General features: G+C 44.6%; 2 protein-coding genes across 2 annotated transcripts; both read left to right on the top strand.

Annotated features, from left to right (window-relative positions):
* Window positions 1–52,901: 52,901 nt before the first annotated feature.
* LOC136638937 (platelet glycoprotein IX-like) lies at window positions 52,902–53,537 on the top strand. Its single transcript, XM_066612965.1, has one exon. The coding sequence runs from the start codon at window positions 52,902–52,904 to the stop codon at window positions 53,535–53,537; it is 636 nt and encodes a 211-aa protein (XP_066469062.1).
* A 3,787-nt stretch (window positions 53,538–57,324) lies between these two features.
* On the top strand, window positions 57,325–60,052 carry LOC136641729 (platelet glycoprotein IX-like). Its single transcript, XM_066617732.1, has 2 exons — window positions 57,325–57,571; window positions 58,854–60,052. Exon 2 carries the CDS (start codon window positions 58,855–58,857, stop codon window positions 59,467–59,469), a length of 615 nt encoding a protein of 204 aa, XP_066473829.1. The 5' UTR covers window positions 57,325–57,571; window position 58,854; the 3' UTR covers window positions 59,470–60,052.
* Window positions 60,053–72,089: the final 12,037 nt, after the last annotated feature.

The following is a 72,089-nucleotide window of genomic DNA, read 5'->3' as shown; positions in this document are numbered from 1 at the left end:
GTGTGCTGCCTCTCCAACTCCACCACTCTATATCATGTCACTTCATGGGAAGGCTGGCCTGGGAGTCAGGTATCTGCCATACCAATGTTTATTAACTGTGGAGGAGCAGCATGTCTGTTATCGCTTCCTGGAGGAGAAAAGCAGGTTAGTTCGATCCTACCTGGGAACTGAGGAAAGAAGTCTCCAAATATATGGCTGACAAGGGACTTTGGAAGGAGAGGGGAGGGAAGACAGTGGGGAGTAAAACATGTCTCACGCTCACAGGAAGCTTATAATATCATTGGCCTCACAGATGCAAATCCCTGCCCAACCTAACCCCAGACTCCATGGTATTACAAATATTGCCACAGCCTTGTTTTTTGAGTAAAGAAGCCATGAAAATCCTTGTTTAAGATCATTTATTAAAAATATGTAATTTAAAAGATGCACTTCCTCCTGTCCTTATGGGAATGTGAAGAGATTAGGATTTGTCTGCAATAGATAATTCCCCTGGGGGCTGGGGATAAAAATAGGCCCTCAGTTTGGCTGTACTTGTCGTAAGAGGCGACTAAACAGCCACCAGGTAGATGGGACTCGTCAGCCTGGGAAGGCAGCTCATCTGAAAGAAGGAAAACTCTGATTCCAAACCTCCACTGCCTTGTGGCTACATCCAGTTATGGAAAAGGCTTCAGGAGTCAACCTCAAGGCAAAGTCCCTGAGGCAGTTCATGGCTGAACACAGTCACGTTCTGGCAACTCCTGCGACGCCGCTGGAACCAACCATATTGGCCTCTGCCTTTCCATTGGACCATTTCAGCGACGTGGAGAGGGGGGATTTGCTGCATGGGTAACAGCCTATCCTCCATACCTACTTTACCCAGGCTTCGCGCACTGGAGAGGACACTCTGTTCCAGAACCACCATTCAGAGTGTGACACCATAGTCTTCCGAGACTGAAGGATGCCAACAACAAGATAATTCAGGGATCAAAACAAGAACATTCCATTTAAAATTAAGCCAAACCCTCCCTAGAGGGAAATGGCTCAAGCCATAGCCTCATCTTGAAAGTACATTTTTTTCCATAACCTGGTGTTTAGCTTTCATGACACAGAACAAGTTTATATATCCCAGCTGCAACACTATTATGTAAAACTGTCATGCAATAGTAACAATAAAATGCATCTGATATGCCTAAGCAGGTAACAGGAGTGCAGCCATATTCCTTTCAAAATTGCTTCTATATTCAGGCAAATATAAACTAATATTCTGTCCAACTTGTGCCTATATAACTTAGAAAAATGGGCTAGAGTAGGTTCCATTATGTAGACAGGGAGATTGTCTCTTACTCAAGAGAAATACAACAATGCAAGACCAAATTAAACTGTGTTTCCCCATCTCTCATTATAAATTCCTCTAATGATCAGATCACACAACCAGTGGCCATCTGAGAAGTTCAGGGAGAACAACAAGCAGCATAATTTAGCCAAGTGTGCTAGAATATGGCAACATTTTGTAAATCTCTAGGAGCAATCTGTGGTGTATTTCCAATACCCAACATCCAGTCATGCCAAGTTCCCAAGTAAGCTTTATTTGAACAAATGGCAGTGGACTCCAACATTTGCATTTTAAAGGAAATAGAGAGCAAAAAGAAATATTAAGAGCAAAGCAAATGACCTACCTGACAATGTATCTTTGCCCAAAGGATGGCTGTATCTTGAGGCTCTTACATATGCTGTCCTGATATATTTTTGCTTTCCTTTAGGCTAACTAAAACTCCTGTTCTAATGAGAAGCTGGAGAAGCTGTGTAACCCAGATGCCCTACAGCTCAGAGAAAAAAAACACCAATTAAGGTGTAACCAGAGAAAGGAAAAACCATCACTGAACACACAGATGGTTGCTACTCTGAAGGACAAAGTAATGAACAGGTGTTGAGAGATTTTGCTAATAAATTGTACTGCAATCAACTCTTTATAGAATGCTGCAGACTGTTCTGATGAAACCAGCCTCCAAGTAATGGAAGCATTTCATTGTGATGAACAAATCTGTAGGGCAGGCTTAGCAACCTAATAAATGTATATCTTTTACTGAATGTATCCAAGATTTTGAACCTAAGTAAGCTTATTTGGATAAAAGCTGGCTATTTTATAGTCCCCAAAACTATGAAGGAACAATAACACAGGCCTACAAAATTGAGGGTCAGAAAAGTTTTTCCCAAACTTTATGGTGGTTTGATATGAATTTGGGGCGCCAATTCCAAAAATGGCATCCATTTTGCCCTATCACATCTAGTTTTGGAGATATAGTATAGCTTCATTAGTGAATGGTTCAAGCAGCTTCCTCATGAGGAAGCCATGGTGTAGGCCAAGGAAAGCACCCCAAATATACCCAGGAATTAGTGTGTTTAAGGAAGCATAATGTGTTTTGGCCTGTGTAATCAGAAATTAAAACATTCTACGTGAAAAAAATGAGAATCATCCTATATTGCTATAGTGGGTATTTTCCTTTCTCCAAGATGAAGGTTCCTACTATCATCTGTGAATGCCTGCACTGGGTATTCACTGGCCTGGCCAGCCCAGCAATCAAAGACTTCCACCTCAGTAGATCACACATGAAAGGACAAGAGAGGGAAAATTGGGAGAGGGTACTAATCTAACAATGAGACACCCTTAACGAGCTAAACAAACGCATCGGTAAAGCAGCTACCACATTTTCCAGACTCACAAAGAGAGTCTGGTCCAACAAGAAGCTGACGGAACATACCAAGATCCAGGTCTACAGAGCTTGCGTCCTGAGTACACTTCTGTACTGCAGTGAGTCATGGACTCTTCGCTCACAACAGGAGAGGAAACTGAGCGCTTTCCACATGCGCTACCTCCGACGCATCCTCGGCATCACCTGGCAGGACAAAGTTCCAATCAACACAGTCCTGGAACGAGCTGGAATCCCTAGCATGTATGCACTGCTGAAACAGAGACGCCTGCGTTGGCTCGGTCATGTCGTGAGAATGGATGATGGCCGGATCCCAAAGGATCTCCTCTATGGAGAACTCGTGCAAGGAAAGCGCCCTACAGGTAGACCACAGCTGCGATACAAGGACATCTGCAAGAGGGATCTGAAGGCCTTAGAAGTGGACCTCAACAAGTGGGAAACCCTGGCCTCTGAGCAGCCCGCTTGGAGGCAGGCTGTGCAGCCTGGCCTTTCCCAGTTTGAAGAGACACTTTGCCAACAGTCTGAGGCAAAGAAGGAAGGCCCGTAGCCAGGGAGACAGACCAGGGACAGACTGCACTTGCTCCCGGTGTGGAAGGGATTGTCACTCCCGGATTGGCCTTTTCAGCCACACTAGACGCTGTGCGAGAACCACCTTTCAGAGTGCGATACCATAGTCTTTCGAGACTGAAGGTTGCCAATACAAATATTTAGGCCACCAGGCCCACCATAGGTCACCTTCCCCAACCACCTCAGTCCCACTCACATATTAATTTCACCTATTTTCACACACCCCATTACTCACATACACAGGTTTCACACTCACCTATCCTCACTCCCCTCTCACAGAGGTTCAGTCTTCACATCAGGTTTAGGTGTTAGTCATATTGCCAAATTGTCACCACAAATAAACTAATTAATACAGACATTTTTTCTCTCAGTCTGTTCCAAATTGAATGGTTGCAAAGCAACAGGAACTATCTTTCTTGACCGACAGTATATCCAAGACAGTTTCATACTTGCATTAAAAGCTGAAAGTAATATGGCAAGACAACTATCAAAGATATCTCACTTTCATGTCACTGAAGATCTTCATTCCAGATTTTGGGCACTTCATGTTGACAGATTACTTAGAGCCCGATCCTGTGCATGTCTGCTCAGAAGTAAGTCCCATTATAGTAGGTGGGGCTTACTCCCAGGTAAGTAAGGATAGGATTGTAGCCTTAGTCCTTCTTATTGCTGCAAAGAAAGTTGTAATAGAATGACTGAGATTCCAAAATGGAAATAAATTTTACATAGAAAAGTTACAGCACACAAATTAAATAGATTACACATGTACCTTGTGCCTTTTAGCAATGTGACTTTAGTAAGCAAATCAATAATGTGTTGCAAAATCCAAATTGGGTTTACTATAAAACAAGAGGTATTTGCACTTGATTCATTGTTAAGAAAATTTCTACTTCAACTGAACTGAGTAGGCATACATTCCATGGCCATATTCTGGGACTGATTTGTTTATTGATGTTTTCCCATATTGTATGTTGAGAGTGAAGACCTCAGCCAATTTGGCAAAATCCCATCTATATTGAGAAAGTGGATGGAAAGTAGAGGGACCTGTGACAAGCAAGATGACTCTCCCCTGAGGGCCATGTAATCTATTTATTGCCCTTAGGGTGATCAAGTTGCCATAAACCCATATAACCACTTGATACCCACAGGTCTCTCCAAGTCCAGTTACCAATAGCTCTTTAACCATAGAGCTTCCAATCCTAGTAGCCAGGCCAAATTTGGGGAACCATTCCCCTGAGCCATGCTCCAGCCTGAACCCCCCCCCCTTGGGTTCTGGAGCAGGCCCCCAATACTGGGTCTCCAGGGCCACCCCAGCCACACTGGACTGACTCCCACAACCAGTCCCCTCAGCTTCACCAGTCCCAATAATCCAGTCAGTTATAACAGATAGGATTTATTGAATATAGGTTTAAAGAATCTGTCTGTTTAGTCAGACAGCACTGCATCAGTCAAGGTTTTAGAAATTTAGAATAGAGCACACCAATACAATACAATGCTCAGCACTAATAAAATAATAAAAAGATAACTCCTAACTCTTAACTATCACTCACCAAAGTCTTAGATTTCCAAAGTCCAGTCTAACCCATCTTGCTGCAGTCAAGTTGAGTCACTCTTGCCAGGCCGGTCAAAGATCTCAGGCCCCCTTAGCCAGAGGTAAAGCTAGAACACAGAAAACTCTTTTCCCTCACCTTTATAGGTCTCCTGACCCATCCACCAATCAGAACTTGGTTGCAGCCTAACATTCTAGGGGTGAACGTGCCACAAGCCTTCTTACTCAAGGTGGAATCCCCCCTCCCAATCTGAGAAGTTCACAGCTGTACCCTGTTGTTAATCAAGTTGGCCTTGGAGCCTGCTTGGTGCAGTATCCGAGGGCCCTGTGAAGTGGCCTCCTCCACAGTTCTCTCAGACCTGGTATGCACTAATTAGAAGTTGGTTACAGCTGGAGCCTTGTACTTGGGTCTACCGACATGGCTACAACCAGAAACTTTCCTTGTTCAGATCTTACCTGATCATTGATTTTCATTCACAGAATCTAATAAACCTACTAAGGTGGTTCACAAGTTCTGATTGGGGGGAAAAATACGACCAGGGAAAAAATACTGCCTGATCTACATCATCAATAACAATTATTAAACAAATTATGAAATATAAAGAAACAACATCACACTACAGAAATAAGTCAACTGTGCTGCCAAAACATGGATTAAACTGTATAAGACCTAGGTTCTATAGAACAGGCCAGCCATGATGGACAGTGGGTCTACTTTTCCTTGATTTTCCGATTTTCCTTTATTGTGACTGTGACACAGTGACTGTGTCCTTCCCCACAGTAATTGCAGCTCTTTCACCACCATAGCAAACCAGAAACAACTGTCCTAGCATACATCTGGGTCCTGTACCCATCTGAAAAATAATACATTGCAATGTTCTACCTTTCAAACTGACTGTCAACCTTCTATTTGTATTGCTACTTTACACTTTCCCCCTGCCTACCTTTCACCCTTACAAATGGCAAGGACCCTTGGCACCCCATAGAAAGCACATCACCATGGCCCTTTCAAGCTTTCATTACTGTTGTATGTTTTCAGCAGTACAAAACAAGACAAATTCATTCAAACTTTCCCTCAAGGGGATACAAATTGACTAGAACACTTTGAAGGAAAGGCACTGAAACACTGTGTTGCTCTGTCTTGCTTCTGACAGAGGATTTATATGATTATTACCTTCAGATTTTTGAGAAAAAACCAGTTTGATTCAAATTCACCATTATCCTTATAAGTGAGGAACATTAACTTTTAATTTCTGACTATCATCTTCCAGCTGCGCAGCTCAAGATAGCTGTATATATAGTAATTTACTGCACAAGGTGGGCACCGTTCTGCTCCCTTGATACTTTTGTCTAGAGCGCTGCCTTTACTGGTTCCTCTTGTCATGTCTCAATTGCATTTCAACCTTCCTGTTTTGTATGTGTGTGTGTGTGCTGTGAACAGATGCATTCAATATAAGTGTAACTTTTGTCCTTCATAGACTAATTTTTTTTCATAGAGTTGTACACATTCAGGAATGGTTTTTTCCACCTCTCTTCCCTGTAAGAAAGTGTGAAGTGAAAGATCTGTTTGTCTCATTGATTCATTTCCTTTACTGTTCCTTTTCTCTAGTGAAATTTCAAGTTCACAGGAAAGCATCCCCGTCTTTGCTTGCTGCTGAAACTGACATGGTTGGAGGGGAATCCTTGACATTGCCCAATGAAGACATATTCCCTTCAGCTTTGAACTAGCAACTATATTAGACCAAGTATAGTTTGGAAGCAAATTCTGCTGAAATTGATCAGACTGAATTGGATTGAACTAGGTCAGACAAGGCTGCCATGTATTCACCTATGTTTGCCACAGCAAACACACACACAAAACGTGAAGACATGAACCTTTGAATGCTCATGTTCAGATACTAGTATTCTGAACACCTTATAACATAGTTTTTTCTGAATGTTTGGATCATAGGACAGGGATGTATGGGCTGAGGGGGCAGAAAGAGGCAAGAGAGAATCCCAGCTGGGGAAAGAGATGAGGAGTGACAGAGGGAGCAGACCTAGGGGACCAGGACAAAGGGATTGGAAAGAGACAGAGAGAGCACGCCTGGGTGAAGGCTGGGGGAGAGGAAGATAAAAAGGAGTCATGACCAGAGCCAGAGAGTGAGCAGGGACCCAAGAGGTTAGTGGGAGGCAGAATCATCAAGTCTTCAAAGGAGACAGCTGGCATGTTACCCACCACAGGGGAGGCAACCTCAGAGGCCTTACCTCAGAGTTGCCTCAAGTTAATAGATTCAGTGGTGCATGTGAGTAACCTCCCTTTAAATGTTGTTTCCAAGCCCCTAGGATGTACACTTTCTCCCATGGGGGGAGGCAGAGGGAGGTGGGGTAGTCCCACTTCCAGAGAGTATTTGTTCCATACATGCTGCCATGTTAACACTCAATCATGACATCTGGTCAGTACCAATGCAAGGTTGCTAGGGGCCCGGAGGGCAAAGGCCTGTACTGGGCCTTTCACTTGCCTCACATGGCACCCCTAGTCAAGGCTTTGATGGTACACTGGCTGCTCCCACTGCCACCAGGACTGATGTGTCAAGGAGGGAGTAGCTCCTTATCTGGTTGTCCAGTGGAATGCAGCTTCAAGGACACAGCCCACAACGTAGAGAGTACACAGACACAAGGAAATCCATCACCATTTCAGTCTGTATTTACAATAACAGCAGCAGCAGCATAACAAAACAAAGCAGAGATAGCAACACATACTACACACATGACCACCAACAACCCACACATGAGGGCTCTCACAGTCTCTTATTAAGCTCTGGGCAGGAATCAGGATGGGTGGTGTCTCCTCCTCCTGCCACACCCTGTCTCTTGATCATCAGCTGGCTCACTCTACACCTGAGTCCTGGTGACTCAGCACTTCACAAACATTAGGCCCTACCTTATTCAGGCCTGCAAATTTAACCTGGGTTGTGTTCTAACCCTGACAGGCATGGAGTCAGCCTGGTTAACCAAGGCCGTCTAAGTGGGCCCTGGTCACGGGACCTTGGCCAGCACCCAGTCTGGAGGACCCCTAATACCACCCCTGTTAACCAGTAATTGTAGTAGAAGCCTCTTTAAACACATTATACTTTTGCTTAGCCTAATTAATCTGCATCCATTAGCCCCCAATATCCAAATAATCCTTGACTTTGTAGTGTTCTTCTTCCTGGTAACAGACTCTTCCCTGATTGCTTTTCCTGAATGCTCTCCTTCATTTCCCCCCCTCATGCACATTTTTGTTTTTTAGGTGATCTGAGGTCAGTAGATCATCTACCACAGGCTTGTGTGAAAGAAACAAAACAAACCCCTATTTCTTGTTTTTCCCCTTTTCACATTAATTCTTCCAGTGTGCATTGCAAAAAACAAGCCTCGCTATTGAATGTAAGCATGGGACTGAAAATGACTCAGCTAGACAGCTGGTGCCCTGCTCCTCCGCTTGTTACTTTAATCACAATCCTCTGTTATTTTGGGCTTCTAATTCCTGAGTGTCAACTCACCCTGCTGTCTCTCACTGCCCAGTTGCCCTGGTGCCACTGATATGTACATACATGAAAGTACAATTGACATAATGGATGCTAGTTCACTTGGGGTGGGCGCTTCTGCCATTGACTTCAAAAGGCTTGGCCTGGCAGGTGAGGGTTGGCACTGGTAAGGATGCTGCAGGTGCAGATTCATTAGCCACTCCATTTAGCAACAGATTCCAGCAGCAACTGCACAGAGAGACAGACAGACAGACACCATGACCAAAAGGGTCACTTGGTATCACAGTCACATTGAGTTAAATGCTGCTAGTCTAGGTAGAAACAAAAATGAGGGGGGACAATGTATGACTTCTGGGATTAAGCATAACTAATCACAGAACAGCTCAATCCTAACTAGGGCTACTGCTTGTTATGACAGTTGAACACAGTTGCACTGTTGTATATGGCCATATGACGAAGCACACTGCGCACTGCTGGTGGCCACGTTGCGACTGTCCCCCAAACAGCAGTGGTGCCAGAGTCTGCTGCAGTAGCTGGCTATGGGCTACCAGGGGATAGGATTTCTGACAAATTCTAGACCAGTTTTCAACTGCCTCAGGTTTTCAACTGCCTCAGGTGTGCCACAGGATCAGAGGATTAGGCAGCAGCTGCATGCCCTCGTGCGGGAGAAGCGGCTGCTTTGAGCCTCCCCTGGCAGGCAGCACAAGCAAGGGAGCAGCCAGGGAAGGGGCTGGTCACACACAGCAGCTGAAGAGTCCGCTTGGAGCTACAGAGCACTCAGGCTGCAACCTGATCCTCACTTTCCTGGGAGTAAGCCCCGTTGGCTACTATGGGGCTTACTTCTGAGTAGACATGCATAGGGTTGGGCATGAAGGAGGTTGTTGCCTGCCTGCATGCTGACTGGCCAACAAGAGAAGCCTGGAGGAGCCAGGAGGTGGGAGCTGCGGAGTGAGTGAGAAGAGGGAACCAGAAGCAGGCAAGCAGGTACATAGCGAGCGAGTCTGCTGAGGCCCCCAACCGAAGGTTTCAGGGTCCCTGAAAGTCCCTTTTCCTTGCCAGTTCACCTGCAACTCCCCAAAGCCACCCTCCCTGCACTTTTAGAGGAAGGGCGCTGGGCCACAATCCTATCTACACTTTCCTGGGAGTAAGCCCCATTGACTATAATGGGGCTTACTTCTGAGCAGGCATGCATAGGATTGGGCTCTGGGGGTGCTATCCCATCCACACCTTTCTGGGAGTAAGCCCCATTGACTATAATGGGGCTTACTTCTGAGCAGGCATGCATAGGATTGGGCTTTTGGTTGCACTCTTTTTTCTCAAATACACAAGCAGGCAATTGGCACTTCTCTCTCCTCTTCTCCCCCCCCCCAAATTTCACAATCACAGTTAGCAACTCTCTTACTGTCCCTCCCCTCACTTGTCAGCACCTTCCCATTGGCAACCTTCAGTCTCGAAAGACTATGGTATTGCGCTCTGAAAGGTGGTTTTGGAATATCGTCTAGTGTGGCTGAAAAGGCCGATTCGGGAGTGACAATCCCTTCCACACCGGGAGCAAGTGCAGTCTGTCCCTGGTCTGTCTCCCTGGCTATGGGCCTTCCTTCTTTGCCTCTTAGCCTCAGACTGTTGGCCAAGTGTCTCTTCAAACCGGGAAAGGCCATGCTGCACAGCCTGCCCCCAAGCGGGATGCTCAGAGGCCAGGGTTTCCCACTTGTTGAGGTCCATCCCTAAGGCCTTGAGGTCCAGATCCCTCTTGCAGATGTCCTTGTATCGCAGCTGTGGTCTACCTGTAGGGCGCTTTCCCTGCACGAGTTCTCCATAGAGGAGATCCTTTGGGATCCAGCCATCATCCATTCTCACGACATGACCGAGTCAACGCAGGCACCTCTGTTTCAGCAGTGCATACATGCTAGGGATTCCAGCTCGTTCCAGGACTGTGTTGTTCGGAACTTTGTCCTGCCAGGTGATGCCGAGGATGCATCGGAGGCAGCACATGTGGAAAGCGTTCAGTTTCCTCTCCTGTTGTGAGCGAAGAGTCCATGACTTGCTGCAGTACAGAAGTGTACTCAGGACGCAAGCTCTGTAGACCTGGATCTTGGTATGTTCCGTCAGCTTCTTGTTGAACCAGACTCTCTTTGTGAGTCTGGAAAACATGGTAGCTGCTTTACCGATGCGTTTGTTTAGCTCAGTATCGAGAGAAAGATTGTCGGAGATCGTTGAGCCAAGGTACACAAAGTCATGGACAACCTCCAGTTCATGCGCAGAGATTGTAATGCAGGGAGGTGAGTCCACATCCTGAACCATGACCTGTGTTTTCTTCAGGCTGATCGTCAGTCCAAAATCTTGGCAGGCCTTGCTAAAACGATTCATGAGCTGCTGGAGATCTTTGGCAGAATGGGTATGCATTGTCGGCAAAGAGGAAGTGATGCAGACATTTCAGCTGGACTTTGGACTTTGCTCTCAGTCTGGAGAGGTTGAAGAGCTTTCCGTCTGATCTGGTCCAGAGATAGATGCCTTCTGTTGCAGTTCCAAAGGCATGCTTCAGCAGGACAGCGAAGAAAATCCCAAACAAGGTTGGCGCAAGAACACAGCCTTGCTTCACTCCACTTCGGATGTCAAAGGGGTCTGATGTGGAGCCATCAAAGACAACAGTGCCCTTCATGTCCTTGTGGAAAGATCTGATGATGCTGAAGAGCCTGGGTGCACATCTGATCTTGAGAAGAATCTTGAAGAGGCCGTCCCTGCTGACCAGGTCGAAAGCCTTCGTGAGATCTATGAAGGCTATAAAGAGTGGCTGTTGTTGTTCCCTGCATTTCTCCTGCAGTTGTCTAAGGGAGAATACCATATCAGTGGTGGACTTGTTGGCTCGGAATCCACACTGCGATTCTGGATAGAAGCTCTCTGCAAGTACCTGGAGCCTCTTCAGTGCAACTCGGGCAAACAACTTTCCTACAACGCTAAGGAGAGAGATGCCACGGTAGTTGTTGCAGTCACCCCTGTCACCTTTGTTCTTGTACAGCCTGATGATGTTTGCATCCCTCATGTCTTGAGGTACTCCACCTTCTCTCCAGCAGAGACAGAGGACAGCACCTTCCAAAGATACAGAATCACTGCCTCACATTCTCTCTCTCTCTCTCACCCACCCCCAGTTTAATCCTGCACTTGTTTCAATCCTGTCTCCTCACTGCCCCTCACCCACATTCTCCACTATGTGATCAACCTGCCCTGTCTTTGCCAACACTTTCTGGCACTTTTGATAAGAATTTGAATATAGAATTTTTCCTCCTTTTCAGAAACCACATATACTTCCCTCTCCATGCTTCTTGTCAATTTTTTTGTCATGTAATGATTTAATTGTATTAATTTTATTAATTCAAGATTAACTGTAATGTAGTAATTTAATGTAAGTAAAAAACTGGTAGCGTGCCTTGACAATTTTAGTGCCTTGTCAGTGTGCCGCGAGCTGAAAAAGGTTGAAAATGACTGTTCTAGACCCTTATAGCCAGTCCTGTATATGCTTATTCAGAAATGCAGTGGGTCTTTCTAAGTAGTATGGCTAGCTTAAGGAAAGATGATGGAGCACATACTTCACATGCAGACACACAGAGGTTCAAGCCCTGGAATCTCTAGGTAGAGTTGGAGAAGATCCATTTGAAACCCTGGAGAGCTACTATTAGGTATTTCAGATAGCATTGAGCCGAATGGGCCACTGGTCTTACTTCATATAAGGGTGTTCATCGCAGTATCTTTGCATGGTGAAAAATGCTTTGCTAGTGCACATTTTGGTTTTATCTTTCTAGGCAGAAAAAAACACAACATTTTACAAGAATGCTGTATTAAACCAAATTTCTTTTCAGTTTCTCATGATAATAAGACTCCCAGCATGGGCAAGTTGCAAATCATATTACCACCTAAAGAGCTTTCTTGAAGAGCAGTAATTTCATTGAGATTTAATATGCAAACCTTTAAACTTCTACCTCATCACACTAGCTAAATAATCTTCCAATAATTCTGCATAATGCTGGACTGTTGCAAGTAGAGCCTCATGGAGAGATTTAATTGAATGCCATCTTCCTTTTTGAAGTATTTGGCTTTACAAAGTGGTCGTTTTTCTACATTTTTGCCTCCACTCTTTGTCCATCTCTCACATAAAAATTTGTGTTTATTTTTCTGCATAGGCTCATATGATATGAGGATGAAAAGAAGGTATGGCTGTTTCTGAATACTATTAATTCCTGTGCCTTTGACAATTAGAAAGAGGAAACAAAGCATCAGATAAGATGGTACATAGCAAAATGCAAGGAAGATGAAAAGCAACGATACAAACACAAAATAGATGCCATACACAACATTAAAAGAGGTATTTGCATCACAAAAGTATTTTTAAGTGACAAAGGAGAACACATACTACCTAAAACAACATTTCTCAAACTGTGGGTTGGGACCTGCTAGGTGGGTTGTGAGCCAATTTCAGGTGGGTCATGTAGCACCTAGCTCAACTGCCATTGAAAATATGGAGCTGAAAATACAGGGTACAGAGCTGCTGGGCAGGCTGGGTTTCCAGTGGGATGGAGGCATGGTGCTTTGCTCTGAATAGGTGCCTCTGGAAAGGGGGGAAGGCTATGTGGTTGGAGAAGTTTCCAAGCCTATATTCTGCTTTCACTTCCTAACTGGAATGTTTGAATTCCAGCTAGGCAAAAATAACAACACAAGCACACTGTGTAATGGGACCTTTGACTGATCGCAGCTTAGGTTTGAAGCCTAAACTGATGACGCCACTTGCACCCATGACATCACTTCCAGCTTAATGACATCATTTCCAGTGGGTTTTGACAGATTGTCACGTTAAAAAGTGGGTCCCGGTGTTAAAAAATTTAAGAACCACTGACCTACAGTAAAATAAATTTCAGTCCCCCAAAAGAATAAGTACAGAAGGTGTACAATACTAGGGCTGCAATCCTATTCACACTTTCCTGGGAGCCAGCCCCACTGAACATAATGGGACTTACTTCTGAGTAGACATGCCTAGGATTGTGATGCAAGTTATCTCACAGAACAAACATTTCATAGCCTTGCCAGCCTCCTTTCTAGATTGTCTGTCCTTCAGTTCCACTTTCCACTCCTCGCATCCTAAACTTTCATAAAGCAACCCATGTGGCTGTATTTGTGACCAGTTCTGGCACAAAAGGAACCCAATCACAAGGCCATCCCCAGGGCAGTCTGCCTGACTCCATCCTTGCTCACTTTTTAGCAAAGAGTAAAAACTTTCTATCCAGGTGGACTTCTTCTGACCTGCTTCTGGTTGATCAGCTGCTGCATTTTTACCATACTATGTGTAGGTTCCTGATCTATTTTAACTTTTAATGTGGTTGTTCATGTTTTTAATTGTTTTGTTGATTGTTTTAATTTTTTTACAGTATCTTGATGTGGTGATATTGCTGTCCTTTCTCTATACAAAAAGGTGGATAAAAGCATTTTGAAATAATTATTTGGTTTTTCTTCTCTTCTTACTCATGCCACATCCATGAAGCTGTGCCCACTGCTCCCCCTCCCTGCCAATTTCAGACCTCACTACCCATCTGCTCCCGTATGGTTCCATAATTGACTTTCTGACATAAACTCATAATGCAAAGGTAGACAAGTTGGTCTGGATTTCCGCCCAAGTAAAAATGTCTTGGCCAGTTTTGCGTATTTAGTGTTAGTGCTCCATGGCACTCAGATGGGATGCTGTTAGTGCATCTCTCGCCCTGCTTTCCATTTCTCCACAAGTCCCTTCAGTGACTGTCTGTTCCTTTTTACTGTGTGAGTAATGTTAGAATTCTGTTGAAGGTAGAAGGTAGCAGGTAGCAGGTAGAAGAAGAGGGTGAATGAGAGAGTCTAGAGAAGAGAAGGCTGAGAGGGGATATGATAGCGCTCTTCAAATACCTGAAGGGCTGTCATATGGAAAAAGGGACAAATTTGTTTTCAACTGCCTCTGAAAGATCCAACAGGGTACAAACTGCAATAATAATAATAATAATAATAATAATAATAATACAGGTATTTATATACCGCCTTTCATGGTCTTCAGATTTCTCCTCAGACTTTATTTCAAGGCGGTTTACACAGTATTTGTATTGTATTGGCAACCTTCAGTCTCGAAAGACTATGGTATCGCGCTCTGAAAGGTGGTTCTGGAACAGCGTCTAGTGTGGCTGAAAAGGCCGATTCGGGAGTGACAATCCCTTCCACACTGGGAGCAAGTGCACTCTGTCCCTGGCCTGTCTCCCTGGCTATGGGCCTTCCTTCTTTGCCTCTTAGCCTCAGACTGTTGGCCAAGTGTCTCTTCAAACTGGGAAAGGCCATGTTGCACAGCCTGCCCCCAAGCGGGACGCTCAGAGGCCAGGGTTTCCCACTTGTTGAGGTCCATCCCTAAGGCCTTCAGATCTCTCTTGCAGATGTCCTTGTATCGCAGCTGTGGTCTACCTGTAGGGCGCTTTCCCTGCACGAGTTCTCCATAGAGGAGATCCTTTGGGATCCAGCCATCATCCATTCTCACGACATGACCGAGTCAACGCAGGCGCCTCTGTTTCAGCAGTGCATACATGCTAGGGATTCCAGCTCGTTCCAGGACTGTGTTGTTCGGAACTTTGTCCTGCCAGGTGATGCCGAGGATGCATCGGAGGCAGCACATGTGGAAAGCGTTCAGTTTCCTCTCCTGTTGTGAGTGAAGAGTCCATGACTCGCTGCAGTACAGAAGTGTACTCAGGACGCAAGCTCTGTAGACCTGGATCTTGGTATGTTCCGTCAGCTTCTTGTTGGACCAGACTCTCTTTGTGAGTCTGGAAAACGTGGTAGCTGCTTTACCGATGCGTTTGTTTAGCTCAGTATCGAGAGAAAGAGTGTCGGAGATCGTTGAGCCAAGGTACACAAAGTCATGGACAACCTCCGGTTCATGTGCAGAGATTGTAATGCAGGGAGGTGAGTCCACATCCTGAACCATGACCTGTGTTTTCTTCAGGCTGATTGTCAGTCCAAAATCTTGGCAGGCCTTGCTAAAACGATCCATGAGCTGCTGGAGATCTTTGGCAGAGTGGGTAGTGATAGCTGCATCGTCGGCAAAGAGGAAGTCACGCAGACATTTCAGCTGGACTTTGGACTTTGCTCTCAGTCTGGAGAGGTTGAAGAGCTTTCCGTCTGATCTGGTCCGGAGATAGATGCCTTCTGTTGTAGTTCCAAAGGCCTGCTTCAGCAGGACAGCAAAGAAGATCCCAAACAAGGTTGGTGCAAGAACACAGCCCTGCTTCATGCCGCTTCGGATGTCAAAGGGGTCTGATGTGGAGCCATCAAAGACAACAGTGCCCTTCATGTCCTTGTGGAAGGATCTGATGATGCTGAGGAGCCTGGGTGGACATCCAATCTTGGGGAGAATCTTGAAGAGGCCGTCTCTGCTGACCAGGTCGAAAGCCTTTGTGAGATCTATGAAGGCTATAAAGAGTGGCTGTCGTTGTTCCCTGCATTTCTCCTGCAGTTGTCTAAGGGAGAATACCATATCAGTGGTGGACCTGTTGGCTCGGAATCCACACTGCGATTCTGGATAGACGCTCTCTGCAAGTACCTGGAGCCTCTTTAGTACAACTCGGCAAACAGCTTTCCTACAACGCTAAGGAGAGAGATGCCGCGGTAGTTGTTGCAGTCACCCCTGTCACCTTTGTTCTTGTACAGCGTGATGATGTTTGCATCCCTCATGTCTTGAGGTACTCCACCTTCTCTCCAGCAGAGACAGAGGATTTCATGCAGCTCAGTGACGATGATCTCTTTGCAGCATTTTAGGACTTCAGCAGGGATGCTGTCTTTTCCAGGTGCCTTGCCAAAGGCAAGGGAGTCCAGGGCCATGTGAAGTTCTTCTAGGGTTGGTTCACTGTCAAGCTCTTTCAGCACAGGCAGGCACTCAATGTTGTTCAGTGCTTCTTCGGTGACTACATTTTCTCTGGAATATAGCTCAGAGTAGTGCTGCACCCAGCGTTCCATCTGCTGCGCCCGATCCTGGATGACCTCGCCTGTGGCAGACTTCAGAGGGGCAATTTTCCTCTGTGTTGGACCTAGGGCCTGCTTGATACCATCATACATCCCCTTGATGTTGCCCGTGTCAGCTGCTATCTGTATCTCGGAACAGAGTTGGAGCCAGTAGTCGTTAGCACATCTCCTGGCAGTCTGTTGGACTTTGCTGCGAGCAGTTCGGAGGACCTGCAGGTTGCGCTCACTGGGACAGGCCTTGTATGCTGCTTGAGCTCTCCTCTTTTCCTCAATGACTGGTGTCAACTCCTCAGAGTGGGCTTCAAACCAGTCTGCCGCCTTGTTGGTCTTCTTGCCGAATATGGACAAGGCGGTGTTGTAAACGGTATTCTTGAAATGTTCCCATCTGTTGGATGCGTTTGCGTCGGCTGGGCCTGGAAGAGATTCCTCAAGCGCTTGTGCAAATTCCTCCACTTTTCTCTGATCCCGGGTCTTGCTGGTATCAATGCGAGGTCTTCCTTCCTTTATACTAAATCCCTATAGGGATTTTTACAATTGACAAAGGTTCTGTCTTTCAAGAACTACAACATTTCAGATGGATCCTTTTATGATCTGGTATCACATTCTGGCTTCCAGTTTCCTCCCACGCAAGCTGACAATCCTTCATATCTCTCTGGAAGGGCGACCATAGAGCAGATGGAAAAACTCGGCTTGGCTTGTCAGTTGCTTCAAGGTCTCACCGTTCACGGTGCCAGTGGCCTCAAACTGGCGACCTTCAGCTGTTATCTTCAGGCAAACGGAGGCTCTACCCTCTAGACCAGACCTCCTGCCCCCTGCAAGAAAAGAAATTCCGATTGAATATCAGGAAAAAATTTATGATGGTAAGAGCAGTTCAGCAGTAGAATAGATTTCCAAGGGTGGTGATGGGTTCTCCCTCACTGGAAATCTTCAAGCAGAGGTTCAACAAGCACCTGCTGGAGATGCTCTAGGAGGATTTCCTGCTACAGGCAGGGATTGGACTAGATGACCTTTTAGGTCTATGATTGTATATGATTCTACTCCATGGTAATGATGGCAATTGGAAGACAGGATTACATCTGTGTGGCTGTCCAGTAGAGCTTCATTAAGAGGCAGCGCATGTGGAAAGCGTTCAGTTTCCTCTCCTGTTGTGAGCGAAGAGTCCATGACACGCTGCATCCTTCAGGGGATGGAATGTCTTAAACCAGTCCCTATGAGGTGGATGTGCCCACCTTGAGATGATTCCAAGAGTATGGGAAGTACAACGAGCTCCTTTGCCCAACTTAGACTGGTGCACCAACTGCATCCTCTCCTGACTATGGTTATCTACACTCTGGTTAAATTGAGATTGGGTAACTATAATGTGCTTTGCTACCCTTGAAGACCATCTAGAATCTTGGGCTAGGGCAGAATGTAGCTGCATGGGTCTTCACTGGTGCCAGGTGGTTTGACTGCTTCACTCCACTATTATGCTACCTTCACTGGTTGCTAACTGTGAAATAACCTTCACTGGTTATTTCCAAGTGCAATTCAAGAGGCTGGCCTTTCAAGCCCCAAGCAGCTTAGGACCAAGGTACCTGATGGACAGCCTCTCTTCCTTACAAAATAGCCCTGCTCCCTCAGGTCAGCCATAGGATCCCTCTCCTTGCTTGTTGGTGACCCAGGAGAATGCCTTCACCCCACATATGACTCATATTCCTAGACTCTGGAGAGCAGGTCGGCCGCCTCTCTGCCTATTTTTTGACATCAGTTGAAAGACTATGTATTTTTGCTAGCATTTGGATCTCAGGAGTTTGTTTGGTGTACTGTTTGTTTTTTCTTGCCTGCTGATCTGATTTTTGGGTGACAGTTTTTATGTTTTGTTATGCTGCTGTTATGTTTGATTCTTTTAAATGTTTATTTTAGCACAGTTCTGTTTTAATTTTTGTTGTGAGCTGCCCTGTGCAACTCCCAATTACGACAGGAAGAACAGGATATAAATATTTTAAAATAAAATAAACCAGTTATAAGCAGCATCAGGTCCCAACATAAGATGAAGCCATGGTTCAGCTAAATATATCAGGGGTGTCAAACTAATTTCACACAGCGGATCAAATAGCATTCATGACACCTGTTGGGGGACAGAAGTTATGTCATTAAGCAGGAAGTGATGTCATTAATCAGGTCATGACCAGAAATAAGAACTTTTCTCACTTACAAACTCATTAGCTGCAAATGATAGAAGGGAAAATACACAAATCTTTATATTTTCAAGATATGGGATAGCCCAATTATCGTGCAGGCTGCCCTTTCAACAGTGACACTTCAGCACAGCTCAGCAGCTAAAAGCAGCTGATGGTGTTGCTAGGAGAGCCCAAGGGCCAGATAAAGAGCTTCCATGGGCCGCATCCAGACTCCTGGGCTTTATGTCAGACGCCCCTAAAATAAACTATAGTTTCACATTATGTCTGAACTCAACCCAGCTTAGCCTACCTCACAGCGGTGCTGTGAGGATAGGGGGATGCATATGCAGTGCCCTGAGGTCTATAGAAGGGTAGGACGCATAAAAGAAAGGAGATTGATACTCTGCATTTAGAATAGCTGTACAACTGAATAATACTTTTATGTCTGTATTGCAGACACCAAGACATATAAAAGCAAGTCGTGCTTTTTAAATAAAATCTGCCATAAACTGGTAAATTAATTTCTTGTTTTAGATAATTAAAATTAGAAAAACAAAACAAGATGAATAAACTCCCACTGATCTAAAAATGTTAGCAACACTTTCACTGACATTTCTCATATTCAGAAAATGAATAAGCAAAACGGAAATATTAGCATGAATCCCTCCTCTCTGTGGAAACCATTTCTATGATCAAAAAGTATAATATAAACAGCGGTTTTCCATTAGAAGAACAGGAAACAGAGAAAGAATCCTGGGGCAAACTCCAACTATCATAGCTGGCATTTCAGCATAACCAGCCAAGTTAGAAATCAAATTCACAGCATGATCAGTTTACTTCCTGCTAGCATGGAGAAAAGCTGTTTTGGGTTTTTCATTTTTTTTTTTAATCTAAAGAAATTCGCAATGGAATGGGCAGGCTGTCAGGCCCTGTAGACAAATGACTATTTAAACAGCAAACAAAACAGGAGACAACTCTGTGAAAACTGTCAAAAACAAACCACAGATAGCTATTTAATTTTCAAAGGTTTTCTTAATAGCCCTAGAGATCCACAAACCTCACACATTTTAAATTAACGTGGTTTTAATTTCTCATTATGCAAGCTGTTTATACATTCTCACTTTTAAATTCAGAAGGGAAAGAATGTCATTTGAAAAGCTGGCGTGTTGCTTTTTAAAACAAAATTTAAAAGAGCCATCAATTAAACAGCGCTGTAAACAACTGTAGTCATCATGCTGATTCCAGGGTAATGGAGATCAGAGTTCACAATATATAACCAAGTGTGGAATTATAAAGAACTCAAAGTATAAGTTGAGAAGAAGTTCCCAAACAGGGAGTCAGGATCCCCCAGTGGATCACCACAAAAGAGTGAGTGAAGGCACTAGTATTGGTACAATGTATGTATTGTACTAAATGAATGTAACTGTTGGTTCAAGGCTGATAGTGCAAATGACAGGCTGCTAAGTGTCCTAGGACAGTGTTTCTCAAACTGTGGGTTGGGACCCACTAGGTGGGTCGCGAGCCAATTTCAGGTGGGTCCCCATTCATTTCAGTTTTTAATTTTTAGTATATTAGGCTTTATGCTACCATGGCATGTGACTGCACTGGGGAAACGTTACAGATCTGTACTTTAGATTCTCATTCTAAAAGGTGGGTCCCAGTGATAAAAGTGTGAGAACCACTGCCCTAGGACAAGTGCCATGCACTGGGCCCAAAGGTACCCCTTGGCTTCTTCTAATGATGCAATGGACACTAACACCAGGGGAGTTCAGAGGTCAGTCCAACTAGGTCAACACTCTGGCAGGCCTGGGCCCTTGGCCAAGGCCCAATCTGACCAGCCTCTGATATCATCCCTGCTGATATGAGAGCAGTATGAGAGTTGGAGCACAGACATGACAATTCCATTGTGAAGTCCTTCTAGAGCTGTTTCCAACTTTTAACTGGCAAATTCAGTGGAAACAGTCCAGACAATCACAGGGTCAATGAGGCACAACATAGGGCTTAAGACAAAAATAGTTATAACCATGGATATTGAACAGTATTTTTTTTTTCAGAAATCCAGAGGTGGAGTTAGGATCAAGGCTTTAAATCTGCCAACAGGACAATAAAACACCCATGTCAATTCATTTACATAAAATTTTCTATGGGTCATTGAGTTCTTTCAGGAGACATAACTAGTGAAAACAAAAATTTGGACCAACAGAGTCTAATACAGTTCCTCTTTATCATAGGAAGTCATCCCAAAATATGTACTGCCTCCCTGCTGGGTCTCCTGCACTAAACAGCATTCGAATTCGAATTCAGATTCTGAAGAGGAGGGGCTGGCTGGAACAGAGGGACCAGCACTGGACACTGGCCAAGGCCCCAGCCCTGGGCCAGAGCCCTGGGATCTTGCCCACCAAGAGACTTTAGGCCTGATCTTGAGGGCTGCCGACACTCCAGGCAGTGGTGTCTCTAGGGTTAGCATCACCTGGTGCGGGAAGCCAGCATGTCACCGCCATGATGGACTTCCTTCCATGCAGTGGGCAGGGCAACACTCTGGGCAGTGAGCATGGTGATGCACTATCACCACACCTTGCTGGTTTTTTGGCTATAACTTTTGATAAAATAGAGATATTTCAACAAGGTTTGTCTCATTGCATTCTGCATAAAATTACACATCGAATGATATACAACATGATGGTATTATTTGAAAATACCAAGATTTTATACATTTTGGCCAGTAGTGGTCCCACTCCCCTATGCGCATCACCCAATGCAGCCTGCACCTCCCACACCCCCTAGTGATGCCACTGACTCCAGAACTCTCTGGCAGACTCCCAGAAACAGCTGTTCTCCAAATGAGAGCAACTGGAGAGACTTCCAAGCTCCCCAATGCCCACCTCTCTCTCCTGCCTTGAGTGTCTCCTGTCTGTCTCCACTGCAGCTAGTAGGAGGAACAGAGGAAGCTCAGACCATACCACCACCACCCTTGCACTTGCACCTCTTCTCCAGTATTCAGTGTGCTGAGCAGGCTTCCATGGTAAGGCAAGAGAGACTTGGTAAGGCTTCCATGGTAAGGCAAGAGAGAGCTGAGCAGGCTTCCATGGTAACAGCAAAAGTTGAGGAGATGGTTGGAGACTAAGGGCCCAATGCTATCCAATTTTCCAGTGCCAGTACAGCTGGGCCACTTGGGCATGCACTGCATCTTGTAGTAGAGCAGCAGTCACAGGGCTTCCTCAAGGTATGGGCACATTTGTTCCCTTGCCTTGGGGCTGCATTGCAGCTGCACTGGTGCTGGAAAATTGAATAGGATTGGGCCCAGAGTTGTTGGCTGAGGGGAAGGTTAAGGGGGCTCACAGCCACCGATAAATATGAGAGAAGGAAGATTTCAATTCTCTGTAAACAAATTTAGCTGAAAAAATCTGCAAGTCACTGCTACCTTGTGCAACCCAAAATAATGACAAAAAATGCATTGAAGTAGCATTCCCCCATCCCTACTCTGGGTCTTATTATTATGCTCTTAAATCCTTTGTTCTTTTCTACTGGGTTACTGGGCAAAGATTTTTTTAAAATGGAGTAGGGGAATTGTAAAATAGGATGAAAATGTCTTCTTCTACCTGAGGACAGATCTTCACTTTTTTGAGGGTGGAAGGCCCTCCAAAAGAATTAGGTAATACAAGTCAAATTTTGTTTAAGTTTTTTATGCCTTTGAGGTTGTTCCTAACATAGGTCCAGAACGTGATTTCAAAATGGGCTGCATCCAAAGACTCCTATGAAATTAATGGGATTTAAGGTAGTCAAGATGTCTCATTGATTTCAGCAGTGCTCGTTGTGACTCACTTTCCTTACATACATACTATACAACTCACAGCACAAACCTAACTTGTGCTGGAACAGGCAGGTCAGTGGGCCTGTGTTGTATCCAGTGCAAGTTTCGGGCTGGCTGAGGCTCAGCCCAAGGAAAGGGGAAAAAATTCTCCTTTCCCCAAGAAGTGCCACAGTAGCCCCAATGGGTCTACTCGGATCTGTGACACCTAAAGAGGAGCCACTCTGCACCGCCTGGGGATGGGGTTAGGATCTGCATAACTGCCGGATCTTGGCCTCACCTCCTGCCCGCCCATGGGCCCGCTCGCCTTCTCTCCATCCTTCCCACGTCCCCCCAGATCCCTGCACTGGCCAAACTTGGCCAGCACTAACTTATTTTCCTCTGTCGCCACAGAGGCTGGATCTGGCCTCTGAGGGCTGGGCACCTCCATGCGCTGGTATAGCTTTCTCCTAAGAAGGTGCAAAGATGCTTTATGGCACGTTTGTGACCCTCTCAGACTGGCGCAAGGGACTTGTGCTGGCCAAGTGCATCCTTAAAATTGCACTCTCTGTATCCTTAGTCACACTGGATGTATTCAACTGTTTACCACAACAATTTGCTAAAGCACATCCTCCATTCTTACAGGACCTTCACTTTCTGAATACAGAGGTTGTTTTTTTTAATGGCTCAAGCAATATTACTGTTTGGGTCAATAGAAGATTTTAGCAAGTATAATTAACCATTGAATGGAGGCTGCTATTCTTACCATGGCAAGGCAAACACAGCTGGAGTTCCTTTCTCATAGCTGACAACCAGAGAATAAATAGAACTGGCTGAGCCATGAATTTGCGTCATAAAATCAGAGTGAAAGAGACCACTCAGCTGAATAATAGCATATTCAATAGACTACGAGAGGAGCCACTGGAAACAAAAAAACCAGAATGTATAAAAGTTCTATCACATGGCTTCTTTTCTTTTTTCTCCTCTGTGTGCTTCAGCAGAATTAACTACCTAATGTGAGGAAATATGTATTTTGGGGATTTGGCATCTGTTTTTATGAATACTGACTCAAACTGCTGCAAAATCATAATACAGAAATTACTCTTGTCTAAAATATAAATGTTTACAACTCTGGAACTGGTAGTAGATTCCAGGCCCAATCCTATTCAACTTTCCAATGCTGATGCCAGTGTTGGGAATTTGAGTCAAGTGACTCAGAGTTGCAAAAATGCATGTTTTTCACCGACTCGCGAGTCATGCATGTGGAAGACTCTGAAAAAGACTCAAGTCAGGGCCCCCCGATTCGGCACTTGTCCCCATGCATGCTGACTTGAGTCTGTCTGTGTCTGGGGGTGCCTGTTCATTGTTTTCACCATGTGGAAAACCTTGTGGCGCCAGCATTTTGATGGCAAGCAGCTGGAAGGTAGGAAAGGGTTAATGAGTTGGGGGGGAGGCGGGACTGAGCTTTTTTCCCCCATTTCTGATAGGAAGGAAGAAACCAATGATCATTGGAGAAACTATGGGCATTCTGATATTTTTATCGGCTGAGGGAGGGCAGGAGGAGTCCAAGGGATTTTTTGCCTTACAATTGACTGCAGAAGCCCATGGAGGTGGGACTGGACTGTCTTGCCCATTTGTGCAAGAACCAACATTCATTGGAGGAAGGGGACATTCTGATATTTTCATTGGCTGAGGGAGGGCAGGAGGCAGAGCCCAAAGGGGTTCTTATCTTACAATTGAATGCAGAAGCCCAGGGGGGTGGGAGAAAACTCTTTTGCCCAATTCTGCTTTCCAACCTCATGGTGGCTTCTTGACTCCATTGTTACTTGGGGGAGGGAGCCTCATTGAATGACCAGCTACAGTGGGACTACTTCTGAGTAGGGCTGGCAAGGATTGGGTTATCCTGGTAAGTCTCCCAGTTGCTGTTTCCTCCTTCCTCCTCCCCCTTGCTGCTTCTGTCCCTACTCTCTTGCTGTCCCTCCCACCCCTCCTGCCCTGTTTACTGATGGAAGGGGCAGCAGGGGAGTGTTAAAAGAGAACTCTGATACACACAGAGCCTGGCAGCAGCCCTGTTTTTTCCATAGCTGGCTTTTTAAAGGGGGGCAACTCGACTTGAGTCTTTTAGAGTCATGAAAGGGTGACTCAGCAACTCTGAAAGTGCCCTTGTTATGATTCTTTTTTGAGTCGAGTCATGGGGGCGGTGACTCGGCGACTCGACTCAAGTCAAGCCATGCTGGATTTTCCCAACTCTAGCTAATGCAGCCATGCCAATGAATTGTGCACTGCATGCTGTGGTTGGGGGGGGGGGCAGTCACGGAGACCTCCACAAGGTAAGGGAATGTTTGTTCCTTTACCTCAGGACTGCATTGTGGGGAAAATTGGATAGGATTTGGCCCTTGATCTTAGTCGGTATTTATAATATGTTCCAATTGCACATTTTGTGGGTGCAAAACACTTCACATGCATTATCTTGATATAATACTCACAACAGCCCTGAAAGATAACTGCTGTCAACAGGGGTGGCAGATAGGGCCCTGCCACACTTTTATTTGGCTCTGTCCCCCCTCCACTCTACCACTCCCCCTATGAATCCTATGTGCAGCCTGACTGTGACATGGAGATGGCAACATTTGTTGCAGGTGGCTTGGTTGTGTGCCAAGCTGGACCCAGGTATTGGCACCTGCCAAGTTCTTGCTGCCATGCGTAGCAGCCCTGTGATGCCAGCTTCCCTGATGCATAGGGTGCCTTGCGTATGAGGCTGGATGGGCCACCTTGTGCAATGATGGAATGTCATCATACATGTGTGCTCAGAGGTATGTTTCTGAGAGCAGCATGAGTGTTACCCACATGGCATATGGTGGATGCTAAGCCGGTGATGCTAAGCTCTGTGATGTAGGTGATGTGGCAGTTGGATAGGACTGGGCCATTTATGTATGAAATTGGAGGAAAAAATTATTTTATTCTTGATGGGCAAATGTTGTCGAATTTTACCAAACATTTTGTATTACAGGAACTAGAGTGCACACAAAAACAACAGATAGCCCAGCCACATTGCAGCCCCAAGGTAAGGGAGCAAATGTTCCCCTGCCTTGAGGAGGCCTCCGTGATTGCCCCTCAACTGCAGGATGCAGTACATGCCCCATTGGCATGGCGGCACCAGTGCTGAAAGTTGAATAGGATTGGGCCCTAAAAGGACAATCCTAAGCATGTCTACTCAGAAGTAAGCCCTTCTGTGTTCCACAGGACTTATTGCAAAATAAGTGTGTATCAGATTAAACAGTCCTGATTCTTACTGCTACAGCTTGCAGACTAAGGATATGTTTCTACCAACTATGGCTATTATGCAGTTTACTGAGCATGAAGAGACTGCATCTCATAAGCAATGGCTACAACAAGGCAACTATCTGTAGGGCTGTTTGCAACCTCTACTGCTACAACATTGGAATTGATGAGCATTCAGATATTTTGACTGTCACTGATTTAGAGCCCAATCCTAAACATTGTTGCAAACGTGCCGTAAAGCATGTTTGCAACCCTTCAGCACTGACGCAGCGCTGGAGCTAGCCCAGCAGCAGCTGGCACAGGCTAGCACCAGTGGAAAGCTGGTTCTCCACCATTTGGCAGTCACCTGAACTGCGGAGCAGTGGAGAGGTAGGTGGGGGCATGGGGGAGGCGGGGACGTGTTCGGGGGGAAGGTGGGGGGAGTGTGGAGAGAGGGTGGGAAGGAGGGATGCTGAGGGAGAGAGTGGGACAGGAGGAGACTGGACTGGTGGAGATCATCCCAACACATCCTGCATCCCAACACAGAACTCTCCAATTCTGCGGCAGTTCCAGAGCTGCCGTAGAATCGAGTAGTCAGGGGAAGGGGCGAATGTCCTTTTCTCCTGAGGAAGTGGTGGCAGCTGCCTGGGGTGTGCTGGATGCTGTGGCAGCCATTTTTACCACAGCCCTGTACTCCAGGCAGCTCAGGATTGGGCTGTTACTTATTAATGAAAAATGATTTTATTTATATATCAAGAGTGTACATGTTGCCTGTCAGAGTTACCAAGGCAAAAACAAAGAAGTCTCGCCTACCCCCCCCCCCAGGAGCTTATAATCTAATATTTAATAGGTAGGTTGCTTTTCCAACATAAATACCATCCCCGTAACTTAGAAGATAATTAAAACAAATATTATAAAACCCATTCCAAATTAATGAACATACAATGTTAAGATTGCATGAACTGGCTGAACCCAGACCTCAGAGATTAAAAAAAAAGTAGTCAAGCATCCATCAGTGACAACCAGGTCTGGCAGGTCACCCTTGAGAGGGTGTTTATAACCCCAGCATCCCTGCAGAACAAGCCCTAGTTCTGGTAGATGGCAATTTTACCATCAATGATGGTAGCATTCCAAGCTGCATCTTTACAGTCCTAGACAATATTAGTAAGTGCCATGGCAGAAGTATGAATTCACAGGGGAAAACTGACCACTATAGCATGGCAGTGGCTAAATAGACCTGAGCATGGAATGGAATGGAATGCTGGTGAAACATAACTGAGATGAGATGCTGCCTCAAGGGCTGCTGTGCAGGTGAAGGCAATGCTTGTTTTAAGAGTGGAATTTGCATCAGTAGTAAGAGTGTCGTTTCCTATTAGACATGTTGTGCCATAACTGCGTGAGAATACTATGAAGACATGAACCGACCTTCTGATTGAACACTGATCCATCTAGATCAGTATTTTCTACTCTGACTGATTCTCCAAGGTTCTTGGTAAAGGACATCCTTTTGCAATTCCAAAACTTGTGATACTTTTATGAAGTGGTGGAAACAAAACCAGGGAACTATTCCATGGTTTTTAAATCATGACCTCAATAGCAAAGCATTTCCATGGACTCAGGAAGCACAATCATAGTTCCCCAAGCCATCATATATAGGCCACCCCCCAAAAACTCAGCCCACAAAGTTCCTGTTTAGTGTGAAATGTGTCTTACCTAGTCACAATTGCTTAGTATATTGCTATATAAATGAGGAGCTCACAACAAGCATATGGAGCTCTTAGGATTCTGAGAAATCAATGTATTTGCTGCTGTGACAATGGATGATTCTTGCAGCCTGACCTTTAAACAATTCTGTGCTGTGCAAGTAAATAAAAGAGAGGGATGTAATGAAACGAATAAAGTCAATAAAGAGTCTCTAGTACCTCCATTAGCAAAAAGAAATCTCAAAACATTTTGCGAGAATAAGTAGCAATAATTAAGTTCTCATGCGGTAACGAGAATCGAACATACCGACTAACAAGATGGGACTGCCTGCTGTTGTACAGCAATACACTGCAAGGAAACAGGGCACCTTTTCCTAAAGAAACAGCAGCTTGACTCTCAAATCCTTGTCCTGCCTGTCTTGATTGCTAATTAATTTGCTTAACAAATATCAACAAAAAACAAACAACTGCAGAGTTTTAAGAGGAACTGATCAGAACAAAAGCAGATTACAAGACGATGGCTTAAAACTGCGGTTTCCAAACTGTGCATCCAGGACCCAATTCTTGTTGGGTCGCAAAACTGACAGGGCAGATTAGCAGGGTTGGAAACTCGAGTCAATGACTTGGACTCAAGTCGAGAAAATGTGTGATTTTGGGTGATTCGGCACCTGGTGAGTCGCACACGTGGAAGACTCTGAAAAAGACTCATGTCAGGGCCCCCCGACTCGGCACTCATCCCCACACATGCTGACTCGAGTCTGCCTGTGTTTGGGGGTGCTTGTTTACTGTTTTCACAGCGTGAAAAACCTTGTGGCACCAGCATTCCGACAGGGCAAGCAGCAGGAAAGTTCCAACTAGGACAGGAAAAGGTTAATAATTGTAATGAATGGGGGAGGTGAGATTGGCTTCTTTTGCCATCTCTGATAGGAAGGAAGGAACAGATTATCATTGGACAAAGGATGGGCATTCTGATATTTTGATTGGCTGAGGGTTAGCAGGAGGAGCCAAAGGAGGATTCTTGCCTTACGATTGGCTTGAGAAGCCCAGGGAGAGGGAGGATGGAGGGAGGGAGTTCATAGTATGGAAAAGGAGAAGGAATTCTCATTGAATGACAGGCTGCAGTGGGACTACTACTGAGTAGGGCTGCCAAGGATCAAGTTGTCCTGGTAAGCCTCCCAGCTGCTATGCATGACACTCCTCCCTCCTGCAGCTTCTGTCTCCACTCTCACAGAGCCCTTCCCACCCCCTCCCATCCTGTTTACGGATGGGCAGGACATCAGGGGAGTGTTTAAAGAGAGCTCTGATACACACACACACACACACACACACACACACCCAAGCAGCAGCCCTTTTTTCCCCACAGCAGTCTTTTTAAAGGGGGGAGGCGACTTGACTCGAGTCCATTAGAGTCACTAAAGAGTGACTTGGAGACTTGGAAAGTGCACCTGTTATGACTCTTTTTCGAGTTGAGTTGTGGGGGGAGGGGGGTGACTTGGCAACTTGACTCGAGTCAAGCCCCACTGGGTTTTCCCATCCTTGCAGATTAAGCTATGTGCATCAAGAGTTAAAGTAGGACAAAAAGCAGAAAGGCACTGATTGCACATTCTAATCAATATAGAGATTGTATCCACATGACAGATGTGTAAAATAATATAAAGACTGCTCCTTTGCATGTTTACTCAGAAGGGAGTAAGCAGAGACCTGTGTGTCTGTTCATGTTCAGTCGTACCCGGTAAAGAGTAAAAAACACGATTTGCACTACATAAACAAGCAAACAGCTTGCATAAGACTGCAGCTTTAAAGGTCAGGTATGAAAACATGTAGAAACTGGCATTCACAAATTCTTAAGCCTTGTGTATTTGCATGCAGAAAAGGTACACTTGCTTCTGTGAAAAGCATTAAGTTGGCTACAATCTCATATAGATAGGCATGCTTAAAACCTCTACCGTCAACCACCTATTTAGGCCCTGATCCAATTATAACTAAGGCCCCAATCCTCTCCCTTGCCAGCAGCACTGATGCAGCCATACCAAAAAGGTGGGGAGGGGGGAATGAAAGATAAGTACATGTATACTCACCTCTGCGTAAGCCATGGGTGTGCTCATGGGTCTCTGTGGGCATACACCACTTCCATTTGGTGGTATATGTCCAAGGAGAGAAGAAGAGTGGGGAGATTTGAAATAGGGAGTTTAAGATTCAGCATGGACCATTGCTGCCAGATCCACTCCCTCCTGCCTCCTCCCCAGTCCTGATTTCTCCCCTTACCTGCCCAGTTATGGCCCCAGTACTTCAACTTGCTTCCCCACCCCGATGGAGCGCTGTGCACACCACTGACAGTCATTTTATGACAGCGGAAGACTTCTGCAACTGCAAACCCCTCCAACTGACTGGCTGTAAATCTCATTAAAATTAGCAGATCATAAATTAGGGCTAGTCAGATGTGCCTGTATGTGCAATATGACCCAGTGTGTGGTTGTTTATTCTTCGAAGAGTGTTCTGGGGGCACCCTGAGAAATAGTGGAATCATAGCAGGGGCTGAAAGCTGTGGACGTTTATCCCTGCTCCAATGGGAGTTCCTGCCTCTACCGTGTGCTATTTAAACAAGAAAAAAAATCTTCCATTGAAATCCAGAATTATTTTCAGACTCCAACTTGATATAAGATTGTTTACTTGTAGGTTCACAGTACTAAGCAATTACCTTCTGCCCTGTTAACTAAAAGAAAAATGTGTATTTTGATTTCTATCCCTGCAGTGTTTAAATGGTGCCCATCTTGAGGCTGAAACAATTCTGCATTATAACCACAAAGAGTTTTCAAATTTGAGTTGCTTGTGTCAATACGGCTTAAAATTTACTTTCCTACCCCATTGTCAAGGGTGCCCAGTGCAATATTTGCACTCCTGTGTGTTGGTTGCCACAGATATTTGCTGAACTCAGGCCTGCAGAAGAATTTCACTTTGCCATTTTATTTCCTTGCTGGACTGATTATATTATTAATTCCCTTTCTGACCCCAACCTGTTATTTCAGAATTTTAATTAGATAAAATATTTTTTTTAAAAAAGAATAAAAAGCTCTCTCAAAACTACTGGTAGAGAACATATTCCTGCTCACTAATTTTAGCAAAGGAACAAGCAATTTATCATAACCGTAAGACTGGAATGCATCTGAAAAAAGTCTAATTTGCAGTTACTATGAATCCTGCAATGAGGCATGAATTGGAAAGCCAGGCTAGAGGGGATCAACTTGGGAAACAATGGTTTTAAATCCCTGGCATCTCCTGTTAAAAGGAGAAACCCAGCCTTTGGTAGAAAAGGCTGGGAAAGACCTCAGTTTTCGTTCTAAAGAGCTGCTACTCATTGGAGGAGACAGTACTGAACTAGCAGTGCTGGACTAACAGCCCAATCCTATGGTGCTGTGCGTGCTGCCACAAAGCCATTTATGATTGTGGGTCCTTGCAACAGCACACACAGTGCACCGTTGGTTAGCCATTCCAAGTCACCACCAAACAGCAGTGACCACATCAGAGGAGTGCTGCTATGGCCAGCAAACTGCATCAGAACAGGTAGGCTAGTGGGAGAGGGATTTTGTGGGTGGAGAGGAGAAGAGCAGGGAGAAGAACTAGGTGGTTCAGAGGGAGGGCATGAAATTGGGAGCAGGGAGTGGGCTGGTATCACAGTGGAAACACAAACGCCAGATCTTAGCCCTCAAAATTCAGCCTGTGCTGTCTCCTTACTCTCCTCGGACTTATGCCAGCTATGGCACTGGTGTAGGTGCTAGGAGACCTATATGTCAACAGTGGACCTACCTAGATGTAAGGGAACAAAGGTTTGTGATTGCCACCCCCAACCACAACATGTGGTGGGTGCCTCCATGGTATGGCTGCATTGACACTGGTGGCAGGGGATAGGATTGAGCTGTTGAAGTATCAGTAGTATAAAGCAGTTTAATATGCAATGTTTAACTAATCAGTTAGAACAGGTGAACTGAATAAATGGTGTTTATCAACTACTAAAACATGCCCTGATTAATAATGTGTTAAGTTTTTACACACATGCATACTTACAAATGCTCCTACGATTGGTCAACATAGTTTTTCCCCCCCAAAATCAAATAACAATCTATAATTAACAGACTATATAGAATAGGTCACAATACATTTGCAGCAGGGCCCTGGGCTGAGGTTCAGAAAGTGTCCTGCTTCTACGGCTGGCCATCAGCTGAGGGATGCTCCTAGGCAGGGTGTGAAATCCTGATCCTTCTGAAGAGGGAGAAGAACTTCCCTTTCCCCTGACCTGTCGCTTGGCTTTAGTTGCAGCAGTCTATGTAAACAGGGAGGAAAAGATGGTGCACATGTGGAGCTGGCCACTGCTCTTATGAATATGCCACAAAGCTCTTCTTATGCTGCTTGTTTGCTTGCTCTCTCCATTCTTCCGTGCTGGTCCCGCTCCTTTTCTCCTCACATGCTCTGCTATGGCTGTTCACACAGGTACTGTGAGATAAGCAGTCATGCACAATTCCTAAGCAGTCAGCCAGTTTTCCTTGCCACATATACCAAAACAGCTTGCTTTTTAAAATAAAACCAAACAATCTTCTCTGGAATTGATGCAGATGAATTCTCATTTTTAAAAATACCATTCCAGGCATGTGGCAACCCTACATGGGATGAGTGACTCTTCCTCCGTTGGTTTCTTCTCAGCGCACCCAGGGTCTTTAGTCCATTGGTCCATTCATCTCCACTTCCGGATGTTTCAGATTACATGTTCCAGTTTCATTCCAATGTTCAGGGCACCAACCCTCTGCAAATGGCCTGGAGTTTCTAGGAATCGACAACAAGTTCCAGAGTGACTAGAGTGGGGTTTCCAAAGTTTTTGGCAGGAGGGCCACATCATCTCTCTGACACTGTGGTGGGGGCCGGGGGAAAAATAATTTGCATTTAAAATTTGAAAAAATTTACATAAGTTTACATAAATGAATATATTAAAGATGAACTTATATGAATGAATGAAGGTCTTGAAATAGCTCAAGGCCTGTAAAGATATTGCACAACGCAAGGCTGACCTTTCCTTTACTGCTGCTACTACATCACAGACCTGAAACATCAAGCAGTGGAGGAAGCCCTCATCCCACAGCTCACGTGAGAGGTCAAACAGTAGCCCTCATGCTGAGAGCAGTTGCATCGGGCCAGTGAGGGCTCCAACAAATCTCCAGAGAGCCAAAGTCTCATTGGAGACTTGGGGCTCCCTGAGGGCTGCATTGAGAGGCCTCGAGGGCTGCATGTGACCCCAGGGCCGGGGTTTGGGCACCCCTGGACTAGAGAATAGCTGGCTAAAAAAAGTTAACAGGGCCTGGAATGTAGAGGAATTTTCATTCTCATTCCATGAAAATGCAAAATAAATCTTGGGGAATTGCTTCAGTCAGTGTTGGCAACCTGTGCAGTGAGCAGATAGGACTAGAAGTAAAAGAGGACATGGCCTCCTGCATATTTAATACTTGTTGAAAAGGGAATTTCATGCAAGCAGCTTTTGTCATCCCTTCATAACAAGCTGCACAGGCCCAAATTCCTTCCTGCTCAACCATTACTTAAAGGTACAGAAAGTTTGTTGCACCTGGCCACCTAGCAAAAAGGACAGACTTAAACAATACGAATGCCCTATAACACTTAAATTATATAATCAGAAATGAGATGAAGTGAATTCTGGAGGTGGCATGGCAAGGAAATTGCATGTGATTGCTTTTGCAAATTGTCACAAGCCTCATGTGAAGGGAGAATACCATTTTGACAGGGTTCTACTCTCTGTGCATTTAACTGTTTGGCATGGCATTTTCTATTGCCAAGCAAGCATCAGAATCAGCACTCATGTTATGGCCAGGTTGGGGGGCCCTTTAGGAAATGTGGAGGCTCCAATCCCTGATTGTTCCCAATTTTAGCCAAATTGGGTCACCCTACAGCCTTCCAAAAAGAGTATGGTACTTAAGGAGGCCAGAGTACTAACTAAGGGGACATAGGGCCCAAATCCTATTCAACTTTCCAGTGCTGATGCAGCCACAATGCACCCCTGAGAAAAGGGAACAAATATTCCCTTACCTTAAGGAGGCTTCCATGACTAAGGGTGCAATCCTAGCCCACTTTCCAGCTGTGACATAAGGGCAATGCAGCTCCAAGGTAAGGAAACAAACATTTCCTTACTTTGAGGAGTCCTCCATGAGTGCCACCCAACTGCAGGATGCAGCACACGTCCCATTGGCACTGCTATGCCAGTGCTGGAAAACTCGTTAGGATTTGGGCCTAACTCTCCCACTGCAGAATGCAGTGCACTCCCTGTTGGTAGGGCTTCATCAGTGCCAGAAAGTTGGATAGGATTGAACCGTCAGTCCCCTCTGGCCCCCAGTAACACTTTGAACACTGAAATGTTCAGTTTGAACATGGGAATGGAGAGCAGCCAGTGACCATATAAATTCAGAGAGAAACAAAGGACATGAATAAAGGCAAGATCCCAAAACTACCTGAAAAAATTGAGGCAATTATCTTGTGTATTTTTTGTTTCCAAAGTGATTTCTTGGCTTTAAGTCATCACTGAAAACAGATTCCCCAAAACTGTCCCATTTTCCCAAGAATCCTGCTCTTACAAAACGGTCTGTTCTTATAATTAAATTTAAGCCTGCGGTTCAGATTCTTTTACAGTTAGCAAAATATATGATGCATATTTCTGTTTGGTATTCCATTGCATTGCCTTGATTCATCTGTTTGGCAGGCTCTCATTATCCACTTGAGTGATGAATTAGCACAAACATTTTCAAGTTCTTGATGGTCAGGGAATCCTTTTCACAGGAACGGAGAGTAACCAATAAGGGAAAGAATTGTGCATTAGGACAATATCCTCATTTATATGTAACCAACATGCTGTTCACCTCACTTGTACTCATATCAAGCACAATGACAGTAACAATACAATATAGGTCATTGCATATGGCAGCAATAGGTGTCTCCTAGAAAGCTCACAAAGTTGAACAGTACTTGCTACACCCAATTATTCAGCATCATAATTGGTTTCTATGAGAAAAATAGTTTTAATTTATGAGTTTTTAATATACATACTGATTTCCAAGAACATAACCCCCATGTAAATCGAGAGGAGCCTATAGCTTGTACATTTATGGTGATTACATTGTTTCTGTAAGCAGCTATGGATGATCAAAATTGGGGGGGGGGATGAATGACACAGAACAGATGGATAAATAGCGTGAATCCTTTAAAGTTTCCCTGATAGGCGTTTCAGGGCAGCAGGAGGGCAGGCAGCAGGTGGGCCCATGGGCAGTCAGGTAGGCCAGGAGCAGAAGGTGGGGCCAGGACCTTGCAGTTATCCTAATCCTGGCAGCACAGAGTTATCCTAATCCTAATCCTGGCAGCACAGAGCTGCTCCTGGTTGCTCTGTTCTGCTCAGAACTGTGCCACCTCATCAGGTGGTGCAGATCAGAGTAGACCCATGGGGCCACTGAGGCTCTCCCTGTGGTAAGGGGAAAAGATTCCCCTTCCCCTTGGCTGAACCACAGTCGGCCCCAAACTTGCACTGGATACAGTGCAGACCTGCTGGTCTGCCTGTTCCAGTACAAGTTAAAATTGCACTGTAAGCATCCTAAATATTCATCTGCATTGTTGCACTGTAGCATTTAAATTGATGATTTCATTAAAAACAAAACTTACAAGAGATGGACAGTCCTAATAATAACAGTGAGCATGAAACAAGGAAGGGGCAAATCGTATGTTAATTTCTTCAAGTGTCTAAAGTTTTATTTCAGGTAGTCAAACTGCCAAGGACTGCAAGCTATACACACTTACCTGGGAGTAAGTCTTATTGACTTCAGTGAGACTTACTTCTGAACAGACATGCCTAGGGTTGCACTGTTAGTGTGTATGCAGAAAACAATAGAAAATATCTGAAGAGAGTGCATCAAACCTTAGACTGACAGCTTGGACCATACAAGACTCATTGATTTCAGATTCATCTAAGGGGCATGGTGATGACTGAAGTGGACAAAGTGCTCTTCGCAGGTTCCAAACTCCTATTTTTTCCAATTAGAGAGCTGGTGACTACTGGGGGTTCTATATCTGACAGATAACAGAGTGACAACAGCATAACAAATGACATTGCAGGGCAGCCTCAGGCAATCTGGACTCATCACCACTGACATGGCAACTACCATAAATAACCTCCAAACAAGAAAGCCACTTTCCCTGCATTCCAACCACCATCATTTCATTTGGACAAGTGGAAGGACAAAGGCAGGCACAAAGAAAGCAGAAGCAGACTCCTCCAGCATCGTCAATGAGTTAGAAAAGCCACCTCGGAGATAGCCGCTTTATCAAACCACAACATTGGCATTGCATGGAAGCAAATAACAAGCACTCCAGATCTCTGAAGGACAGTGTCCCAAGCCCATGGCCATATCACCTTAGCCCACTGTGCTGTTCTTCTATGACAGGAGTCCAGACTTCTCATTGTAACCAACTCTTTGGTATCTATTCAATATAATATTAACAGTCCCAGTTGAACTCTTCTTGCTGTTCTCTCTCTCTATTTTCCTTCAAGCTACTATTCCAGACTGGTCTCAACCAGTCCTTGTTAACTTAAAAACAAATATTCCTCAGGTCTTAAAGAAACTGTTTCCTAGTCCCATACCCACCACTGCCATATACAGCAATGAATATATGCTGCTGCCTATTGTCCTATCCCAGCCCAGTGTTGTCTATTCTGCCTGGCACCCTCTCTCCAAATATCGCTTAGGCAGAAGTATTTTCCAGAGCTACCTGAGAAGGTATTTTCACTGGAGATACCAGGAGTTATTGAATCTGGGACCTTCTGTATGGAGAGCATGTGCTATAAATTGAATTAGGTTCTCTCCCCAAGGCTTTTGAGATCAGACCTTCATGTGAGGGAACACCCAGGCGCCTCTTGCTGTAAGGATATTCTCAATACTATGGCAACTGCTGCCATCTTTAAATGATATATGGGGGCCAATCTTGTGGACAGTCACAATGCATGCTGGATTCTTTTGCCAATATCTGCTTTAAAAATGTATTGGACATGTTCAGAAGCTCACCCATCTTAGAGAATTTCTCTTAATGCAATAACACAAGTCATCTTATGCTGAGGATGAAATAGTTGTGTGAGATCTCATCAGAAATGAATATACTCTAATATCAGGTTGACCCTCAATTTTAATAATAGAAAGTCCAAACACTGAAAACATACAGAAGACAGGAACACCATTAGAACAGATGTTGGCAATATTGGGTTAGGAGGAATTATGAAGATTCTCTTTAAATAAAAGCCACAGGGCAAGAAAGCCATGCTTCTTATATCCTCAGGTCTTTTAACTTACATAGTTCCTTTTAAGGTGAAGGGCCTTGTGTATGGCATGATACATACGGAAAGAAGAGCAGATGGTTTTTAAAAGTGGTCTGCTAATCAGAGAAGCCTCACAGGTCTAAGGAAGAGGTCAGCATACTTGGCTTTTCTCACTCTCGCTCCTTTGCCTCAGCCACAAATTCATCCCTAATTGCAGCTGAGAAAAACAAACTGTCAGGGTGACAGGAAAGCTCAACACAGAGCCCTTGCACTTATTGCTCATCAGGCAGAAAATGTCAGCACTCGTGTGAAGCTGGGGGCAAAGCCTCCTCCGTTGGTGCCAAGCTCTTTAGCGGAAAAACAACAATGAACTGTTCCAATTGCTCTTTAATCTTATTGCATCTTTTATGATCCTGTCAGTGTTATTATGCAGTGGGTGGGAAAAGTCAATTACACATCTTTGGCATCACTGTGCTTCTCTGCTACAAGAAATCCTGACTGGCTTGAGGACAGGCTTACATTTTAATTGAACCAACTAATCTTAGGCAATCCAAATAGTTGTGAATTGTCACTGTGCCAAGCATATCTACATTTAAGCTTTACATCGAATTCTCACAGAATTATACCTTTTGCATTTCATGGCAATTTGGCACCCCATTAATAGTTTTTTTTTCTTTTCCTCCATATCCATGCCTACCTGCCAACTGAGGAGAACACGTCATGTATCTGATGCATTGGCTGCCGTCTGTGAAACCTTATGCAACAATAAATTTGTTAGTCTTCAAAGGGCCACCAGACTCTTTGTTATTTCAAAATGTTAACAGAGCTTGATGTTTCCATCCCAAATAATCCATGACCAGGCTCTGGCCATCCCACCGGCGCTCCAACAGTGTACTGCTCAGCATGTTGCCAAAGAGCACGTTGTTTGTTGTTGTTGATTTTTGCATGGTCAGACAGGTGCTATCAACTGGTATAAAAAAAAAGGTGCAGGAACTCACAACTCATTAATCTTTTATTTATTTATTTATAAACCATTTTTTATTGGAGAAATAAAAAAATTTTTATGTGCTTCCCCAGTAAAGATGAACTTACTTCTGAGTAGACATGCATAGGATTGGGCTGTCAATCTCCACATCTCCTTCCCCCTAGCTACTTTTTCTACACATGGGGAAAAATACTGTACAGGTGCACTTGTAGCATGTAGCATGTAGTGTGGCACTACTTTGAGGAGAGGAAGCAGTGAATGGATTCCGAAAAATGGCTTACATGAGTTCCATGTAGTAAAATTACTCTAAGCAGCTGTGGGAATAAGAACAAAAAAGGAATTCTTACACGAGAGGGGTCCTTAAGTGCACATAGAAACAGCTGCGTTTGCAAACAAGCGATTAAATATGGTTTAATTCAGGTATCTGAATACTCTGTGTCTTTGGGAAGGCACTTGGCATGCAATTGTATGTTCTCTGCTGCCCTGAGCAGCCACTGTGCATTGCTGGAGAAGAGCTGCAAACGCTGGCTGGCGGAGGGCATGCTTGTGGGGGAAGGATGAGAAGGATCTCTGGCAAGGCTGGACAGCATGTTGTACACACGTAGAATCCCTTTTTACCTGCCCTTAGCATGTGAAAACGGGTGCAGATATACATCTCTGCCAGGATTAAGAGCCCAATCCTATGTATGTCTACTCTGAAGTAAGTCTCATTCTAGTCAATGGAGCTTACTCCCAGGAAAGTGCCTAGGATTGCAGCCTAAGAGCCCAATCCTATGCATGTCTACTCAGATGTCCACTTTAGTGAATGGGGCTTACTGTGGATAGGATGGCAGCCTCAGGGCCCAATCCTGTGCCTGTCGCCACAGAAGTCAGTCCCAGTAGAGGCAGTGGGGCTTCCTCCCAGGAAAGTGTGGAGAGGACTGCAACCTCAGAGCCCTTTCCTCTGGCTGTCTACTCAGGCTGCAAGGCTATGACACTTTCCCGGGAGTAAGCCCCATTGAACACAATGGAACTTACTTCTGAGTAGACATGCGTAGGCTTGGGTTCTCAGGCTGCAAGACTATGCACCCTTTCCCAGGAGCAAGCCCCATTGAGCACAATGAGACTTAGTTCTGAGTAGACACGACTAGGCTCATGCTGCAGATTGGTAGGGGGGGCTGCACCAGCCAGCTTCCTTCCCCTCCTCCTCCAAACCAGTACCTGGGCGTTCCGTGGGTGCCACAGCCCGTCTCCCTGGCTGGCTGGCTGGCTGTCCATCCTCCTCCTTGGCGTCGGTGCATGTCCCCCACGCCCTCCACTGGCTTGGAAGCTGCGCAGGGAGCAGAGCGCGGGGGGAGGGGAGGCGGGCTGGGCTCAGGCGATAGCTTGGAGATGGGGGCAGGAGGAGGTCGTTGTGCGGTCAGGCAAGGGCCAGGCGCCCGCCCACCCTGCACCCCCCAGCACCCACCCAGCGAATGCCTCTGTTTTGCTCCCTCCCGGAATGCCTCCGAAGGGGAGGGCCCCTGCAAAAAGGTGCCGGAACTCCGTCCCCCCGCGTTCCATTAGAAAAAAAAACCCTGGTTATAAATATCATCGCAAAATAAAAGCTGTTCCCAGTAAAGCTGCTTTTTGTAGCTGATTGATGATAATTTCATGTGGCCCCTCTGCTGTTAAGATGTTTCTACTTCAAGATTTTTTGGACTTGCACCAAAGGTGCCACTCACCACTGGGATCAATTTGGTCTTCTTTTGCCACAACAGTCTTCTTGCCTATGCAATTGGGCAATAAGTCTATCAACATTCAATGCTTCTCTAAGAATGAAGGTCAGTTTCATATAAAATTCAAAAAAAGTCACAACACTGACCTAAAAGGGATTGTGTTGTGGTAAAACCACCTTGTGAATTGTGACACACATTTATATTGCACACATAGGCTCCCCATGCCACAAGCTAGTGGCAGCCCAGTACTGGCTTTGTCATTTTTAGCACTAAACCAAAACAACCATGCAGGACCTCTTATTTGCAGAAGGAAAAGAAGACTGCTGGCAACTCTTTTCAAGGCAAACCATTGATGCTTCTCAGCAGGACACTGACTAACAACACTTTCAGCTACAGAAACACATGAGAGGAGCATTAAAATTATTGACTTCTTCCCTCAGGATTATTGACTGCTATCCAGGAGCTGTGAAAGCTGGATCTGATTAACTCAAAAAGGGACACAGGGATGAAGGAGGATAAGTGCTATTAGCTTGAAGAAAATAATGGCATATTTAGGGTCCAACCTAAAGATCAGCTCCTTGACCAGACTTCAAAGGTAAAGGATTACACGTGGAATAGCTATGAAGTGAAACATTTGCACTGAGTGTCAGCCATGGAAGAAAAAGCAAAGTAGTGACTCACTGTGACTGACAGAACTTGGATGGAAGCATTCTGTCCTCCAGGAGGCATGAGGATTAAAAGCTGAAAAGGCGCTACGGAGCTACTAGGGAACCCCTTCCCTTTGTCTCAACGGGGTATTCGGGAGGCAGAAAGTTGACAGCTTACATGAAAATTATTTTTTGGTTCCCATGGCATCAGTGCCTAGGTAAATGGATCCACAGAAAAGCCTTTAGAAAAGATCATTTCTACTATTAGAAAAGAGATGGGTTAATACAATAAACTTGGACTTAATTAACAGCCCAATCCTATTCCTCCCCCCCCCCCACTGATGTAGTAATGTCAAAATGGCTACCGCTGCATGGGGGGGGGGAGAGTTGAAGAGGCCTCCTCTGTGTAAGGGAACATTTGTTCCCTTACCGAGGGGCAAGTCTCTCCACAGTGCGTGCTACTTGGACCTGTGCTAGCAAATTCACAGGCACAGGTCTGTGTGGACCCATGCCTCAGGATTGGGTCCAAGAAGGGGGATAGGATTTTGCAGCCAGCACTGCCACCAAATCCACCCCCTTCCTTGACCCAATCTGCCTTTCCCCTGCCCTGATCACTGTCCCATTTCGCCCTCCCCCCACTCCTGTTGCCACCTCATTCTGCCCTTCCCTGCTCTGTTCCATTTTATTTACCCTTCCTCAACCTATCCAGCCATTTTGCAAGTGGGCAAAGCACAGAGGTAAAGCTAACAGTGCTATCCTTCCCCCACATACCATGTACCAAGAAGCCCTGCTGCTTCCACATCCCACATATCAAGATACAGAGTAGGCTTAGACATTTTCCCCTCATTTTGTCCTGCACAGGGGTGGAAAAGTCGCCTTTCTCTTCTCTATATTACAATAAGGAGTGGGGGTAGGAGCCCCCAATTGGTATGGGCCACTAGTCTACTGGCTGCTTCCCAGACCTAGTATGCTGCTACTTACCACTAAAAGAGATTTGCATCTATGAAGTGAATTTGGCAAGTCTTGCTTATGCCTTTAGCAGGTAGACCTCTGTTTGTGTGTGTGTGTGCGCGCGCACGCGCGCGCGCGTGTGTGCAAGTGTGTGTTCCTTCACTGACACTCTTTGCCCACTTGCCTGCTAGTCAAAATATGTTGGGAAATAGGTTGAGGGAGGGAATTATGGAAAAATGTGGGGTTCTGCCTCTGTTCCACAGAATATTTATGAGTATAGGCACTAGCGCAGGGTCTTGGTCTAGGATCAGACAATACATCTGTATTATACACCCTCTTCTGTATGCTTTATTCCACACCAATAAATTTTTTTTTATGAACCTAGATCTTTTCATACATTGCACACTGGTTTTAATTCTACTGCTAATATTTTTTTTACTGCTCTGCTCTTCTCAATGGTTGGTTTTATTGTTTTATTTTGATTCATTTAGATTTTGAGAATGGAAGATTGATCCAGATATAACTCTTCTAAATAAATAACAAAATAAATCTATTTAACTGGACACCAAAGTGGTAAGAAGCCCTCCAATACATGTATGCGACATGCTGCCACTAAGATGATGTGCATGTGCATGCGTGATTGTTCATACAGGACAATCTACAAACAATTTGCATCTTTCATCCTTCATAGAACAGCTTTCCATGTAAAGAATTTGAAGAGGGCCTAAGAAGGCATCTAATTCTGCCTTATTCTTATTACATCCTGCTCTATAACAACAAAAAGGCTTCAGTGACCCCTACTGGAAGAAAGTTAAAGACAAAAGCGTTTACTGAAAATCCTTAATGTAAGGTTTCCATATAATCTCAAATTCATCAAAACACAGCATTAGGAAGAGAACCTGGCTTTTAAAAAAAACATGTCTGCATTATTAATTGATCAAGTGGATATTTCAATCAATCTTAAGCCCCTTCCAGAACTGAGGTCGGGAAGGATCTCCATGAATTCAATGAACATGCATAGGATAGGGCAGCAACATGTTGGCAGTCTTCACCCGCCTGCTCTATGTGCGTTCATTGCCATGCCTACAATGAGCATGCACATGTAGACACCTCTGTAGATATGATGTAAATGTGTGCTAGGCAATGCCTATATGTTTTGTCTTCTGTGGCTGACAGCAGCTTAGGGGAGTGATTTGGACCAAGGGACAAAGGCTCAGATCTCCCTTCTTCTGTGCCGTCTGCAGTGCAAATTACACACTCCTCTCCCATGGCTGCTTCTTGAGCCTCAGGTGAGTGGGGGGGCGGCTTTCTGTGCAGGGGGTGGTGACAGCCCACAGGGGGGCACCATCGCAGACCTTTGCCCTGGGCTGCTGATTAGATCAATGGTTCTCAAACTTTTTAGAAGCCCTAGAGCAGCCATTTTCAACCACTGTGCTATGGCACACTGATGTTCCACAAATGGTCTGCAGGTGTGCTGCAGGAATTGGGGGGAGGATCGTTTATTCGTAGGGACAATGGGAAATGTGAGCCCCCCACCAACAGCATGGTATGCCTTGTCAGTTGTCCAAAAACTGATGGTATACCTTGACTCTTTTAGTAGCTTGTCAGTGTGCCCTGAGACAAAAAAAAGTTTGAAAATCACTGCCCTAGAGGCTGTTGCCTGATTTATAAATGCTAAGGGGTGTGGCTATAATGGTGATTGGATAGGAGTGCTCTCCCCCAAGTTGCAGCTTGTTTAACCCTTGATGCACACAGCCTAATCTACCCAGTCAGTTCTACGAACCACCAAAACTTGGGTCACAACCCCACTGGTTGTGGGCACAACCCGCAGGCACAGTTTGAGAACCACTGTATTAGGTGATTGCACTGCAGAAGCATACATATGAACACGACATCTCATTTCAACCAATATCCCCCCCTTTCTCCCTTGATGCATGATGCACTATATGAATGACTCCAGAGAGGATGTCTTATTGGAGTCTCTCATCACTACACAGCATGAATGCTGTGATAACACTGCTGTGGGTAAAGCTGTGGGTTAAAGGAAAATGTGGTGTAATTCTGAAGGCCTGAATTCTGAATTCTGAAGGCCTGAATGTTGTGTAATTCTGAGGGATCTGAAGGCCTTAGGGATGGACCTCAACAAGTGGGAAACCCTGGCCTCTGAGCAGTCCGCTTGGAGGCAGGCTGTGCAGCTTGGCCTTTCTCAGTTTGAAGAGACACTTTGCCAGCAGTCTGAGGCAAAGAGGCAAAGAAGGAAGGCCCATAGCCAGGGAGACAGACCAGGGACAGACTGCACTTGCTCCCGGTGTGGAAGGGATTGTCACTCCCGGATTGGCCTTTTCAGCCACACTAGACGCTGTGCCAGAACCACTTTTCAGAGTGCGATACCATAGTCTTTCCAGACTGAAGGTTGCCAATACAGGTGTAATTCTAAGCCAAGCTCTAGCTCTGAGACAGAACTGCCTTCACTATTCTGGGAGAAATCCAGAAACAGGGCTTGACAGACACTGAGGTCAAGCCACTATACTGTTTGTTGCATACTGCTTTATTGTTAGATAAGAAGGTTTTCTTGAAATACCAGACAAGGGACAAAAGTCCTGTAAAGATCAGGCCAGGCCTTGACTGCCAAGCTAACTGTACCTGTCTTCCAAACCCCTCCCCCCAAATAATAGCAGGCTGGGATCAGATTTCAATCAGGGAACGTGTTAAACGCCCTGTCTCATCACTAGAAGTAGGTCTTCAAAGCTTCCACATGCGTCTGCTAATTAGTGGAAGGAAAATGATGAAAGGTCCTAATTTTTTCCACATCATATCTTGTTTGACCCTAAGCCCCACTGTTACAGCCCCTAATTTGGGATGCTTGGTTCACTTAATTCTATAGTAATCAAATTACAGTGGATTATATTTCAATTTATTGATCATCGGTGCAACAGTCCTAGCTGTGTCAGCTCCTTAATGAAAGCATTGAAGTCACCATACAGTCTGACAACTTAACTTAGGTCCCAGTCCTATCTAATTTTCCAGTGCTGATGCAGTAGCAATGCAGCCCTGAGGTAAGGGAGCACTCCGTGACTGCCCCCCACCACAGGATGCACCACACACTCCATTGGCAATGGCATGACTATTCAGTGCTGGTAAGTTGGATAGAATAGGATTGGGCCCTCAGAAAGGTAAACTCCAATAAAGAAACGAGGCAGGTAAGAGTTATATAGGCTGAGAATGTGTTACAGAGTTCTACCCTATAAACAATTTTGTCAAACCAAAAACAGTTTTGAAAAGGTATTTGCCTTCGAAGAATAAGACATCAGGCTATAATAGTTCTGTAATCAAAGGTCAATCACTTTTTCTCTGCTACAGTGTTTTATGTCAGCTTGACCCCTCCCCACTTCTCTGCAGGCTGGTCTTCCTCTTGTTGCTTATTGGTTGGACATTTTGTTTTAACCTGTGTGCCCTAAACCCCAAATCCTCAACAGCAGCAATAGGTGCTCAATCACGCCATCATTTGTATGCATGAATCTCTCTGCAAGTAATACAGGCTGTGCTCATATAAGTGATGGAAAAATCAATCCCCAGAAGAAAACACTCCCTTGGAAGGAAGCACTGAGAATGCAGAAGGGTGGAAAATTTGCTAGTGTCTGCCACATCTTCATTCTTCCATAGCCTAAAGGAGAAGTCCTGTATTCTGCAAAGAGGTCATGTTGTGTTGTTCTTATTCCATTGTAAACTGCTTTGCTTTGCAGTTTCAAGAGGGGGTGGTGAAAGAGAACCCTTTCACCCTAGTAGAAAGCTCCTATGTGTGCTTTATAAGAAACAGGCTAATTTTAGGCAGTCAGTGCAGTGCAGTATTGCCATGATAACCACAGCACCCTACACGACTGCTGGAGAAACTTAACTTGGAATGAATATTGGGCCTGTTGTGTATGCAAGTTTAATGTATAAGTTATGCAGGATCAAAATCCTGCATAACCGATTGGCCCAGTCTTATGGCTGGCCTATCAGGAGGTGGATTGAAATTCTACCCATCCAATTGGCCCTCTAGTTTAGCCTGCCAATCAGGTGGACGGAAATTGATTCAACAGCACCAATCATGGGGAATATGGGCGGAGCTAAGAGGTATAAAGCAAGAAGTGTTTGCTTTGTGTTTTCATGGCTAGGTTCTGTTCTAAACATGAAATAAATGTGTTGAGCTGTTATCTCTTGGCCTTCATTTATTTGCATGGACCCACTATTTAACAGGGCCCACCACAGTATCTTATCCTAGCCTAGGCAAAACAATAGGCCAGGCAGAAACCACCAGCACCTTGCTATGTTTTGCTCACACTTGTTTACTGGACAAGGCCATCTGCATGATCATGGCAAAGGGGAAATTAAAGGGGGTGATCACTATTGGATTAGCCAATCAGAACAGTGGAATCTTGATCGTCCAAAATTCCATACAATTTGCTGGCTACTTTGAATCAGCATATATTTTGCTTTAGCATGTAGAGAGTTAATGTGCCTTATGTTGACATGCCTGTTCCTGGACTGGAGGTGAACAAAAGAACTATAAGGATGTAAATGATTTCAGGCAGGGTTTTCATCTAGTTGTGTTAGTTTTAATGGTTTTATTTTTCTTCTCTGGGCCTGCTTTTGCCATGATCAGGCAAGATATTCATCACTACCACCACCGACACCAACAGTAACAACAATATTTTTGGCCCCTAGCACTGTAGACTGGGATCAGATTCTGCAAACCCACCCATGGAGTTCTATTCCTTTTCACTTTACCTCCTTCCCCATTTCCTCTTCTGCTTTCAGCCATCCACCCTGCTCTAGCCAAAAGTAGTTCTAGAGAGAATGAGAGTGTCCTATTTTCTGTTTGTTTATCAGTCACAACATACCCCAGTCTGTTTCCTTGGGCTGACAAAATGTCTAGGTTGAAGCTGTTGTGGTTGCCTGCAGCCCTCACATACCAAAAATGGCAACAATGTGTAGGAGAAAGTTAAGAGACTGGTGGAGCACCCAGGACCTGCCTGATCTGCTCCCACAGCAGGGCTGGGAGCGGAATAAGTCCAATGGATAAGCCAGAGGTGGGGAAATATTTTGGCGGGGGGCCACATCATCTCTCTGGCACTGTGTTAGGGGGCTGGGGAAAAAAAGAATTAATTTACATTTAATTTTTGAAAAAATTTACATAAATGAATACATTAGAGACAGAACTTATATGAATGAATGAATTTTACTGAGATTATTTATAATACACATGAGAACTGTAATACAGGTATGTAGAACCAGATGAGAACTATGAACTGTTTGTCACACATGTCTTGCATAGTGAAAGCATACAGACCAAGCCAGAAACACATGGAGACACAAATTGTTCAGAGCCGGGGGGGGGGGGGAATAAAATAATGCCCAGGAGAAAGCAGAAAACACATGGAGACTACAAAAGGCCTTGCTCTTACTCGGCCCACAGCTCGCATTGGCCCACAGTCACAGCCCAGGGTGGGTTCCAACAGTCTCCAGAGGCTCGTTGGAGGCTGGGGGCTCCCTGTGGCTGGATTGGGGGTCCCCAAGGGTCGCAAATGGCTTGTGGGCCAGGGTTTGCCCACCTTTGGGATAAGCTGGCAACATATAAATGGGTGAGGAAAAATTTCTCTCACTCATATAAACAAGTGACAGAAATGAGTGACAGAAACTCATGTCAAACATGTTTCATACAGCAGACCGAATAGCATTCATGATGCCTGCTGAGGTTTGGAAGTGATGTCATTAAGCAGGTCATGACCAGAAATAAGCAACTTTTTTTCTCCTATAGGAACTCATTAGCTGCAAATGACAGGAGAGAAAATACCCAATTCTTGATCATATTTTCAAGGCATGGAAGAGCTCAATTATCATGTGGGCTACCCTTTCTGTAGCAACACCTCAGCATAACTCAGCAGCTGAGAGCAGCTGATGGTGGTGTGTGAGAGCCCAAGGGCTGGATCAAGAGCTTCCGCATACAGCCAGTTTACATTTAACACCCCTGGTCTAGTTGCTACCTGTTTAATCATCTTGATTAAGGACATCCCTCTAATTTTTTTTTCTTTACTGCACAGAGCCCTATAGTGGCTGAGAGGGTGCAACTGTCGCCATCCAGAGTGCTTGGTGATGACATCATCATCATCATCATTACCGAGCTCTGGGGTGCCAAGATGGAAAGCAAAGGAGAAGGTGACTGAGGCTGGCAGGGACGTTTAAACACAGCTGTCGCCTACATGGTTTAACCTGGCCCAGCTTGAGCTCAAAGGCCACTGGCCAAGGAGGTGCAGATAGTGTGTGGCAGCCTTGTTCACCTTCACAGGGCTTCAATTACAGCTGCACAGCTGTGCTGCCACTTAGCTTACAGAGAAAGCTGATCAAGAGCCAAGCTGTTGCCCAAAACAGCACCAAACTCCACCATCCCCCACTGTTCCAGCATGATGCAAGCATCTCTTTGCACCAGTGCGCACAGCACTTCCCTCCATATCACTGGCTATTCTTCATCTTCCATATCTTCCATTCCCCCCACTTTTTATAAAGTGGCCTGGCAGTGGAATCTCTCTGCTCCCGGCATCCTCCCCACTGGGTCACTTTACAAGAAGCAGCAGGGGAGAAAAGTAGAAGGTGGTGGCCTTTTATCCAAGCCCCCTCCTGCAGGGAGAGTGCTCAAGAAAAGCAACACAGTGACAGCTCCATTTTCCAGTGCTGCTGCCATGATTCTTGGCAGCAACATTGAAGGAGGAATTAAATCCCCTCCATTCCCTTTCTGTTTCCTCTCCAAGGAAAGAAACAGAACACAGGAACCAAATGGGGCAGCGGCTGGATGGGGCTGGGGCAAGTTGGTGGACTGAGGGAGCAGGAGGGTAAAGGATATCAGGTACCCTCTGTCAGTTTGCCCCCTCCCCTAGCCTCAAAACAAGCACTTCAGCTGGCCTCATGGCTGGGCCATCCTTGATCTTGATATTTGTCTATAAATATAAAAAACACAAAATCAGCTTCTGTGTTGAGTCAGCCTGGGGTTAATATCAGCGTGCCAAAATATCTCACACTCTTGATAGGAGACATTAAAGACAGTACAAAGTTTAACAGCTTGATGCTACATGGAATTATTCGACTTCAGTGTGAATGAAAGGATATATTTCAATTAAGCCTCCTAGAACAAAGCAGAACTGTATAATTTAAAAGGCTTCCAATACCAGGGCTTTATGCCTTTGACAATATCAGCATAGTTATTCTTTAAGTTAGCAGGGTACTGTTTATTATAATAAATGGCTATCATTTTTGCATACTGAAACCACAGAGATGGATTGAATGTTTCCTTTGATGTATATACAGTATTAACGAACACCATCATTATTTATTTACTTATCATTAAAACATTTATGCCCACATTTTAATTTTAAAATTAAAAATAATTAACATACAGTTACATTATTAGTGTTCAACAAAGTTATTAAATAGCAAAACACAGCATAAAACAATAAACTGGCATAGCAAGAAATCCTCAAATGGAGCACTAAAATCAACCTCTCCGTGTGTTAAAAGCCCTGCAAGTGAAATATTTTTGATCTGGCACCTAATATTATACAAGGGAAATGCCAGGCAACATTCCCCAGGTAGTATATCCCAGAATCAGGGAACCACCAAGAAAAGACTCTCAAATTGCATTCCACCTATCTGGGGTACTCAGAGAAGGGCTTCTGAAAAAATATTCTTAACAACTGGACACTATGATATAAATTGTATTGATTTATTATAATAAGGGGAAAGATGTCACTATTTGTTCTTTGTTAGAGTGCTCCCAATTCACTGACAAATTTTGAGATTCATCTACAGATTCATATACAGATTTGCAGCCAATGTTCTCTATACATTCTAAGTAGACAGGATTTTATATCGTCTTTGCTGAAGTCGACAGAAGTCGACAGAAGCTGCCACATAAGTCAGTAGCAAGGCCTAACTGTGTGCACCGTCCTAAATGGAATGGCTCTTCTCTGCTGATGCATTGCATTAAGAGTCTCTTCAGAGCAACAGATTGTTGTGTAGCTGACAAGTAGACAAGTTGCTCATTTTAATTGGGGGGGGGGGCTCACCTCATTTGCTCCCATGATTATTATTCTAAAGGGATCTGAAAGAGTTATTCTTTCTCTTGCAGCTCTGTTCCAAGCTGTGTTTAAATGTTAAGAACCAAATGTGTGCCATAAATCATCTTTTAAGGAAGAATTTCCAACTAATCTAATGCTCTGGGTAATAAGCATGGTGTCCTTTAGGGCCAGTTTTTTAAAAGTAAATAATAATTAAACAAAATCTGATGACAGGCTAAGGCGTAAGGCAGAATTTTAAATGCCAGGGGTTTCTTCGGCTCCTCATTTTTCTTATACAACAGCAATTTATCTTCACACGGAAGGCAGTGCGCTCTGGTTACAGACATGCAACTTGTGAATCACCTAATACACAGAGCTAATGGGGGAATCTTTACAAATTGAGAACAAAGCTTAGAGGAAAGTTGGGGGTGGTGGTTATCTTTGTATAAAAATAGTGTGGGAAAAGACAGCTGGCCTATGAGCTCAAAAGCCTCAAATTAGATTTAAATCTGAAAAGTGAAAGGTAAAGCCATTGGAAGCCATTAGCCATAAGTTATAAGTGAGAGTCAAACTAGATGTGATGCCTGAGTTTCCTGATTAGAACTCCTGGAATCCTTTTTGATTTTCTATTGCAGCCTTGGGGGGGGGGGGGCAGAAATGAGGCAGAGTTTAACCCCTTGCCCCATGCCAATTCCCTGACTTTATTTATTTTAGAGAATTTATAGCCTACCTCTCTACTCAAAGGCCAATGTACACATCAGGGATGCGCAAATCAGCAGCAGCTTGGCTGGAGACAAGTCACGAGACTCCACCTCCCAAGACTTGACATGAAAATGAGTCATAACGTGCAGACTTTCCAGGTCACCCAGAGGATTTTTGAGTTGCTCCCTTTAAAAAAGCCAACAGTGGGGGGAAATGGGGCTGCTGCCAGGGTGTGTGCGCGTTAGAGTTTTCTTAAACAGTCCCCTGCTATCTCCATCCCATTTGTAAACAAGGTGGGAGGGGGTGGGACAGACTGCGAGAAAGCAGGGACAGCAACATGTAACAACAGAGCCCATCAGTAGTGTAGCTAGAGAGGGTGCAAAGCACCACATTTTGCAGGGAGCCTCACCTCGGCTAGCAAAGCACTAAGTGTTGCAAGGAACCTCACTGCAAGCGGCCCCCTCCCCTTCAGAGCGAAGGTGGCAGGTGAGGCAGAACTGCCCCGTCATCATCCATGGAAAAGCACTGCAGTTGCCCTGCCTGCTTACACTCAAGGAGGCTCTTCTTACACCTGAAAAGGCTGTCCTTACACCCAAGAAAGTGGGTGTAAAGAGAGCTTCCTCAGGTGTAAGCAGGCAGGGCTGCTGTGGTGCTTTTCCATGGACTATAATAGGGCATTCTGCCTCATCTGCCACCCCTGCCCTGAAGGGGAGGGGGCTGTTTACAGGCTTGTGGTGAGGCTCCATGCAGCATGTAGTGCTTTGCAAGCCAAGGTGAGGCTCCCTCCAAAACCTAGTGCTTTGCACCTCCTCTAGCTATGCTACTGGAGCTCACAATAGCCAGCCATGTGGATGGAAAGCATGATTATTACAAACTGCCTCCTCCCCCTCTCTGGGCTTCTCCAACCAATTTGAAGACAAGAACCCCCTTGAACTCCTCATTCTGCCCTATCTCAAAATACCAGACCTGTCATCCTTCGTCCAATGACCACTGGTTCCTTTTGAGATGGGGAAGAGAGCCCACTTCTGCCTCTCGCCCTCCTGCCCAATGTAAAAGCAAAACATTAACCCTTCCCTGCCTCCTGGCTGGAAGTTCCCGGTCTGAATGATGGCCCCACAAGGTCTTTTGAGAAAAAAGTAAACAAGCACACCCAAATACAGACATACTCCAGTGAACATGCATGTCACTCCAGTGAATCAATGCCAAGTCAAGTGGCCTCAGACTCGAGTCAATGCCCCGAGTCATCAGTGTAGGTGACTCAAGTCTCCATGAGTCAGCGAAAAATGCTGATTTTTGCAACTTAGACTTGAGTCACCTGACTCAAATTCTTATCCCTAGTACACATAAACCTCTCCCTTTGTGACTAATAGTAGCTGGGGGAAATCTGTATTGGCATGTTACAATTCCACTAGTTCTTGCAACTGTCAAATTCTAAACCGAAGAGCATAATTCAATATTTATTTTTAATTGCTAGTTAAAAAGTATATAGGCCATGGATGAGGAAGAAGACACAATTTCATCTTTCTAAAGCATCTTGCCTGCTTTTCAGGAGAAAGCCAATTGTACCTTCATAAATATTTGGAATTATTTCCTGTGACTGACTGTGGCACACACACACACACACACACACACACACACACAAGGCTTGTATAGGAAACTGGCACAAAGTGCTTGCTGTCAGATAATGAAGAAGGCTTGACTTCTGTGGGGAGCTCTTTATAAATTCATTTCCTTCATAGAATTCAGAACAACTTCTTATCTTTGGTTCATTGCTCCAGGTCTAGAAGTCTGCAGGATTCGGTGGGAAGAAGCCAGTTCATTTCAAAAATAAAAGGTAAGAGATACAATTCACCAATCTTGTAGTTTATAATTTGGTAAAACAATGCTATTGCATTTGTTAGCTTATTGGGGTGGAATCTTAGACATACTTACCTGTCAGAAAATCTTATTAAAGTCAGTGGGATGTAATTCTCAGTAGAGACACATAGGATTGTGCTGTAAGACACACAGGGTAGTATTTGGCTATCCTTCTTTTAAGCTGGTGGAAACCTGTCTTGATCTCTCTGGGCATATTTGGGCAGGCTAGTTTTCTTTTTGAAGAAGTTTTTAGTTTCCTTCTATATTTCATATTGTGTCATCTCATTGGTTAGATTCACACAATCCAATCTGGCCAAGTCTTTCTACTCACAATGCTTTTTGGGCTTTTTGGGCTATATGGAGTGTTTTAAAACTCTGAGTGCCAAATATGTCTTGGCCCTTAGTCTAAAACCTGTTGAAACATTCACAAGACTAGGATACAGGAGGTGGGGGATTTGCTGTAGGGTGGATGGTTTAAACTGGCCTCTTTATGACACACTTTGTGTTCAAATACTCTCTCTTGCCTGTACTGGACTCCACGAGAATAGAAGGCGACCATTGTTTTGAACAGTACTTTTAAATTAGTGGCATGAGTATGATGGTACTTCACAATATGGTAGGCAGTACTCGGCCTTGTGGATGCTTCTATGTGTGTGTGTGTGAAGCACTGCTGCTGCCATGGGGCCCCTGGCCCAACCCCACCAGAAGTGGAGTCAGCAGGGATGCAGCACGTGCTGCCCTGGGGCACAGGCCCACAACATGCCACCCCCCTGCATCACACCCTCAAGGGGATGATAATAATAATAATACCTGTATTATTTTCCCTCTGCTAAATATAAGAAGTGCACCTCTTGAAAAGATGCCTCTTCGCCCAGTCAGCATGGGTAATTTTAAATGTGGATATTAAGTCACACTTTAAAATCTTTTCATTTAAGAATTCTCAGCAGTCTGAAATCTATACAGTATATCTTATCATGTAAGTCCTGCCTTTTTAACACATTTGGAGAAGAATATTGTATATACCAAACAGTAAGCTGTTGAATAGGTTACTCCCAAGATTTCTCATAGCACCTATCTATTTGAGACTCAAATGCCTTAAAAAGGGTTTTTAACCAAGCAGCAAAAAATTAAAGAAAGAAAGAAAAGCCAGGGGGCCTAATAGGCTACAAGGGGGAGGGATTTCCATCACTTTGAGGCTGCACCAAAAAGAGCAGGGACTAAGATGTTGAACAAACAGGGCAGGCAGATTTAAATGGGGAAAGATTGGCCTGTGTCCTGGTCCCAGATTGTTAAATGCTTTAAAGGTGATAACCAACAGCTTGAACTGAGCCTGGAAACATACTGGCTACTGTGTGCAACACTATCATGTATATTTGTGCCCCACAGATACAAGCATGCACAAAATGAAGATGTCCCCTACCGAAGGACTGGTCATGTTGCTGCTGCTAAGTACAGCCGAAGCCCGCAACTGTTCTCCCTGCATATGTGAATATCTGGAAGAAACATGGACTTGGAAAGTCGACTGCAGTTCTTTGGGCTTGATAAAAATACCTCCCCTGGTGTCTGCTCACATCAGAATTCTATATCTGCAAAACAATCGTTTGACCACAGTCCGTCCTGGCACACTGGACATCTTGAGGAATGTGAAAGAACTGAATATGTCCAACAATCCTTGGAACTGTGACTGTTCTATTTTATACCTGAAGCAGTGGCTGGAAGACTCCCACCCAGCTTCCCTTGCCAATGCTACATGTGCAACACCAGCTCATCTTCGGACTAAATCCCTGAGCCAGCTGAGTGGAAATGAATTGGAAGGATGCAGGAAACTTCTTCCAATCAAGTGCCTGGATTTCTTGTGGAGGGACTTGATTCTGATTCTTATGGCAATATTGGTCTTAATTTTTGCGTCTTGCATTCTGCATTATTCAAAAAAATTAGTTTCCCAAGTTTCCAGAAAGCAACAGTCTTGTGAAGTCCCACTGCTGCCGTGGCACGAACTAGAAACTCAGAAAATCAGAAAGAGACTCTAAAAGTGACTGATACCTCTTTGGCAAGAATACCAGAAGGTTGCATTTGTACAAACCAGGGGTGCCCACACCCTGGCCCTGGGGTCACATGCGGCCCTCGAGGCCTCTCAATGTGGCCCTCAGGGAGCCCCCAGTCAATGAGCCTCTGGCCCTCCAGAGATTTGTTGGAGCCAGCATTGGCCCAACGCAACTGCTCTCAGTGTGAGGGCAACTGTCTGACCTCTCGCGTGAGCTGTGGGATGAGGGTTTCCCCCACTGCTTGCTGTTTCACATCTGTGATGCAGTAGCTGTAGCCAGTGGCGTCACTAGGGTTCACATCACCCAGTGTGGGAGGCCAGCGTGTCACCCCCCTGCAGTGGGCGGGGCAACACTACAGGTGGTGGGTGTGGTGATCTACCATCACCCCACCCCCACCCCCACTGGTTTTTTGGCTGTACCTTTTGATAGAATAAAGGTATGTCAGTGCAGTTTGTTTCATTGCATTCTGCATGAAATTATACATTGATTGATATATAACATGATGGTATTATTTTTGCAAACTGTGATTTTAGTGATTTTGGTCAGTAGTGGTGTCACCTCTCCCCCCCCCCCCGGGTGTCAACTTACTAACACCCTATTGGAGCGGTTCTCAAACTTTTAGCACTGGAACCCGCTTTTTAGAATGACAATCTGTCCAGGACCCATCATAAAGCAAATTAAAATAATTATATATAAATTAAAGTAAAACAAATAAGTAAGGGACAGCCAGCCCTGTTCCACCAAGTGAATTTTCTCTGTAGCCTGCCTTCAATAACACCCCCCCAAAAAGCATCAGTAAGATTTTCACCCCTACCCAGTACCCAGTTCAATTTAAGTTCTTATATTTCAAACCTATCACTATCAGAACCCACCTGGCTTTACAAATCTGAGAGCCCAATCCTATGCCTGTCTACTCAGAAGTAAGTCCCATTATAGTCAGTGGGGCTTACTCCCAGGAAAGTGTGGATAGGATTGCAGCTTAAAACAGAAAAAAAAAATTCACCTTACTCTGTCAAGCCTCTGTTTCATTCTTTTTTTTGGGGGGGGGCTGCCTTCTGGAGCATTTGTTGAGCTCCAGTTGCATCAAATCAAGACCATTCTGGTGGCCTCACATTTCCCTTTGCCTGACCTGTCCAGGAGCCAAGGCACGTTTACTTACTTTGAGTAAATGCGACCATGTGGCTTAGTTTCGCTTTCCATACATTCGCCAGCTTGGAGGGAGGGACCTTCTTCTTGGGTGCTTTTTGGGGGCTACATTCATTGGATCAGGACCATTCTGGTGTTGTTGGATTCCTCTCAGCCTGCTCTTTCAGATGGACGAAGGCACGTTCACCTACTCATGAGTAAACGTGTGATATGGCTTGGTTTCACTTCCCATTGGGCTCCATGCATTTTTTGTTTTCTGGTTTTTTGCCAATAACTTTTGATAGAAAGGTGATATTTCACTTCCGTTTCTTGCTTTGTATTCTGCTTGAAATTCCACATCCAACGGTATATAACATGATGGTATTACTCCTAAGCAGTGCAATTTTAGCGCATCACCCCCTCTTGCGCGTCACCCGGTGCGGTCTGCACCCCCTGTACCCCCTTAGCGACGCCACTGGCTGCAGCAAAGGAAAGGCCAGCCTTGCTTTGTGCAAGGCCTTTTATAGGCCTTGAGCTATTGCAAGACCTTCATTCATTCATATAAGTTCATCTTTAATATATTCATTTATGTAAACTTATGTAAATGTATTCAAATTTTAAATGTAAAATACTCCGACACAGTGTCAGAGAGATGATGTGGCCCTCCTGCCAAAAACTTTGGGCACCCCTGGTACAAACTAAAACCACATATGGCCAAGTGTCTCTAGCATCTGTTGTACTTTGCCTGTTGTTAGTTACGTACGAATGCACATGGTAGCTATTGTATGTTTCCCAAAATGGAAATAACTATCACTACTATCAGAATAAAACCAATGATTATCAAATTATGCTGGCTGTGTGTAAGTTGTAACCTAGTAGACTAACACAACAAGTGCTAATGTGAACGTACTTCCATTTACCACATCTTCTGCTGTCTGCTGTGACACAACCATATAAACACTCCCAAAGAAAGTTAATAATATTCATGCTATGCAACCCCTACTCTAAGTACTGTTAAAACTAATCTTCTATATGAAACAAAGAGAGTTCAAGTTAGGGCCCAGTCCATCCAATTTTCCAGTGCTGATGCAGCTGTGCCAATGTGGTGTGTGCTGCATCCTGCCAATGGGGGGGCGGGAAACGGACAGTCACGCAGGCCTCCTCAAGGTAACATTTCTTCCTTTACCTCAGGGCTGCATTGTGGTTGCATTGGAGCAGAAAAAATTGGATAGGTTTGGGCCTTTAATCTCAGATTAGTTACTAGGCCAAAGAATTCTTCCCTAAAAATGATCAGGTCTAAGGAACTCAGTTAACATTCATACACAAATTGTCTTGTATATTTCATTGGTGAAACAGTGTTTATACTGCCATGCTCTCAACAAGAGGCTGCCTTTAAAAACTGTTTGGAAATGGCAATTGGTCCAAAATACAGCCATCTTCTTTTCTTCTCAGGCCCAGCAATTGGAGGATATACCTCTGATCTTGTTTCAGCTAAATTAGTAAAGGTCATAAGAACATAAGAAGAGCTCTGCTGGATCAGGTCAAAGGCCCATCTAGTCCAGCTTCCTGTATCTCACAGTGGCCCACCAAGTGCTTCAGGGAGCACACAAGGCAACAGACACAACCTGAATCCTGGTGCCCTCCCCTGCACCTGGTATCAGAGGCAGCCTACGTCGAAAACCAGAAACCTACCTACCTTGCACATACCTACCATGACTTGTAACCCGTGATGGATTTTCCTCCAGAAATTTGTCCAATCCCCTCTTAAAGGCATCTAGGAAAGATGCCATCACTACTTCCTGTGGCAAGGAGTTCCACAGACTAATTACACATTGGGTAAAGAAATATCTACTTTTGTCTGTCCTAACTCTCCCTCAACCTTAGAGGATGCCCCCTGGTTCTGGTGTTAATGTGAGAGACAAAAGAGTGTCTCTCTATCCACTCTATTGATCCCCTGCATAATTTTGTATGACTCAGTCATGTCCCCCCTCAGGCGTCTCTTTTCTAGACTGAAAAGCCCCAAAGGCTGTAGCCTTTCCTCATAAGAGGTGCCCAGTCAATCACTTGTTTCTGAGCTCAGTTTAAAGAGCTGGTGCTCATTACTTTAATGTAAAAGGTAAAATGGAGAGAAATGTTCAGCTCATTATAATTTATTCTTATTTGTTCAAAGCTGGAGAAAGAATGGAGCAGTCACCTGTACTTATCCAAATGGCATTTGATAACTATGAAATAAAAGTGTTAATTCCTAAGAAGAGACGTTGTGTTCACATAATTCATTGCAACGTTTGTAGGACTATCCAAGAAAATTTTTTTAAGTCTTCTGTGTTTCATCGTTCTTAAAACTCCAGATCTGTTTATGTTGTACACCAGAGAATGCAAAAACATTGCTTTGGCAACATACATACTTGAAAGTTATAGGAGTCAGTAAGGAACAGCAGCATTTCCCATAAGCAGAATTCTGCTTATCAGGTCCAAGCCAGGGTGCTTTTATCTAGGGAAAAAGCTTAAATGGAGAATGTAGAAAGCATCAGCAGCTTATCTAGTCCGACCACCGCTTTCAGGAGCACTAGCCCACTTCCCACACAGCCAATCACATTGAACAGCATAGTGTGCGCCATTGATTACACTTTTTGCATAACCCAGAGAGACAAGAAATGCTTATGGCATCCATCTAAAATGGAACATGCAGAAAAGGCTTCTCAAAGGAATTTTGTGACAGACCTCCAAATAATCTGCTGGGAACTCTGGGAAAGACTCTATCTTCCTGGGAAAGGAAAAATGCACATTGAATCTGGCGGAAATTAAAATAAAAGCAAAATAAATAATTCAAAAGCAATAGTCAAAGAAAGTAAAGCTGTGGACAGATTGGTCTCCTCATGTGTTTGGGCCTTGAGGTAAGTGTTGTGTTAAATATTTATACTAGTGACTGTTTAAGAAGAAGGAAACAGACAGAAGGGGGGAAAAAGACATGGGGGAATTACCCCAAGATAGTAAAATAAAATTACACACACATTCAGAGAGAGAGAATTTCAAATTTTTTCATTTTATTAATTTTAACAAAATTAGTAGCCCTGTATAACAAAAGTAGAGGATAATCAGACATTGTTATTCAAACTGAGTGCTGCACAATAAACTTTTATGTCCTAAGCTACATCTAACAAGGAATGTGGGTTCAGCTAACTGACAATTAGAATGCTACTGCATAAAACACTTTTGTTTGGCTTAGATCAAAGCAACTACTGTTTTTTAAAAAACTGAGAATAAAGAGGCTGATGTCCTTATTTTTTTATGCAATTAACTCATTTGGAACATTTATAAATCATAATACAGGAAGTAATTTAACATTAATGGTTTTAATTTGCTTTAATGTTTTCATTCAATATATGACACATAATCAGGTTTTATGAAAGGTTTGTTCTGTGAATTTCATGCATCACAAGGTTTTGCTGCTCATTTGCTACAGATAAGCCTTTAGTGCTATTTGGAGAACCCAGCAGGATTTGCCATTACATTAAAAAAGCGAAAGTGTGCAAGAAATAATGGAAAGTTCTCAAGACTGTGGGAAGGGAAGTGGGGGTGTTCAGATTTAAGAGAGTTTTCTACAATTGTCTGCCCCAGCCAGGAACAGTCTTGTCCATCATGGAAAGGGCAAGGATTCCACTTAGGGTGGGAACGCAGACCTGCTGGCTTTATTAGAGCAGTGTTTTCCAAATTGTTTAAAAGGAGGCCTGACTTCAACCATACTCGACATCAGACATTTTCAACCACTGTGTTGTGGCACACTGGTGTGCCGCAAATGGCCTGCAGGTGTGCCACAGGAGTTTGGGGGAGGGTCATTTATTAGTAGGGCCATTGGGGATGTGAGCCCCCCACCAACAGCATGGTGAGCTTTGTCAATTGTCAAAAAACTGATGGTGTGCCTTGTCAATTTCAGCACCTTGTCAGTGTGCCAGGAGACAAAAAAGGTTGGAAATCACTGCTCTACATTCTGACCTCACGACCAGCACTACCTATCTTCCATTAGTGAACAGATATCCTCATGTGTCTGTGTGCAACCATTTGTAGAGTTTGAAGAGCTATATGTTTGAATTTTTTTTTTAAGATTTCTCGTGGAGCCTATTGTATTCATTTGCTTGCCTTATTTTTTTCCCATTCATTTATGTTTTCAATTTTCAGAATGGACTCATGTCAAGGATTACTGATCCTTCTTTTCCTTGAAACCACCTATGCATGGTCCTGTCCCCACCACTGCACATGCTATCCTCCAGAACAAAAACCACAAAAAGTGAACTGCAGTTTCAGAGAATTGAAGACAGTTCCACTTCTACCCAGTTCAACACAAGAACTGTACCTTCAGTACAATCAGCTGGAAACAGTTCCAGCAGGAGCCTTTGATAATCTTCAGATGTTGCATGTCATAAATTTATCTAGCAATCGATGGCATTGTGACTGTGGAATCCTGTACTTGAAGAACTGGCTAGAAGACCAAGCAGGAAACATGCTTATCAGCGACGTCAGGTGCTTCACTCCGCCTTCACTTCACCAAAGAGAGATATCTGATCTCAAATGGCATGAACTTCCTTCTTGTTCCACTCCCAGAAGACTTTGTTCTGATTTCTTGTTCAGGGACTTGTCCCTCTTTGTTCTTCTTGTGCTCATATTTACTTTTATGATTTGGATTATCGTGCTTGCAAAACGGATCAGGTTTAAAGTGGAGATTTGCAACAACAGGACAGAGGCATCTCACGTATTACCTTCAATTTCTACTCATTTGAAAAGAAGGATGAGATAGCAACTAAACAATTCATCATACTAGTGTCTACTGTGTAACAGACTGCTGAGCAGGAAGAAAGGTCAAGCAAATTATTTCTGTTTACCATTTAAAGGGAAGTGATAAACTGAAAAGAATGGCTAGTATTGTTCTTTTTAGAAAAAGAAAAAAAAACTATAATATGCAGAATCATCTCTGAAATGCTTTAGCATCTTTAATCATTATGTTTCTGGTTTATGGAGCTTTCATTCATCTGGTGCAGTCTGGGGTACAATTCAACTTGGAGTTCAGACGTGCAATGAAAGTACTACAATAATGGGTCATTGACTTAACTTGTTGGGTCTGGTAGAGCTGGGTCATATTCTGGTTATGATCATGAACATTTTGATTGCCCCATAAACAATCAGAGGCTACAAGTGTTACTTGTTCAACAGTTTGTCCCACCCATACTGTATGTACAGTATACAGTTTGTCCCACCCCATAATGTGCTCTTCCTATCAACTACCTATAACAAAATGCATCCCAACTGACTTTAGGTTCACATCGTGCTTTCAATTAGATATATAAAATCTCCCTTTGGTTCCACTAAGGTTACCTGCTGAATCTACTGATCAGATGTATTTATTTGCTCTTTTATATTTCAAATTTATATGAAAACTGAAAGATGCTAAAAATGTCTTTCTCGTGGTATATCGCTGAGGAGGAGGGTGGATCCAAACTGGGAAGGAAGGAGGTTCAGTGGCAGAGACATCTGCCAAATCCTAACCCCCTTCCTGCCCTCAATCACCTGATCAGGGTCTATGCAGACTTGCGCCAGCAATGTCACTTCAGCAGGTACAAGCAGACCAAGCAGCCTGGCACAGGCTTACCACAGGACAAGGGGACAAATGCTCTCTTACCCCACAAAGAGACCTCCAGAGCCTGAAATTACCCTGAAGGATATGGCGGTGGCACCACTGCATCGCCACAGGGGGAATTAGGAATGGGCTGCCACTGACTTGAATCCATGTAGGTAAATCACATGCACACAAGAGATAGTACAGATTCTTCTGGCACAGTCCATTGTTCTTTTCTTGGTTCTCAGGTGCAAACCCTGCATAAAATGCAGTCTGAGGGTTTGTGGGAGGGATGCATTCAGTGATTCATTACATGGAGATCAGTTGCAGGTATCATAATGGGACAAACTGCAATGGAAGTGAGCTTAGCATCTTAGCAGGATCATGTGTTTTAATCTTTTTTTCCTCCTCAAACTATTGAGGCTTACAAAAATGAGAAGATTGAAAACTTCTGCCCTAAAGTTATCTCTTATTGCCTTCATATCTGAAATGGTCTGTTCCATTAGTATACACACCAACTAAGCAGCTCAGTGACAATTAATATGTCCTAAGACATTCTGGGAATGTGTTGAACTTCACGACATTTTTTTAAATGGGATTACTAGAAGTTAAGAAGACAATTCTTTGATACATTAAAAGGCAGAGCAGTTTTAATCCTCCTGTGCTGGAGGTTCTTTTTATATTCATCGATTCAATCTCTGAAAAGTAGATTTAACTGTATGCCTGAAAAGTTATCTATCACCGCATTACCTTTGCTCCTTAAATAGTGCTTGCTCTTACACTGTTCCTTGCGTGAACAGCATTTGGGAACAGAAATAAGCCATTCAAAAGCAGAGTGCTGAGCAGCTGATATGTGACTGAACTGTTTATAAGATTAAAAGGGCAGTGGGAAGCAAAATCTTTTACTGCTGCTAGACCACCAGAGATTTGATTAGAGCTGAAGAGTGACCAGTCATGGCCAGACTCACAGGAAGCCGTCTCTCTAATGAGTTGCTTCCAAAGAGGGGACCCTTGTCCAGCCTCTGTTACGTGGCCATGGAGCTGGTTGCTAAAATATAAATCACTTCACATAGGTGGTCCTTTAATGGATAGGAGGCCTGCATTGTAAGGGTGAATAGGTGTGCCTCTGTTGCTGTGGGTCACAGTGGTAGAAATGTTACATCACACATTTGTTTCCTTATATCAGTGGTTCTCACACATTTAGCATCGGGACCCACTTTTTAGAATGAGAATATGTCAGGACCCACCGGAAGTGATGTCATGACTGGAAAGTGACATCAGCAAGCAGGAAAATTTTTAGCAATCCTAGGCTGCAATCCTACCCAGACTCATCCAGGAGTAAGTCCCATTTACTATCATTGTTAAAAGAATATACATAGTAGCTTGTTAAAAGTACAGGTCTCTAACATTTCCCCAAATACAGTCACATACCATGGCAGCATCAAGTCTAATACATTAAAAATAAAATATAGAAATGAATGAGGACCCACCTGAAATTGTCTAGCGACCCACTCCCACAGTTTGAGAAACACTGCCTCGTATGATATTAAAATTCTTGCTACCACTATCCAAAATAAACAACCCAGTAGCCCACTATCCCCCACCATAGCATGCAGCTGCGTCAAAATGGGCTGTACTGTATGCTGGGGGGGGGGGGATTGGGCAGTTTGGGATGGGAAAGGGAGAAATTTCCTTTACCCCTTCATAAGCCTCCTTATTATCAATGGGTCTCCTCAGACCTACGCCAGACTGAGGAGACAAAGGGGGCATACCAGCTTGTAGAGGGGATAGAATCCAGTGTGAGATACCCACACTGGGTGACCTCCTGCCTCTGTCATGCCCCCAGGTCTTCCCCTGTTCCACTCCATTCTGCCCTCTCCCATCCCATTCCATCCACTACTGCAGGCGCTCCTGTCTCTGTCATCATTTACTGAACCTCCATGGCCGCTCTGGCAGTGGGCTGGAAGCATGTGGCTTTGTGCACTGCTGGCAGGCCATTTATGACAGCCATAAAGTGTGTCCCACTGCTGGAACATAGTTCTGGCTGTGACAATGTGGGATATATAGAACAAGGCCCAAAAAGAGGAGAATGTTTTAATCTATATCCTGCCTTTCTTCCATCTTGGGATTTAAGTCAGCATGTCACCCATCTTCACACTTAGTAGACCGAGACTTGCTTGGTGCTATCATGTGCCCTCAAGCCATACTCTAGAAGGCTTCCATCTGCTAAACTGTATATTTTTCTCATGGCCCAATATGAATAGCAGCGAACTATTCACCAGAACAGCAGCTACCACTGGAATGAGTGTTATAGTAGCACAAGGTACTTTCCAGCAGTCAGAAAGCACAACACACCTGAGTGCACAGGCTGGCTGTCACCCGAAGGGAAGACCATGTAGGGGGCGGGAAGGAGGTGGGGTTGGGCAGAATGGGGCAGTGATGGGATGGGAAGGATGGCAGATCAGAACCTAGAGGGGGGCAGGTTTGTTGGCAGCGGTGTCCACCGAATCCAAGCTCCCTTCCTGGACTCAATCAACCTTCATGGTATTGGAAAAATGTGGGGTTGCAGTACCTTGTAGCAGAGTATACAGCAGAGAACCCCCTTTTCCTTGGTTAAAAGTTAAATGTTTGTTCCATCAGGTTGCCACTACAAAACACACACACAAGCATGGAGCAGGAAGCACCAGGGAAGGCACCAGCATGCAAGTCTCTTGTTGTCGTGTGGTCCCTGACCCAGCTGGTTGACCACTGTGAGAAACAGGGAGCTGGACTAAATGGGCCTTTGGCCTGATCCAGCAGAACTCTACTTACGTTCTGATTGAAGTTTCATGAAAATAAAGTTTACTCCCTGTTCACGTTCATATATATGCAGCGTCTGATTATGATCAGAGGTAGTTCTAACACTTAAGATGGAAAAGCCCTACAACCCCTTCCCCTCGCGTGCACATGTGCAGAAGATGGCCACTGGCATGGAGCTCAGCATGCACAACCTCACCCTTGGAAGGTCAGAAGGGAAGAGAGAAGGTCGAAGGTAAAGGGCAGGGAGAAAACACTATCAGAGAACACACACCCCACAGGAAAAGACCACAGAAATGACAGGTAGGTGACCTGAGGTGACCGGATGTTATCATGCCCCCCTGAGACTCCTGCAGGCTCATGTTCTGAAAGTGGCAGGCCTCCTCCAGCATTTCCCTTCACAGTTTGATCAGGCCCAAAGGCCTCTGTCAAATCTAACAGCTATGGAACACTAAGAGCGCAATCCTAACCAACTTTCCAGCTCTGACATAGCTGTGCCAATAGCGCATGTGCTGCATCCTGCAGTTGGGGGGCAGTCACGGAGGCCTCCTCAAGGTTAGGCAATGTTTGTTCCTTTACCTCAGAGTTGCATTGCCCTTATGTCGGTGCTGGAAAGTGGGTTAGGATTGCGCCCTAATGGAATCAAACTGTGACATGATTGTTTAGTTATCGTTCAGACTGAGAAATGAGCCCTTGCACTTCTAATAGTACCTTTGTTCAGAATCTAAGTGCCTGAGTTTGGCATTTGGAAATTCTATACTCAGAGCATTGTTGCATCATTTCCTTTTCGAGAAGAAATAGGAATGAAAGTGCACATGGTTTTCTGAACCCAGAATTATCCCAGAAAAGGCCAGAAGCCAATTTTGAGGAAAGCTAAGATTAGAAACCACAATGAGTTGCTATGGGTTCATCCATGGGATAAGGGGAAAACATCAAGACTGAATAAACATCCCTACATATGCAAAGGTTTATATTAAGTGGTTTGGGCCTAGATATAGAAATTGGGACTGGGGCAGGAAATTTGACATAAACAGGTATTTCATGTGCCATCAGGGATCATTTAGGGTGGGAAGTCTCTCTAAAATCTTTGAAATATAGAAAATCCATTGCAGAAAATTAGCATCATCATAGTTAGGCTTGCACTAGAATGGACAGTGTGCTGTGTGCACCAAAATGAATTTCTGCAGCAGCTGTAGCCCCGCAACTGTGTCCCTGAACCCCTTCATGGTTATGGGATCCACAAGCCAAAAAGCTACTGTAGCAGGCCAGTTTCCTCCCAGATTTGATTCTGTTTGGAAGTGTCGTGGATGCATTCCTGGGCCCAGGGTGTATGACTTGTAGCAGAAGTTGCCACTTCATGCCTGTGGTTGTGCCCCCAGCATCATGTGAGTTTGGGTGAGATTGGAAAACATAATATCTCAAGTACTATGTGGGTCTCCTCCTTTGGTTCCTGGGCCCCCTTTCTGACCCTGGGCCCAGGTACAAATTACCCCCTTTACCCCCCTCTCCTAGGCCCTGAGACCAACCACCATATTTGTCAATGTTCCTGAGTGCAGATAAGTGTGTTCAGTGTCTACAAATGTAGCATGTAACAACAAAGCTGCAAGCAATTAAAAATATGTTTACACAATGGGTTTAACTTCTGAGTAGAACTGTGTAGAATTATGGTGTTGGGTAGTTCCACTAGTTCGTTCTGGCAGTGGTATAGGCCAATAGGCTTAGGGCACAATCCTAATACGGGCTTTGACCAATGCAAGTCACTTGCGCCGGCCCACTGATGTTGCAAAAGCACTTTCATGCCACTGTAAGAGGAAAGAGGCCAATGCAGGACCTGCTCTTCTGGCCCAGCAGGTGAGCCTGCGTTGGATGAGCTAGGCCAGTGTGGTGGACTGGGGGGCGTGGGGAGGGCAGAAGGGAGGCATTTCAGGGTGGTGGGGAGGGTGGGCAGCAGACTGGGGTTGAACAGGGGACAGGCCAGGATGCGGCACTTATGCCAGATCCTATTCATTCCCGGGCATTGTGGGGCAGCTCTGGGCTGTTTGGATCTGCACCACCTCTTTAGATGGGTACACATTTCACTGTGTTCATGCTATCCTTCATTTAGTACCTAATAACATAATGCAGGCAGAACTGGGGCAATGGGGAAGGCTGTTTGGAAGATTTTGTGTATAGAATCATGAAGATTAAATTATAGAGGCATGGCTGGGAAGGCAATACAATAGTTTTATGAAGTCATTAGCTTTTGCCAAGAATAGAGAATTACAAATGTTAGACCGATATTGGATGTACTGCATTGACAGTGATCTCGTTCTGGAGCCAGCAACATAAAATCTCATCAAGAGAATTGGGTTGTTATTGTCTGTGTTAAAATGAAGTGCTTCCAGGTTTTGTTTTTTTTATTAAAGAGATGAGCTCTGAAAAGAGATAGGCTGAAAGAGCTGGCCTCAGTCTGACAAACACCAGCCAAATGTTTCACATTTTGCAGCCATATTCTATGCACATTTGGGAATGGCCTAAGCTCAGCACGCATAGAGAAGAGCCCAGGTTCAATCCTGCACTTGCTATCTCCAGATAGGGCTGGGGAAGTCCCTTGTTTGAACACTGGGGTGTCATTACCAGTCAGAGCTGACAATACTGACAGCACAATCCTATCCTACACCAGGCCAGACCATGCACTGCTGCTGACAAAGTCTGCACTGCATGGGGGGGGCGGGAAACAACAACAAGATGGCCCAGGAGAGGACAGTAAAAATATTTTTTACTACCCCCCTGTAGGCCATCTGGTCTCTAGTCAATCTCCTTGGACCTATGTTAGTTCTTTTACTGGTGTAAATCCAAGGAGACTCCTGGGGGCAGATTTGGGCCAGGAAGGGGGGATAGGATCTCCATGTGCACCAATGATGCCAAGATCTTCCCCTTTCCACCCCCTTCCCACCTCCAGCCCTGCCCACTTCTGCCCCGAAGCACTCTCGATCCTACCCCAAACCACCACTGCCACTGACCTACCTGCCCCAGCAGTGGTTTGACAGCCTGCCACCTCCAAAGCAGTGTTGCCTGGCTCCTGCACTGTCGGTAGCAATCCATCCACTGCTGGAGCAGCTCATGCAACTATGGGTCCAACCTTACACTGACAGATTGCAAGATCCATCCGCATAAGGCCCTGAAAGGATCAGGGCATTAGATAGACCAGCAATCTCCACTTTCAGCATGGTTGGGGCAGTGCCACATGGTCACTATGGCCAAGTACTACTAGTTGCAAAGCACTGCTCTATATAGATGGGTTTTTTTTTATGTGTGTAGGCTGTTGCTTACCACAATTAATGGAAAAACAAAAATGTCAATTGCATTCCCTCAGCCAATTCTCTGTCCTGGATATTGCATAAATGTTAGTTGTGCCATATTGGACTATTTTTTTTTTTAATAGTTCATTTAATTAGGATGGGACTAGATTACTCGGATTAGTACTTAACAGAGTCAACTCAATCAAATCCAGCCATGGGTGGCAATGATCAAAAGCAATTTCCAATTGATGCTCAATTAAAATTTATGCATAGGGCTTCCTTCTGTTTAGAGATTTCTGACCAGCTATTAATCTAATAAATGTCAGACACCAAAATAAGAAGTTGGCCAAAGGGTAATAGTGGAAAAATGGACAATGTGGCCAGAAGCCTGACAAACACAGAAGCCATCTATCCCCTATCAAAAAGTGAAAAACAGCAACATATGTTTGTGCCTGAATAGCAGCCCTCAGGCTCCTGATATCAGAACAAGGCAAGAGACAGCTTCTAGCTGCTGGCTGTGCATCAGTGACTTATCAGGTTATTCAAAAGGCAACATGAAATATTTGAGCCCAAATGCTGAAGGAAAGGCAATCTGTTTCAAGCCCTGTAGTGGTTTCCAAGCCCTGTAGTGGTCTAGTGGTTTGGGAATTGGACAGATTTGGAAAATCCAGGTCCAATTTTCCCAGCCATGAAGTTTCCTGGGTGACCTTTAGTCAGTCACTATCTCTCAGCCTAATCTACCTCACAGGGTTGTTGTGAGGACAAAAGGAGGGAAGGAATCATGTGTACTACCCAGAGCTCTTTGGAGGAAGGACAGTATAAAACTGAAAAATAAATAAATCTCCATGGAACTTCCTTCCTCTTCCCACCCCATGTACCTACACTCCCATGGGTAGCCAGCTGGCGATGGCTTCAAAATGGCCACCAGGGATGCTCTGTGCAGGCTGCCATATAGACATTTGCAACATCAGAGGCTCTGTCCCACTGTTGGAGACAGTGTGTTTGGATTGAGCTGCTAAATGGGGGCGTTTTTCAATGAAAAAGCAGCAGAGGGCTGCAAGTTCTAAACTCTTCCTTCCCCTGTCTGCTGCTCTTCTGCTGGAACTGCATCCCCTTGTTCATTTCCAAGGGAAAGGCCTGCCCCATGGCAAAGAGTTTGGCTCAAAGATCACAGCAGGGATATGTTACAGCAGAGTATGCTCTTTGGGCACATGAAACCTTGTCAAAGCTAAGCAGGTGTAATTCTAGTCAGCAGCTGACTGGGTAATTGGTTAGGCACCATGTGCAAGCTGCCTTCAGTTCTATGATGAAAGAAAGACGGGATATAGATGTGATGATAAAAATATATTTTAATGTGATGTGGAAGAACCTTCCTATATTGTCATTTGTAATGCAAAAAAAAAAAAAAAGTGCTGCACGTGGTCACTACATCATCTCTCTAGATGGCACTTTTGTTGCAGGACCATGTTTCTCCAGGCACCCAAAGCCAATAGTTCCTACCTGGGATATTGAGATGCCTCTTCCAGATCTCGCATTCACTACTGTGGCAATTACAGGCGTCCACAGCTTAACAACGGTTTGCTTAATGACAGACCACATATATGACGGTGGTCAAACCACAGTAAATATGCTCTTAATACGGCAATTGCGTCTCCCATAGCCTGCAGCAGAGTGTTTACACAATGGAGAGACTCTTAATGCAAAGAAGAGGCAGTGTATCTCCGGTAGCCTGTGCAGCCAGCTACTGTCTGGCAGGGAGTGTCTGTTTACACAACAAAGGCAATAGAACGGACCAAATGTTCACTTAATGACCTAATTGCATAACAACAAGGATTGGAGAACATATCCCCGTTGCTAAGTGGCGCATACCTGTACTGTATGGAATGTGACTGAACAATGTGCACATATCTTAACCATCAGTGAACCGATGGAATGAGCAGCCAAGCTACTCCCCCAACCCTCCCATTATGTCATTTGGTGAATGTTTTAAAGTATTTGAATTGTAATCTTTTGGGCTTTCTGCAGTCTTTTGCTGCATAACTCCTGTGTAGAAGCCCTCATCAACTAGCTTTTTTTTTAAAGTGAAGAAAACAGCAACTCTATTTCTGTCTCAACAAGGCTACCTCCTCCATCTACTATTTGCAGAAGGAATATTACAAGAATACCCAGAAGGTGCTGGAGGAGCACTTTCAAGGATTGAATGAACATGCCTCTAGTCTAAAAGGTTATGGTTTCAGTAAAACAAATCTGAAGTCAGGCTGAAGAACCAAAGTGTTGTTCACCAGTGCAGAAAGGGTATATTTTTAAATCAAGACGAAAATTGCTTTAGAACAGTCAGCTCAAAGGATACATGATGCAGTTCTGCTAGAAAAGCTAAGCAAATCTGGCCTGGAAACTACGGTTGGCCCTTCCATGAGGTCATCTGAAGCTGTAGCCTCCGGTAGCAGGTTGGGGGGGGGGGCACCAATTTCTGTCCACCTATTTGCCTCTATGGCTCCTCCTTCTTCTGCTCCCTGGATTGAAAAAGAAAGAGGGGGACAGAGAGGAAAAAGTGGAGGGGAGGGGAGCGTGCAATCAGGGGAGGCAGGGGAGGCAGGGCCTCACCGGACCCAACAAAAAAAGTGCCTTGCCTTTCTGTGCCACTCCTTTTTGCTCCAGCACATTCACTGAATTAAGCAGTACAGACACACACACACACGGATTTATCTGCAATTCTGTCCAAGTCATGAAAACAGCAGAGAGCTGTTCTTGAACTTATTTCCAGTTTTGGGAGGGGGAGGGGGAAGAGAGAGAGAGAGAGAGAGAGAGAGAGAGAGAGAGAATGCGCATAAGTGAAGAAGATTTTGCTAAGTAGTTATCTTCTCTGCACTCTTCCTCTCCCTCGGTGTGTGTGAGTGTGTGGTGGCAGTGGACCTCATCACACATCACTAAAGGAAAACACTGAGTTAGAGGGTGGCAACAGGGCAGGGAATGGGCAGATTGGACCCAGGAGGGTGCTGGGATTGGCAGTGTCGGCATGGGCCATATCCTATCCCCCTCCTGGGCCTGATCTGCTGACATGGATCAACCAAGACATGCACCAGTGATATAGCTGGCACAGATCCAAGTTGACCCATACCAGTGGTTAGGACTTGCCCTTATGGCAAGGGAATGAATTTCCCCATACCCAGAGGAGGCACACAACACAAGCCATGTTAGCACCACTACATCAGTGCAGGAGAACTTAGTAGGACTGGGCTGTTCATCTGAATAAATTTGCATATTGCCAAACACTTAAAATAGCTGCCTTTTTAAAAACAATTTTTAAAGAAATGAGGGATAACCTATTGTTTAATAATAAAAAATGCTACCCCTCACAATGTCTTATTAAGCAATTAATTAACAGATAATTAATCGATAATTGCTTTGGAAGATTATTAATCAACTAGAACTATTTAATAGGTTAACAGTACAAATAAAGGCATTTCATAGGAAACATCTGAACATTCACTCCAAACACATTTGATAAGAAACCAGTGTTCATACCAGTGTTTTCATTTTACTCATGAGACCATGATATTAGGTGAATGGGAATCACCAACCTCCACATTTGTTCGTAATTAAGCCGTTCAAGGTGTTTTGTATTTTGGTACAATACATAATGAGGATCTAAAAACACATTTCTTAATTTTCACTATAGAATGAAAATGCAAATCCTAGACTCAAAAGGATGTTCCTAATACAACAGATTTTTACCCCGAGGCTCTTGGAGAAATCAAGATTATTATGATGCTAAATGGCTACAAGGCCACATCTGATGTCATTATATTCCTAAAAGCATTTTGAGGCCTGGGGCTTTTTCTGCTGTTAAACTGAGCAGGAATTTATATACTGGATTTTCTGGACCTCCAGGCAAAATAATTTTATTTCAATTGGCAACTAAGTATTTGAATATTGCATTTTCCATTTTTAATTCACATCCCATGCAGCTACCAGAACAGAGCCTAACACACTTATAGCCCAATTCTATCCACAAGACATGCTGGTAGATCTCATTGTCTGCCATCATATCAGTACCATTAAATGGTGCAACAGTGGGTAAGCCCCACTTTGACAGAGCAGGCCAGTGGCACAGGTAGTTTGGCAGTGGGGGAGAATAGGAGTGGGGATTGGTCTGGGCTAGGGGCAAGTTGGGGGCAGATCTCAGCAGTAGCAATGTCCACTAGATCCTGTGCCCCCATTCTGGGCATGACATAACCACTTCAGCCTAACAGATCTTCAGTCAGCAAAAGAACTGCTGTAGATCAGAGTGGGCTCATAGGGGACCAGGGAATAGCAGAGGAGATAAGTAAATTTTTTTCATTACTTACCTCGCCCCACCAGTCTGGTTCCCAGCCACCCCGTGGAATATAGTGGAATACAGATTGAGGGTGGAACTGGGCAAATCACAGGGGCATTGGGTGGCTGCTGAATTCTATTCCTTAGTCCTGGACCTGACATTACCCCTTCAACCTAACAGATCTACACTAGCAAAGGAGCTGGCATAGATCTGAGTAGGCCCATAGGGGACCACAGAGCAGCCAGAGAGGTAAGTCCAATTTTTCTTTACTTACCTTTTCCAGCCAGCCGGGTCCTCACCTAAACTGCAAGATTTAGCAGAATCTGCATCAGTGGCCTTACACACTGCAGCCAGCCAACAATAGGACTGAGCCATAAGGGCGCAATCTTAACCAACTTTCAAGCACTGACATAGCTGTGCCAATGTGGCGTGCACTGCATCCTGCAGTGGGGAGGCAGTCGGGGCCTTCTCAAGGTAAGGGCATGTTTGTTACCTTACCTTGGGTCTGCATTATGGCTAGGTCAGTACTGGAAAGTTGGTTAGGATCGCACCCTGAGTCTAATAATTCCCTCTTTGCTATAGAGTTAAGGCAGTCTATTGCTTCCCTCTTAAAGTTCCCTCTTTCAGCTAGTCAGCTTTTTCAATTTTCAAAGACTGTATAGCCACAAACACCAATTTTAGTACTAAGTTGGGATGGTGTGGGTAGGCCATCCCAGGCATGAGGCTCAAGGGACATTTCACCACACAGCCTGAGCGTCCCTCTGGGGATCTTCAGGCCCAGCTGCCACATGCTCTTGTCACCAGTCGTGTTTTCGTCACTCATGGCTTTCCATTCTGAGCTGTTACCTGGCTGCTGCAAGGCATTCTGGGGCATTACCCAGTTGCTGTTTGATCAACAATTAATGAGCTTAACGATAGGTTTCGGAATATATCCCTGTTGTCAAGCAAAACATACCTGTACTTAAAATATTACAATTCATGAGGTTTCATTAGAGTTTAAAGGGACTGAATTATTTGCGACACAAATAAAAAGAAATACATATTTAAATTTAGGATATTCTCTGAAACTGGCTAACACAATTATTTTCCAGCTTTTTGTTCATACTGCCTCCTACTTTTTCCTAATTCTTCATTCTTTCAGATTGCTTGTGAAAAATTGTATCTTGCAGGCCGTGAATTGTATGCAATTATAAATGTCTATAAATGCTTATTTATGGGACAGGAACAACATCCTTTAGAGATGCTGGAAGAAAAGGGCAGCTGGAATTCCCCAGAGAAAACAACGCATGAATAATTAAAAGTAGAGACCTGAAAGTGTTTTGTTCAAGTTCAAGAAATGTTCTGCAAACAAAACAGGGCTCAGAAACTAGACCAACATTGTCACCTAGTGGTCACTGAGATTCTCTGAC

This window comes from Tiliqua scincoides, chromosome 2, assembly GCF_035046505.1.
Source record: "Tiliqua scincoides isolate rTilSci1 chromosome 2, rTilSci1.hap2, whole genome shotgun sequence".
Lineage (NCBI taxonomy): Eukaryota > Metazoa > Chordata > Lepidosauria > Squamata > Scincidae > Tiliqua > Tiliqua scincoides.
This window is presented reverse-complemented; position numbering and strand designations above follow the sequence as displayed.

Coding starts and splice junctions, on each gene's coding strand:
- LOC136638937 (XM_066612965.1), top strand. CDS start 52,902: ATGCACAAAATGAAGATGTCCCCTACCGAAGGACTGGTCATGTTGCTG.
- LOC136641729 (XM_066617732.1), top strand. CDS start 58,855: ATGGACTCATGTCAAGGATTACTGATCCTTCTTTTCCTTGAAACCACC.